The 71,380-nt window shown below is 48.0% G+C and overlaps 3 protein-coding genes and 1 long non-coding RNA gene across 4 annotated transcripts; all 4 read left to right on the plus strand.

The window, feature by feature from the left end:
• Positions 1 to 14,885: 14,885 nt before the first annotated feature.
• On the plus strand, positions 14,886 to 15,437 carry LOC131492194 (large ribosomal subunit protein eL21-like). Its single transcript, XM_058695905.1, has one exon. It carries the CDS (start codon positions 14,901 to 14,903, stop codon positions 15,384 to 15,386), a length of 486 nt encoding a protein of 161 aa, XP_058551888.1. The 5' UTR covers positions 14,886 to 14,900; the 3' UTR covers positions 15,387 to 15,437.
• Positions 15,438 to 26,989: 11,552 nt separating this feature from the next.
• LOC131492195 (uncharacterized) lies at positions 26,990 to 28,151 on the plus strand. Its single transcript, XR_009251929.1, has 2 exons — positions 26,990 to 27,335; positions 27,412 to 28,151. It is a non-coding gene; the product is annotated as an uncharacterized LOC131492195 (long non-coding RNA).
• Positions 28,152 to 30,698: 2,547 nt separating this feature from the next.
• On the plus strand, positions 30,699 to 37,992 carry LOC131492196 (NUT family member 2G-like). Its single transcript, XM_058695906.1, has 7 exons — positions 30,699 to 30,802; positions 32,745 to 33,462; positions 33,948 to 34,076; positions 34,419 to 34,558; positions 35,017 to 35,303; positions 36,634 to 36,750; positions 37,118 to 37,992. The coding sequence occupies exons 1-7, from the start codon at positions 30,787 to 30,789 to the stop codon at positions 37,871 to 37,873; spliced, it is 2,163 nt and encodes a 720-aa protein (XP_058551889.1). The 5' UTR covers positions 30,699 to 30,786; the 3' UTR covers positions 37,874 to 37,992.
• A 19,619-nt stretch (positions 37,993 to 57,611) lies between these two features.
• LOC131492197 (putative serine protease 47) lies at positions 57,612 to 65,043 on the plus strand. Its single transcript, XM_058695907.1, has 5 exons — positions 57,612 to 57,853; positions 58,685 to 58,847; positions 60,130 to 60,407; positions 61,838 to 62,004; positions 64,537 to 65,043. The coding sequence occupies exons 1-5, from the start codon at positions 57,658 to 57,660 to the stop codon at positions 64,849 to 64,851; spliced, it is 1,119 nt and encodes a 372-aa protein (XP_058551890.1). The 5' UTR covers positions 57,612 to 57,657; the 3' UTR covers positions 64,852 to 65,043.
• Positions 65,044 to 71,380: the final 6,337 nt, after the last annotated feature.

Raw genomic sequence — 71,380 nt, forward strand, 5'->3', positions numbered from 1 at the left:
TTGCATATGAAGTCAAATGATTTTTGACAAGAGTGCCCAGACTATTCAATGGAGAAAGGACAGCCTTTTCAACAAAACTGGATATTCACATGCAAAATAATGAAGCTGGACCCTTACCTAACACAATATACTAAAATTAACTCAAAATGGATAAAGAGCTCAAATGTAAGACCTAAAATAATAAAGCTCTTAGAAGAAAACATATGACTAAAGCTTCATGACACTGGCTTTGGTAGTGATTTTTTGGATAGGATAACCAAAGGCATAGGGAACAACAAAAAATAGATGAACTTGGGACACTAAGAAAATTTAAACATTTTGACATCAAGAGGCACTATCCACAAAATAAAAACACAACATATAGAATGGGAGAAAACATGTAAATCATGCATCTGATAAGGAATCACTATCCAGAATATGTAGAAATTTCCTAAAACTTGATAGAAAACAAAACAAAACTGATTCAACAATGGGCAAACAACTTGAATAGAATTTCTCTAAAAAAGATAAACAAATGACCAATAAGCATGTGAAAAGATGCTCAACATCACTTATCATTAGGGAAATGCTGATCAAAACTCCAATGAGATACTACCTTACACCTATCAGGATGGCTACTGGAAAAAAATGAGAGGATTTGGCAAGGATTTGGAGAAATTGGAACCCTTTTGCACTATTGGGAATATAAAATGATATGGTCACTGTGGAAAACAGTAAGAAGGTTCCTCAATAAATTAAAAATAAAAGTATGATAGGACCCAGCAACTGCATTTCTGGGAATACACCCAAAAGAAACGAAAGCAAGGTTTTCAAGAGATATTTATACATTCATGTTCAGAGCAGAATTAGTCACATTATGTGGGATGTAACCCAATTGTCCAACCAATAAACACATAGGCAAATGTGCTATATACATAAAACAAAATGTTATTTAGCATTTAAAAGCAATGAAATTCTCTAATGTATTACAACACGGATAAAACTCGAGGACCTTAGGCTAAATTCAATAAGCCACTCACAAAAATACGGACAAATACTTTAAGATTCCATTTATATGATGTATATAGAGTAGTCAAATTCACAAAGAGAAAAAATAATGGTTGCCAGGTGTGGGGTAGAGAGGAGAATGGAAAGTTAATAGGTATAGATTTTCAGATTTAAACTATGAAAAGATCTTCAATAAATGGTGTTTGGAAAATTGGACAGCTCCATGTAAAAGAATGAAACCAGACCATTTTCTTACAACATGCACAGAATAATCTCAAAATGGACTAAAAACCTAAATGTGAGACCTGAAACCATAAAAATCCTAGAGAATATCATAGATAGTAATGTCTCTGATATTGGCTGTAACAACTTCTTTCTAGATATATCTCCTGAGGCAAAGGAAACAAAAGAAAATTAACTATTAGGAGTATATCAAAATAAAAATCTTCAACATAGCAAAGGAAACAAAAATAAAAGACAATCTACAAATGGCATCTCTGATAACATACAAACCCAACACCAAAAATACAAATAATCCAATTTAAAAATGGGCAAAAGACATGAACAGACATTTCTCCAAAGTCATACAGATGGCTGACACATGAAAATGTGCTCAACATCACTCATTACCAAATACAAATCAAAACCACAATGAATTATCAACTCAAAACTGTCAGAATGGCTAAAATCAAAAACACAAGTGTTGGTAAAGTTGTGGAGATAAAGGAACCTTCATGCACTGTTGGAGGGAAAGCAAACTGGTGTAGCCACTGTGGAAGACAGTAGGGAGGTTCCTTAAACAATTAAAAATAGAACTACCCTAGATTTCTACTGTGTCTATTCTTACTCCAGCAGAAGTCTGGGATTTTATTCTCTGGAGAGGTTTCTGTACTGCATGCACATACCCTAATCCTAAACCCAACCCTAACCATCTGGAGAGGTCTGAGCGGCAAAATACAAGACACATACCCTAACCCTAACCCTAATCCCTAAAAGCTAACTCTAACCATAACCGACTCTGATTTCAGCTCAAGTCATGATGCCAGGCATGGAGCCTGCTTGGGATATCTCTCTCTCTCTCTCTCTCTCTCTCTCTCTCTCTCCCTCTCTCCCTCTCTCCCTCTCTCCCTCTCTCCCTCTCTCCCTACCTCCCTCTCTCCCTCTCTCCCTACATTTGCCCCTCTCCCCCATGCTCTCTCTCTCTCTTGCTCTTGCTTCACACTCATGCTCTCTCTCTCTCTCTTGCTTCACACGCACCACACCCCCATACACCAGTGGTTAAATTCTGGTAAATGTTTAATAAAATGATCTTATGGGGTAGGTGGTAAAGCGTTAATCTGTGGCATTTAACAATTTGCCTGGTGTTCATATTCTCAGCATGACTAATTCCACCTGATGTCACAGAACTGGGAAGAAATATGCACCATTAACTATTCCAAGCTAGTACAAGCCAGTTCCAGTGCACCCTATCCTCATTCGCAAAAACATGTGCACATAATTCACTTGTATCCCAAGTAATACCCTAAACTTTTACCCAAATATACAAAATAAAAATGTTGCATATCTCCAAAATATACCTTTCATATACCTAAATACATACATACAATTTCTACCTGCACCCTGAATGTACTACAAACCACCTCTTACTAACCAGATTTTTACAGACAAAACCTGATTCACCTCAAATACTCACATGCCACACCTACAAGTATATCCACACACACAACTGGTGCCCAAATACAAACATGAACAATGAACACGCTACTCAAAAGTTTACGGTGAATACCCTGAAAAGACACATAGGCTCTCAAAAACTACCAAGTACCCAGCTGTTTCATGAACCACCCCGAAATATTCCCATAATATCACAGCTCTAAAATGCACATACTCTACCATTCCGGAACACAAACACAACCTACTCAGACTGTTTCAAAATATATACACTGAACCTCCCACATCTTGTAGAATACACACCCCATAAGCTACCATGAACCCAAATACACACACAGCCACAAAAAAACCCTAATTTACTAAATCCATAGAAGACTACCCCATAAATGCTGAAACCATCCATATAAGCCAACTAGCCAAATTCTGCAACCATTACATTCCAGAAGTGACACAAGTGAATCCCTGAACCCATGAACACACATACTCACAAACTAGCCATGAATATAAATATACATAGAACCCTCACAGATACACACAAAACACCAACAATCATTGCACTCTACATTCACACTTCCACATATGAACACAAAACACACACACACACACACACACACACACACACACACTCCAAATCTCTAAATACATCACCCAAAACGCTATGCATCATCTTCACATTTCCAGAATACAACATTACCACTACACTTCCCAAACAATCCCCAAAATGTACAAAAACCCTAGCATTCTCCAAAGGAGGTAACTTTGACTATTCCAGACAACCCCAAACCCTATGAATAAACTTACAAAATTCACATGTGTGCTGATAAATGTACATACAAACTAGTATACACTCCTACAACAAGGAAACACCTCTGGCACATCATATATAAACACACATAAAACCCTTTGAAGTCCCCAATGAAAGATCTCAAATTGCCACATTCCTAAGTACTCACAAAGCCATATTATGCACCCTCAGTACATACAAATACAATTCTCTAACTCCCCTGTATAAACACATAACTCCATTACTCTGTCAATACAAAAATATTCCCAGATACATACTAATAAGCCCCTAATGAAAAATGCAAACACTCACCATAAAAAATATTCATCCAATCTGCCATGCTCCTTGAATACAAAGACAACACACATTTCTCACAAGCCCCAAATATATCCCAAATTACCCAGCACACTACAAATGTGAAAACAAACCACCTTATACCTCCCAATACACATAAAGCTTCACATAACCCACATACACATAATCAGACTCTCATATACTCAATAATTCCACCATCTTCCAGAATACAGATTAAGCCCACACCATACAATCCATTCATCTGCACATATCTGACACACCGCCAGTTATACCTATGAAATAGTCACATACTGTCCTCACCCCCCAGATATGTGCTCACAACTCCTGGAAATCACAAAAGAAACACATGTAACAATACTGCATGTCCTGAGCGCACAAAGGACCCATCCACTTTTCAAAATGTCAACCTTAAAAATAGCCAGCCATTTTACCAGCAAAATTACTTTATTCAGGAATAGCAGAGGAAATGCAATTTGGAACACGCAAACTATGGCAAACCATAGGCAAGCCTAGAGAACAAAAAGAGATGCTTGTTTTTATAAAAGGAGTAAGTTGGGAGGAGTGGTTTTGAATCAAAGTTCGTTGGAGAAGATCAAGAGTTTGATGTGGTGGCAGTTTTCCATTGGCTGGGCTGTCGTTGGGCAAGGAGAAAATCTTCTACTGGGTCTACATATGGGAGTGACTGGCAGTGCCTGAGAGCTCTTCACTTATTTTCATAGAAAATATGCAGCGACCCTACACCACAAGTAATAAACACACTCTCCCCAATATTGCCAGTAGGCACAAGCAGCTAACCCTTCCAAACCTGACACTACAAACTGCCAACATTCAGGGGAATAACATACATACACAAACAATCCCAAAGTCCTAAATTACAAACACATAACCCAAACACCTGGACTACATCTGAATTACAACTCAAACCCGCTAAATAAACTTAACCCCACCCTGAAGAAACACACTCGTGGCTCCCACTTAACCCCAAACATCCACATACACATCACCAACACACAGATGCACATATACTAGTCACATTCCCATCAACTCTATAAAAAGACAAACCTCAACTAAGAATCCATGTAAACATATTTCCAAGAGACTCTTTAATATGACAGGTACAAAGCCACCACTGCCCATGAAATCCTACAATCTGTAGGAGACCCACAAACACACATACGCCATACCACATTTCCAGATACAACCACCGACAACGTCCCAATCTCCAACCAAACACAAACTTATCCTCAAATAAACACTGAATCTCAACAACCCACGAACACATATACATACACTCTGCACTACAAACTCACCCACACAGTCTCCTCACTCCCACAGAACACAAGCATAAACCACCTTAAATCCCAAAGGAACAGGCAGCAGCGTGTGCTGGCAATGGCTTCAGAATCGAACCAGCTGCACCGGACCCAAATATACACACACGTATTTCATGAATATACACACACGTATTTCACTTCCATGATACCATGGATGTGCAAATAATTTACAATTAAACAGAAAACAATACTCTTCCTTGTAAATTCCACCTACTCAATGGAATCTTACCTACTGATGTTGGTTTTTCCTTCGCTCCCGCATCAGTGCCACCTGCGCTCCACTTCCCTCGCGGAGCTGCACCCTCAGACGCCAACCACGACGTCTCCTCGCCACCCGCCCATTCCACACACCTGACCCCAGACCCACGGCCGCCGGACCCTGCCGCCACTGACTCCCAAGAACCGGCCGCAGCCCCGCACGGTCCACACCCGCGCACCGCAAATCGCCCAAATAAACTCGCACATCAGCTCACCTTCGCGGCGGTAGTCGCCGAGCGTACTTACTTCCGGCTACCACACAAGTCGCACGAACACAAACAACGGTGTTCACACTGATGACCACGGCCTCGCCTGAGCAACTAACACCCCGCGAAACTTTAACCTAGAGTTTAAGTCACTACATGTAGCACAAGGCCACCTCCCACGGCACCGCCCACAGCAGGGAGGGCTGTTGGGCCCCGCCCACACCTACAACCAGCAGGACTGCAGCCCCGCCCCCCTGGGCGTGCGCGGACGGGCAAAGGACACGCAGGGACGCGCCTGGAGGTCCCTGCGGGGTGGGACACCAGGGGACCCTCTCGCGCTGGGAAGCCACTCGGGCGGCTCGAGCTCAGGCGGGACGGACTCTTTATGGGCGTCCAGCCTTGGAGCCGGCGCCTGTGAAGCCAGCACTGGCGATTGTAACACCGCACACGTGCGCTCCGCGCCCTCTGACGCGGCCTTCCCACCGAGTCAGGGACCAGGTGCACCTGCAGCCCCACGGCCTCCGCTGGGGCCACGGCCGCCCTCGGCCGGGACCGCCCGTCCCTCTTCTCGTCCCCGCCTTTCCACAAGTGCTGCGCCCCTTGGACGCCCGAGCCCGAAGGTTCCATGAAGGAACAGATCAGGCGGAGAATGCAGACCTGGGGAACACTCCAAGGGCCCCCTCCCTCCCCGCCTCCTTTCCCAGAGTTTCCCGAACGCACTGCCTGTGCCAGGTTAGGTTCCTTAGTGTAGCTGCTGATACACGGGCTGCTCAGTACGTGTGATGCACGGACGTCTCCTTAGAGGCTTGTGCTCTGCCTTTGATCCTGCTGGACAGATGCAGTCACACAGGTGGGCTGGGAACGATTTGCCCTCCCCTCCCTCCTTTTCAAAACAGCGAAGAATTTCAACTGATTTTTTGAAAAAGACTCAACTTCTTGACCAGATTTTGTAGTATTCTTGGGAGAAGCTGCAACCTCCACAACCTCTTCGTGGCCAGTTGCCACCTCCGTGCTATTTCTCAGCCACAGCAGAACGATGAAACCTCGCACGGCACACCCCCAAGTCCACGGGCTGCAGACTCCAAGAGACACAAGCATGATACCCCCCACTCTGCTAACGTCCTTGCTTGTGTGGAAGGCCACCCCTCTTCTGAGGCCTGTGATCCGTGTCCAGAGATGGGTTTGTCTCAGAAGTTAATGCAGGAACGGCCAGAGATCAGGGTCTAAAGGAATGCTCTTACCCCCTCCTAGGACCAGTCTTCCCAAGTTACATTTGGGCTAATTTGATGCCATCTGCTTCTGGACTCTAGATTTCAGAGTGTTCGAAAATGATTGCAGAATTGGGACCAGAGAATTTTTCTGCAGTGTAATCTTTTATCAGTGGCCCTGAGAAGGGTCACTCAAGTCCTACCTCTGAGCCATGAGTGAGAATCTTAGCAATAATTGGTTGACTGACTGGACAAAGGGAGCAAACAAGAAGGACCCTGCTTTCACGAGTGCCTGAGTGCATTTTGCCTCAAAACTCTCTAGGCAACTAATAGTTTACTGGGAACCTGAACAGGCAAGTGCCCATTTCCCATGCCTTTGGGAAACTGAAGACTCTTGGCATACCCTCAACCATAGGGAGCCACCAAGAACAAAGACAGGAACTGGAACAATCACAAAGGTTTAAGAGACCAGAGGAGCTCAGGCCAGGATGACTGATGAGCTTCTCCCGAGCAAGGCCAATCACTCAAGACTGTGAGCCAAAACACACACTGACAGTCAAGTGAAGAAATGGGAATATGTTCCAAACAAAGGAATGAGATAAATCTCTAGAAACTGACTTAATGAAATGGGAGATAAGTGACTTACCCAACAGAGAGTTCAAGACAATGACGATAAACGGACTTCAAGCTGTATTACAAAGCTGTAATCACCAAGACAGTATGGTACTGGCACAAGAACAGACACTCAGATCAATGGAACAGAAGACAGAACCCAGAAATGGACCCAAAAACATATGGCCAACCAATCTTTGACAAAGCAGGAAAGAATATCCAACGGAATAAAGACAGTCTCTTCAGCAAGTGGTGCTGAGAAAACTGGACAGTGACATGCAGAAATATGAACCTGGACGTCTTTCTTACACCATACACAAAAACAAACTCAAAATGGATGATGACCTAAAGGTAAGACAGGAAGCCATCAAAACCCTTGAGGAGAAAGCAGTCAAAAATCTCTTTGACCTTGGCCGCAGCAACTTCTTACTCAACACGTCTCTGGAGGCGAGGGAAACAAAAGCAAAAATGAACTACTGGGACCTCATCAAAATAAAAAGCTTCTGCACAGCAAAGGATATGATCAGCAAAACTAAAAGGCAACCAACGGAATGGGAGAAGATATTTGCAAACGACATATCAGATAAAGGGTTATATCCAAAATCTATAAAGAACTTATCAAACTCAACACCCAAAAAACAAATAATCCAGTGAAGAAATGGGCAGAAGACATGAACACACACTTCTCCAAAGAAGACATCCAGATGGCCAACTGATACATGAAAAAATGCTCAGCATCACTCATCAGGGAAATACAAATCAAAACCACAATGAGATACCACCTCTCACACCTGTCAGAATGGCTAACATTAACAACTCAAGCAACAACAGATGTTGACAAGGATGCAAAGAAAGAGGATCTCTTTTCCACTGCTGGTGGGAATGCAAACTGGTGTACCCACTCTGGAAAACAGTATGGAGGTTCCTCAAAAAATTAAAAATAGAACTACCCTACGGCCCAGCAATTGCACTACTTGGTATTTATCCAACAGGTACAGGTATGCTGTTTTGAAGGGGCACCTGCACCCCCATGTTCATAGCAGCACTATCAACAAAAGCCAAAGTATGGAAAGAGCCCAATGTCCAACAATGGATGAATAGATAAAGAAGATTTGGTGTGTGTGTGTGTGTGTGTGTGTGTGTGTGTGTGTGTATATATATATATATATATATATATATATATATATATAATGGAGTATCATTCAGCAATCAAAAAGAATGAAATCTTGCCATTCGCAACTATGTGGACAGAGCCAGACGGTATTATGCTAAGCGAAATTACTCAAAGAAAGACAAATATCATATGACTTCACTCATATGAGGACTTTAAGATACAAAACAGATGAACATAAGGGAAGGGCAGCAAAAATAATATAAAAACAGGGAGGGGGACAAAAACATAAGAGACTCTTAAATATGGAGAACAGTTACTGGAGGGGGTGTGGGAGGGGATGGGATAAATGCATTAGGGGCATTAGGGAATCTACTCCTGAAATCATTGTTGCACTATATGCTAACTGATGTGGATGTAAATTAAAAAAATAAATTTCTTCCGACCTCTTTATCATCATCTTTTAAAAAAATTTTTATTTATTTTTATTTTTTTTAATGTTTATTTATCTTAGAGAGAGAGAGAGAGAGACAGAGTGTGAGTGAGGGAGGGGTAGAGAGAGAGGGAGACACAGAATCTGAAGTAGGCTCTAAGCTCTGTGCTGTCAGCACAGAGCCCAACGCGGGGCTCGAACTCATGAACTGTGATATCATGACCTGAGCCAAAGTCAGACGCTTAACAGACTGAGCCACCCAGGCACCCCCATCATCCTTTCTTGATAAAAAGCCTCAAGAATATAGGGATAGAAAGAACATACCTTAAGATCATAAAAGCCACATATGAAAGGCCCACAGCTAATATCATCCTCAATGTGGAAAAACTGAGAGCCTTCCCCCTAAAATCAGGAACACAACAGGGATGGCCACTCCCACCACTGTTGTCAGTATCATACTGAAAGTCCTAGTCTCAGCAATCAAACAAAAATAAATAAAAGTCATCCAAACTGGCAAGGAGTAAGTCAAACTCTCGCTCTTCTCAGAAGACGTGACACTATGGAAAACCCAAAAGATTCCACCAAAAAACTGGTAGAAATGATATGTGAATTCGGCAAAGTCACAAAATATAAAACCAACATACAGAAAGCAGTTGTATTTCTATACATCAACAATGAAGCAATAGAAAGAGAAATTGAGGAATCAATCCCATCTACAATTGCACCAAAACCCGTAAGATACCTAGGAGTAAACCTAATCAAAGAGGTAAAAGGTCTGTATACTGAAAACTATAGTAAGCTTATGAAAGAAACTGAAGACACAAAGAAATGGAAAAACATTCCATACTCATGGAATGGAAGAACAAATACTGTTAAAATGTTGATACTATCCAAAGCAATCTACACATTCGGCACAACCCCTATCAAAATACCACCAGCATTCTTCACAGAGCTAGAACAGTCCTAAAACTTGTATGGGACCAGAAAAGACCCCAAATAGCCAAAGTTATGTTGAAAATGAAAACCAAAGCTGGAGGCATCACAATTCCAGACTTCTAGCTGTATTACAAATCTATAATCATCAAGACAGTATGGTATGGACACAAAAACACACAGATCAATGGAACAGAAAACCCAGAAATGGACCCACAGACATATGGCCAACTAATCCTCAACAAAGCAAGAAAGAAGATCCAATGGGAAAAAGACACTCTCTTCAACAAATCGTGCTGGGAAAACTGGACAGCAACACGCAGACAACTGAAACTGGAGCACTTTCTTACACTATACACAGAGATAAATTCAAAATGGATGAAAAACCTAAATGTGAGACCGGAAACAATCAAAATCCTATAGGAGAAAATAGACAGCATCCTCTTCGATTACGGCCGCAGGAAATTCTTACTAGACATGTCTCCAGAGGCAAGGGAAGCAAAAGCAAAAATGAACAATTGGGACCTCATCAAGATAAAAGGCTTCTGCACAGCAAACAATCAACAAAACTAAAAGGCAGCTATGGAATGGGAGAAGATATATGCAAATTGCATCTCAGATAAAGGGTTCGTTTTCAAAATTTATAAAGAATTTATAAAGAACTCAACACCCAAAAAACAAATAATGCAGTGAAGAAATGGGCAGAAGACACGAACACTTTTCCAAAGAAGACATCCAGATTGCTAACAGACACATGAAAAGATGCTCAACATCACTCATAATTGGGGAAATACAAATCAAAACCACAATGAGATACCACCACACACCTGTCAGATGGCTAAAATTAACAACTCAGGAAACCACCGATATCGGTGAGGACACAGAAAAAGGGGAACACTATTCCCTGTTGGTAAGAATGCAAACCGGTGCAGCCACTCCGGAAAACAGTATGGAGGTTTCTCAAAAAATTAAAAATAGAACTATCCTACAATCCAGAAATTGCAGTATTAGGTATTTACCCAAAGGGTACAAAAATGCTGATTCAAAGGGGCACATGCACCCGCAATGTTTATAACAGCACTATCGTAGCCAAGTTATGGGAAGAGCCCCAATGTCTATCAACTGATGAATGGATAAGGAAGATGTGGTGTATATGTATGTATACATACATACCTACATACATATACATACACATACATACATATATACACACAATGGAATACTACTTGGCAATCAAAGAGAATGAAGCCTTCCATTTCCAATAATGTGGATGGAACTAGAGTGTATTATGCTAAGCAAAATAAGTCAGGCAGAGAAAGACAAATATCTATGATTTCACTCCTAGGTGGACTTTAAGAAACACAACAGATGAACATAAGGGAAGGGAAGGAAAAATAAGATAAAAACGGGGCGGCGGGGGGGAGACAAACCATAAGAGACTCTAAGTACAGAGAACAGACCGAGGGTTGTTGAAGGGGAGGTGGAGGATGAGCTAAACGGGCGATGGGTATTAAGGAAGGCACTTGTTTGTGATGATCACTGGGTGTCATACCTAAGTGAGGAATCACTGGATTCTATTCCTGATACCAAGCCTACATTGTATGCCAATACTTGAATTTAAATAAATGAAAGAGAAAAAGAAAAAAAAATAGGAATCTGAAGAGTGCCTGGGGCACACAGTGGGGAGGTTATGTGCTCATTTTAGAGCACATCTCAGAGAGGCAGCATTCATGGAACATTCTGGGAACAAAGGAACTGGCCAGAGCCATTTCCCTCCTCTACCCCTTAACAAAAGCACAGGGCAAACTGTAGGAACCAGTGCAGTATCAGCACTCACAACCTAACTTGTTTACACCAAGTCCCACCCCCACACCCTCTGATAGAACCACTCTTCCCAGTCAACAGCCTCATTCCCAGCTTGGCAGGCCCCTCCTCATGGAGACCTGCCCAAACCCCTGCTCACATGTATCTCCCAATCAGGAGGTTTGCAGAGTCTTGGTTCCCATGGCAGTGGCAACAGGTCTCATTCCACAAGCAGACCAGGGAGCACCCAGTTAAAACTCGCCACATTCAAGCCAGGAACCAAACACTGCCCACAGCAGGCAAAGAGAGCTCTGCAAGTAACTGGCCCAAAGAATAAAGCAGCCCGTACTCAATAGCAAATAGCAAACAGCATACCTTAGAGTCACTCCCGGAAGCACCAGGTCCTGGGGAACAGGTGACACTATACTGCAGGGCACTACAGCACCTCTTCTTCATAAGGCCATTACCCTCAAGCACAGGAGACTCAGCTGACTTGCCTAACAAACAGAAACAGGCACAGAGACATAAGCAAAATGAGGAGACAGAGGAATTTATCCCAAATGAAGCAACAGGACAAGGCCTCAGCTGAAGACCTAAGCAACACAAATATAAGTAACATGCCTGATGGGAGTATTTAAAGCAGTGATCATAAGGATACTTACTGGGCTTGAGAAAAGAGTGGAAGACATGAGTGAGACCCTTAACACAGAGATAAGGAGTACCATAGAGATAAATTGTTCGATAAACAAATGAGAAACACACTTAATAGAATGAATGGCAGGCTGGAAGAAGCAGGGGAACATAATGACCTAGAAGACAGAGTAACAAAAAGTAATCAAACTGAACAAAAGGGAGAAAAAAAGAATTATGCAAAACAAGCAGGCACTCAGGGAACTCCGTGACTCCATCAAGCATAGTAATATTCACATTATAGGCATCCTAGAAGAAAGTAAGGGGACAGAAAATGTATTTGAAGAAATAAAGCTGAAAACTTCCCTAATCTGGGAAAGGAAACATATCCAGATGCAGGAGGCACAAGGAACCCCCAACAAAATCAACAGAAGCAGATTCGCTCCAAGATATATAATTGTCAAAATATAGTGATAAAAAGAGATATTTTGAAAACAGCAAGACAAAAGTAGACAGTAACAAACAACAGAACCCTCATAAGGCTATTAGGGGATTTTTCAACAGAAACTTTCCAAGCAAGAAGGGAGTCGCATGATATACTCAACGTGTGAATGGGAAAAAATTGTAGCCAAGAATACTCTATCTAGTAAGGCTATCATTCAGAACAGAAGGAAAGATAGAGTTTCCTAGCCAAACAAAAACTAAAGGAGTTCATGACCACTAAACCAGCCCTTCAAGAAATATTGAAGGGAACTCTGCGTAGAAAGCAAACAACAAAAATGACAGTATGGAGTCAGGAAAACACAGAGGAAGTAAAAAATAAGTATTTCTGTAAAAAAATTAGTCAAGACATTAAAAAAAATTTTAATGCTTATTTGTTTTTGAGAGAGAGAAAGAGAGAACGAGAGGGACAGGGGCAGAGAGAGACGGAGTCACAGAATCTGAAGGAGAGAGAGAGAGAAAGAAAGAGAGACAGAACGAGTGGGGTAGGGGCAGAGAGAGGAGTCACAGAATTCAAAGCAGGCTCCAGGCTCCAAACCGCCAGCTCAGAGCCCAATGCAGGGTTCGAACTCATGAGCTGCGATGCGAGATCATGACCTGAGCCGAAGTCAGATGCCCAATCGACTAAGCCACCCAAGAGTCCCTAAGAAATCAGTCAGTGCATTTTAACAATATTTTTCTTCCAATCCATGAGCACAGAATGTCTTTGCATTTTTTGTGTCATCGTCAATTTATTTCATCAGTGTTTTATAGTTTTCACAGTACAGGTGAAAGTACAGGTCTTTCACCTCTTTGGTAAGATTTACTCCTAGGTATCTCACTAGTTTGGCTACAACTGTAGCCAAATGGGACTGTTTTCTTAATTTCTCTTTCTGATGCTTCCTTGTTGGTCGTGGCAAGGAGTATGGCCGGAGTCGCAAACAAAGTGCAGTTAAGTGAAGGTCCTCATACTCAAGTCGGAATGAGGCCCTGACTCCACAATGAAGCTTCTTTTCATTAGGATAATCGATAAAGACTATGTGCATAAAGTCAGCTAAGCAAGTGTGTTAATCCATCTAATGGTTCAGTTTTTCAAGGTTGAATTTCGAGTTAGTTGGTTTCTATAACACTACGAAAGGTCAGGTGTGAAGGAGGATCTGGCCCTGACAGTGTTAATGGCTTTAGGCGTTCCTTACTAGTCGCAGCCGTGGTCAGCTGTGTAAACATGTCCTAAGGCCTTGCACCTTCTCCAGCCCTTCCCTTCTGAAGTCTTTTCCTTCGATGCTTCTCTCCTGCATCTCCCACAGTTGGTGTATAGACATGCAACAGATTTTTGTACGTTTATTTTGTATCCTGCAAATTTACTGAACTCATTTATCAGCTGTAGCAGTTTTTCAGTGGCGTCTTTAGGATTTTCTGTATGCAGCATCATGTCATCTGCAAATACTGTTAAAATGTCCATACTACTCAAAGCAATCTATACGTTTAATGCAGTCCCTATCAAAATACTAATAGCATTTTTTACGGGACTAGAACAAACAGTCCTAAAATTTGTATCGAACCACAAAAGACCCTGAACAGTCAAACCAATCTTGAAAAATAAAAGCAAAGCTGGAGGGCATGGCCAATCTGGACTTTAAGTTCTATCAAAAAGCTACAGTAATCAAAACAGTATGGTACTGGCATAAAAAGAGACACATAAACCCAGAAATAAACCCACAACTATACGGTCGATTAATCTTTGACAAAGCAAGAAGGAACATCCAATAGGAAAACACAATCTCTTCAACAGTGTTGGGAAAACTGGGCTCAACATGCAAAAGAACGTAACTGGACCATCTTCTTACACCATACATAAAAACGATTTCAAAATGGATTAAAGACCTAAATGTGAGACCTGAAACCTTAAAAATCCTAGAATACAGGCAGTATTTTCTTTGACACAGGCCATAGCAGCTTCTTTCTAGATATACCTCTTGAGGAAAGGGAAATAAAAGCAAAAGTAAACTACTGGAACTATATCAAAATGAAAATCTTCAGCACAGTGAAGGAAAAAAACCAACAAAACTAAAAGACAACCTTTCGAAGATACTTGCCTTTCGGCCAGAACCGCCATCGTCCAGTAATGCGCCAAAATGACCAACACAAAAGGAAAGAGGAGAGGTACTCGCTATATGTTCTCTAGGCCTTTTAGAAAACATGGAGGTGTTCCTTTGGCAACATACATGCGAATCTACAAGAGAGGTGATATTGTGGACATCAAGGGAATGGGCACTGTTCAAAAAGGAATGCCCCACAAATGTTACCATGGCAAAACTGGAAGAGTCTACAATGTTACCCAGCACCACGCTGTTGGCACTGTTGTAAACAAACAAGTTAAGGGCAAGATTCTTGCTAAGAGAATTAATGTACGAATCGAGCACATTAAGCACTCAAAGAGCCGAGACAGCTTCCTGAAGTGTGTGAAGGAAAATGATCAGAAAAAGAAGGAAGCCCAGGAGAAAGGTACTTGGGTTCAACTGAAGCGCCAGCCTGCCCCACCCACAGAAGCACACTTTGAGAGAGCCAATGGAAAGGAGCCTGAGCTGTTGGAACCCATTCCCTATGAATTCATGGCGTGATAAATGTAAAAACAATAAAAGACGTCAAGACTGTAAAAATGTTTCTTTTAATTGAGTAGCAGCATGGTATTGTCTTCCCCAAAGAAGTATTTAAAGCAAACTTTACATCCGAATTCACTGCGGGATGGCTTTATTCAAATTTTGTGGGTTTTGAGGCACCTGGATGACTCAGTTAAGCATCCGACTTCGGCTCAGGTCATGATCTCGCGGTCCATGAGTTTGAGCCCCACGTCAGGCTCTGTGCTGACAGCTCAGAGCCCGGATCCTGCTTTGGATTCTGTGTCTCCCTCTCTCTCTGCCCTCCCCTGCTTGTGCTGTCTCAAAAATAAACATTAAAATATGAAAAAAAAGAAGATATTTGCAAATGACATATCCAATACAGGATTAGCATCCAACACCTATAAAGAATTTATAAAACTCAACACCCAAAAAGCAAATAACCCACGATACCACCTCACACCTGTCAGAACGGCTAAGATTAACTCAGGAAACAACAGATGTTGGTGAGGATGCAGAAAGAGGAGAACACTTTTGCACTGTTGATGGGAAAGCAAACTGCAAAACAGTATGGAGCCTCCTCAAAAAATTAAAAACAGAACTACCCTACAACCCAGCAACTGCACTGCTAAGTATTTATCCAAAGGACACAAAAATGCTGATTCAAAGGGGCACACGCACCCCAATGTTTATAGCTGCATTATCAACAACAGCCAAATTATGGAAAGAGCCCAAACGTCCACTGACTGCTGGATATGGAAGATGCGCATATACACATACACACGATGGAGTATTACTCTGCGATGAAAAAGAATGAAATCTTGACACGTGCAACAACGCTGATGGAACTAGAGTGTATTTGGTAAGTAAACGTCAGGCAGAGAAAGACAAATATCATATGATTTCACTCCTATGTGGAATTTCAGAAACATAACAGATCCACATAGGGGAAGGGAAGGAACAATAGAGGGAGGCAAACCATAGCAGAGAACTGGGGGTTAACAGAGGGGAGCTGGGGGGGAATGGACTAAATGGGTGATGGGCATTAAGAAGGGTACTTGTTGGGATGAGCACTGAGTGTCATATGTAAGTGATAAATCATACTGGGTTCTACTCCTGAAACCAATACTTCACGGTATGTTAACTAACTTGAATTTAAATAAGTTTAATATTTAAAAAATGGGCCCAAAACATGAACAGACATTTCTCCAAAGAAATCCAAATAGCCAACGTGAAAAGATGCTCATCATCACTCATCATCAGGGAAGTGAAAATTACAATATCACCTCACACCTGTCAGAATGGCTAAAATCAACAACACAAGAAACAGGTGTTGGCAAGAATGTGGAGAAAAAATGGACCCATGTAGTTCAAATTCATGCAGTTCAAGGATGACACGTATACACTACTTCCAAGATATTCATTTATATTCAAACCTATATAGACTCAGAGTTAAGGGATGGAAAAGGATACAATACCCCATTCAAATAGTAACCAAAACTTGGGGCGCCTGGGTGGCTCAGTTGGTTGAGCGTCCGACTTCGGCTCAGGTCATGATCTCGCCATCCGTGAGTTTGAGCCCCGCGTCCGGCTCTGTGCTGACAGCTCAGAGCCTGGAGCCTATTTCAGATTCTGTGTCTCCCTCTCTCTCTGACCCTCCCCATTCATGCTCTGTCTCTCTCTGTCTCAAAAAGAAATAAACATTAAAAAAAAATTAAAAAAAAATAGTAAGCAAAACAAAGTAGGAGTTTTTATACCAAAAAAAAAAAAAAAAAAACAACACCAAAAAACAACCAGGAGTTTTATACAAAATAGATTTTAAGTCAAAAACTTTCTGTAGACCATAAAAGGTCTGTATATGATGATTAAAGAGTCCATTTAACAGGAAGATATAACAACCATATGTACACCCAATATCCAAGCACCTAAACATATAAAGTAAATGCTGACGTATTATATTGCACTATAATGATGTTAGGGGACTTCAAAAACTCACTTATAATAACACAGAATATCCAGACAGAAAATCAGTAAAGAAACAGTTGGCTTGAACAATATTATAGATCAAATGGACCTTATAGACATACACAGAACTCATATTCCATCCAACAGCAGCAAAGATTCATTTCTAGTACACAAGCAACGCTTTCCAGGATAAATAATACGTTAAGCTACAAACAGATCTTAAATTAAGAAGATCAAAATTATTCAAAGGATCTTTTCTGACCACAAGGGAATGAAACTAGAAATCACTAGCAGCAAAAACAAACAAACGAACAAAACAAATTCACTAATGTAGAAACTAAACAGCCCGCTCTTGAACAACCATTTGCTCAAAGAGGAAATCAGAAGGGAATTGAAAAAGTGTATCAAGACAAACTCAAAGAAACACAGCACACCCAAACTCACAGGATGCAGCAAAGGCAGTAAGTACTAAGATGGAAGTTTATAGTCAGAAATGCCTCTATCAAAACAATAAAATAAAAAGGACCTCAAATCAACAACCTACCTTTACACCTCAAGGACCTAAGGAAAAAAAGAAAAACATAATCCTCAAGTTGGCAGAAGGAAGGAAAGAATACAGATTACAACAGAACTATATCAAGTAAAGAACAGAAAAAACAGCAGAAAAAGTTTTAAAAACTAAGTGGTGATTCTTGAAAAGATAAATTCAACACACCCTTAACTACATTAATTAAGTAAAGAGGACTTGAAACAAGAAAATCAGAAGGGAAAGAGGATGCAATAAAAAGTGATGCCTCAAGTCCTAAGAGGAAAATACACTACAATTCAGGCCTATCTCAAGAAACAAGAAAAATCCCAAATACAGTATCTAACAGCACACCTAAACAAACTAGAAGCAGAACAACAAAGAAACCCCAAGGCCAGCAGAATAAGAGAAAAAATAAAGATCAGAGCAGAAATAAAAAATATAGAATCCAAAAAAATATTGTTTCAATGCCCATACTGCCTAAAGTGCCCTATCGATTTCATGCAATCCCTATTAAAATTCCAATGGAATCTTTACAGAAATAGAAAAACAATCCAAAATTTTATAGGGAACCACAGATCCTGAAGAGCCAAAACAACTTTGAACAAGAGCAAAGCCTGAGGCATCACATTTCCTGATTTCAAAATATATTACAAAGCCACAATAATCAAAATAATACAGTACTGCCATATAGACCTACAGGTAAATGGACCCAAGAGCCCAGAAATAAATCCATCTATAGTGTGATCTTCAAGAAGGATTCCAAGAACTCACAAAGTGGGGAAAGGGTAGTCTCTAATAAATAAATGGTGATGGGAAAACATGCTTAAGAGCGAAACTGGTCCCTTATTCAACTTCCATCACAAAAATCAACTCTAAATGGATAAAAAAGACTTAAGACCTGAAACTACTAGATAAAAACAGAGATTCCGCTGCTGGGATCTACTTTGTGTCTTCAAAGCCTGGCATCCGGATGCATTGATCAGGGTTATGTTTAGTCTGTTGGGAGGGGTTAACAAGTATGACTGATACTCTGGCACATACAAGGTGCTTCATCATGATTGCCCACCTCTGAACATCAACTTCATCACCTGCAAAAGTGAAACAATTAATGTTTCCACCTAGTGGGGTTTTTATGGATTTGGAACACATGCATGTGAAAGTACTCCACACAGTGCCTTGCACACACTAGAAACTCAAGTGATGCAGTGATGATGCAAATTTGCATTTTCAATGGAGCCTGATAAACACAGCTGGGCACTCAGTTTGGCTCTGCTCTTTCTTCAACAGTTTAGGACACCAAGAGTTTTGGCTGTCAATATTTGGATAACGGGAAACATGTTGCATTCTAAAAAGGTCACCGTTTATAATTTTACAGCCAGTCTATTGAAGTTCTATGCCATGCCTGCTCCAGTGGGAGCCACCCAAGGGAGGAAACAGCTTTCTCTCTCAGAACGGTCTGGGTCTACTTTACTCCTAGCAGAGTCCATCCAATAGGTCAGTCCTGCCAGCACATTCTGGAGAGGACTGGTCATGTCTGACTTCCTGGAGGGCAAGTCCTGACCTACCAGCCACCCCACTGAGGACAGGACTCCTGGGGGACTCAGCCCCATTCTGCATCCAGCCACCAGCAGAAGTGATATTTCCAGTCCAACCCAGGTGAAAATGAGAAGACTGCGGACAGTTCCAGGGGAATGGCTGCCCTAGAGAAGAGACAGGATGACGGCAAGTCACAGAAGGTCAGAACAAACAAGGGTCAGTACACATGGGGGAGACTTACAGCCACCAATACAGCCCCATATCCCACTCCCAGGCCAACAGACACTCCACCCAGTCACAGTCATCTGTGCCACCATCAAACAGGCCCACAGAGCTCCACACATCCTCAAACACACAAACCCTCTACCTATCAGATGCCTGGTTGTGTACCCAGAACCCTCATGCCCCAAATATACATGAACCCTCAGCCCCAATAAAATTACAGCTATGGTCTTCAATAAAATAATGCACTCCCAGGGAACCTGGGTGGCTCAGTCAGTTAAGCATCCGACTTCGGCTCAGGTCATGATCCTGCAGTCCATGGGATCAAGCCCTGTGTCGGACTCTTTGTTGACAACTCAGAGCCTGGAGGCTGCTCAGATTCTGTGTCTCCCTCTCTGTCTGTCCCTCTCCCGCTCACACTCTGCCTCTGTCTCTCTCAAAACAAACATACATTTAAAAATTTTTAACTAAAAAAATGCACTTCCAACCATCCCCATATCCCCAAAAAATCCACTCAACCTCATAAAACCCCAATGCAATGCACACAAACCCTCCAACAATAACTGAATACATTAAAACCAAACTCACATACTCCTTAACGTTAGACACAATCCTCTAATCCCACATATACCACACACAGTCCCCTAGAGCTGTGAACATCCACATAGGCATGCTTTCAAAGCTCAAATACATAAATACCCTCAGACAGACACAGACAGGGTTTCCTACCTTCTCCTAAATGGTCACTCCCCCCAAAAAACAATGACCTTACCATGCTGATACAAACGTACACCCATCTCCCTCTTGAGAACCTATAAATACCATGTCTACACCCCTCAATTATGCACACACCACTCAAAACACCCCAATACACTAACAACCCCAATCTCCCAAATCCCTCCACTCCCTAAATTCTTACCCTGACAGGATGCATGAATACAGGTATAACACTGATATTGCAAACACACACAAAACCAACACATGAAGCATTAAAATGCATAACTCTACCTCTTCTGAAACGCACATACACATATTCACCATAGTGTCAAAATGCACACAACCAGCCACACCACCCAGCCAAACCACACGCACCCACACCCACCCACACACCATTCCACACCACCTGTATACACACAGCTCTCCTTGCCCCCCAAATCACACATATACAATCCCTACACATCCTTAAAATTACCCCAAACTATCTCATACCCCCATATACCCACAAGCTATTCCACAACCTTCTTTGTCCTGATTCACATTGCTTCTCCCCAGCCTCCTTCCAAACACAAAACACACACACATACAACAGTCCCCCCAACCGCTGTCCCAACCCGAGGCCTCCAGAAAAATAAAAGTACTGAATATATAGAACTAATCCCTTAAACCTCTCAAAATACACAGGAACCCTTCGAAATTCCTCACACACACTATGGACCCCTTACAAATAGAAACATACACATACGCGACCTTTCGTGTCCCAACTGCACATGCATCCAGACACATACATAAGCAACCCCCAATCCTCAAATGTATATATTAGATTACTCACTATGATTTCACTCATATGTGGTTTTAAGAAGCAAAACAGATGAACATATGGGAGGGGGGGAAATACACAGGGAGGCAAACCATAAGAGACTCTTAAAGACAGAGAACCAAACTGAGGGTTGACGGGGGTGGGGTAAATGGGTGATGAGTATTAAGGAGGGCACTTTGGATGAGCCCTGGGTGTTAGACGTAAGGGATGAATCACTGAATTCTACTCCTGAAACCAATATTGCACTGCATGTTAACTAGCCAGAATTTAAGTAAGTTTTTAAAGGAAAAGATGACTCACTAAACACTGAATTCACACACACAACTCAGCCTGTACTATATACACTCAACACACCACACAAACTTCCTGCAAGCACCCTGAATATTCACAGGAATTCACACAACCCCAGCGCATACACACCCTCACGTCACCGGCACACACGCGTACAGAGCTCCAGTCTCACAGTGAGAAAACCGCCCTCATGAGGTGCTGCCCGCGTGACTACAGCAGGACAGCCTGCTCACACCCAGTCTGGACATTTCGATAAGGGCCTGAGCTTAGAATTCCCACCCCAAGCTCCCACTCTGCTTTTCCTAGGGCACCTTGGAAAGTAACCCTCCAGAGCTGAGCCCGTGAAAAGCGAGCAACCTCCACCCAACCACCTGGCAGTACTAGGTGCTTGCTACCCTGCACTCTACGTCTGCTGGCTGTGACCCAAGATGGACAACTGCCCTTCCCCTGCTCACTGCACGCCCGTTACAGGGACCTGGAAGTAAATCTTGTGACTCTCCTTCCTTTGAGGGAGGCGGGTGTGCTGAAACTGTGCGTTCGATCAAACCACCCTGTGCTTTTCACTTCCCCACGGTGTTGCTCAGGTGCTGAGGGAGCTCCCTGCTGAGGCCGCGTGGGTATGACCGGCTGAAGGAGGTCTTAATCCAAGACTGGTTCTTAATACGATCTACCAGCTCGGGACCCCCAACAATCCTCAGCACAACATACAAGGGCCATCCAATGCCCCCCCCCCCCAGACACAAGCGCAAACCTACACGCTCCCCAACTTCACACACAAAAACTCCATGCTCGTACAAACATTCACAATATTCACAACACCGATGCGCACTTACACAATTTCCACCACCTGAAGACACCCACACACTCAGAATCTATATACAGAAACTGCGATGGGGATGAGTTGGTGACAATGGCAAGTATCACCTGCCCCTCTTTCCAGGGAAGGCCCTGTGTCCCCCGCTGACAAGGGTGCCTTCGGGAGGCAGTGTCGACTCCCGGCTCCTTCAGGGACTGCCGAGCTACACACAGTGGCCTCACCACGGGGCATCCCCTTTCCAGGAAGGCATATGTCCCACGGGTTGATGGCGGCCTGGCCGGTCTCCTCCAACTGAGGACAGACAGCTCTGAAAGAGAGTTCAGTGGGGGAAGCACAGGCTGTGCTGGAGTCTGGGGGAGAGATCGATGGGTCCAATCCTGCTTTCTGTTTCTTCCCTCACAGGTGCTGTTTAGTAAACATCCTGTTCCCTAAACTCTGTGTTCAGGTCTGTTTTCGGAAGAATCCAAGCTACAACAAGTATTTACCAAGCACGGTAAAGACTCCTCTTCTGGCTCTTACTTTCCAGTGGAGAAAACAGATACTAAACACAGAGCTGCATCACGGACACACACACACACACACACATGCACAGCATCAGCCAATGTCCAGTCAGCACTTTGACCAAAAACTCTGATCTCTGCGCATGGAAGGAGGAGAGGCTACAAGCACCGATATGCAACTTATTAAAAACCGGTTACTGTTTCTAATTTTGTTTCTGGGGCGCTCCCAAGGAAGAGGCCTTGAGCTTCCTTAAACGCTGCATTTCTAACCAGGGTGCACCATGGACACGTTTGTTGTTTAAAGCGTGAGTGAGCCTCGGGAAGGAGCTAGACCGCTGACCTCCAAGCTAACGTTCTCTCAGGGTCCCTAACCAGGAGCAGCCACAGGAGCAGGGCCTGGCGGAGGGATGAGGGTGGCGGACTTCATCCCCTGACTTGCTCCCTCCTCCTCCTCTCCCAGCGGAGTCAAAGCCTGCCTCCAGCCCCGTCCTGATTCCCATCCTCTCCCTGCTCTGTTCCTAGTCCCACTGACCCCGTTCTGCTTAGTCTCTGCAGGCTCTAAGCCCTTGGACGCGCAGCTCCTACAGCAGACATCAGAGCAGCCTCCTTTCTGCAGCCACCTTTTGGGTGTCCTCAGACCCACTCCTGCATTGCTGCAGGGCTCCTGAGCCCCCAAAGCCCAGTGTGGATGAGAGCGTTCAGCTCCTTTATCCCCACCAACTGCTGCGAAGTACAAGGGGTGGGAGCTCCTAATGGCCTGGCCAAAGGGGCCGCTCCGTGCGGAACAGAGGATCCCTTCTGCCCAGGGAGAGATGGGGGAACACAGGGTACGTGCCGTAACGTACACTCCAAAACACCAGTGGCCCCAGAACAACCAGCTGTGATCGGCCTCAGCCATTCCAGACATTTCCATCCATTCCACGTGAGTGGGGCGTTTTCAGTGCTGGTTTGGGATATCGAGACACTCCTGTTCTTCTCCCCTAAAGCTCAGGGTCTACATCTTCCCATATCAAAAACAAAACAAATTAAAGGAACCCAAGAACGTCTACCTTGCATGTGTCACATCATGTTCTTTTGAGAACATACAATGTTTTAAAATACAAAAAACAGGCAAAGGTCCATTTTGCCGACAAAACACAATGCAATTAACGTACCGTACTGTCCCTTTATTGGGGATACGTTACAAAGGAGGCAGTGAGAGCCCTAGGAATCCGCTAGTGCTAAGAGAGGTGGTATTGGGGCATTCAAGAAGGTGACGTCGGCACCTTTTGCTGGAGGGAGATCCACCATGAGGGAGAAGAGGCCAGTGGGAGACTCCCCATAAGGAAGGCCCAGAAAGGCTTGGGTGGGTCCAAGGGAGGGGGAGGCAGGAGGCAGCTGTGTACGTGGTCAGCTGGTGGCCATACTGACTGAACCCTCTGGTGGGTCTGCAGGTCCATGTGGACGGAGAGAAAGAGCATCAGGTCATCCCATCAGAGAAACATGAAGCTGAGATAAGCTTCCCAGGACTAGGAGCATCCTGAACCTTCGAAAAGAAAAGAGAGCATACCCTACAGGGTTCTGGAACATCACAGCCATACCTACCCAGACCAGAACATCCCAGTCTCCCCGGGTCTCAGCCCCCAGCCCTTCTGCAGGGACAAAGCCTCCCAACTCCAGGCTTGTCAGTTCACTGACCCCCCCCCCACCCCGCCCCCAGAGGTCCTGCCGAGCACCGAGGACTCAGGCTTCCACTGAGATGAGCTGGTTGAGAACTAGTGACATGGCTGACCAGCATGATCGCCCAAATCCCCCACCACCTGGGGCAGCTGCTCTCGCAGATACGTGTTTCTACAGACCGTCACCACCTGGAACCCACGTGGAGGGTGTCCTTGCCTACCAGCCATACCCCAGAGGAGACAGCAGTGCCCGTAGCTTCCCGGGTGACTTGCGGGGGGTGCCCGCGAGAGCAGACCTTCCGACCTCCCGTCCAGGAATCCCCATCACACCGACAACACACTGGTGAAGGTTCTGCACCGACAGCCATCGATGCCCACCAGGCCATCCCACTTGGGACCCAGATGCCAGGACCGCAGGTGCTGAAGGAGTCTCCACCCACCTAACAGACACCCCCAACCTATCTGCACATCACCAATGTTTACAGGGATGCTTTGGCCCTAACCAGTGGGCCAACCTGATTAGGAGTGACGCAACGGTTCAGAATGACCAGGCTCGGTGCACACATACAAGGGCCCACAGCTCCGGAAGCTCCACTCACAATTCACAGAGTCACCCCCCCCCCCCCAACACCCAACGATGCCTGAACATGCTTGCTTCGCTCATCCATCCATCCATCCATCCACCCACACAGACCGGTGGTGTGCTCGTAAATGCTCAAGAAAATGCTCCCGGAGAAAGGAGGGAAAGGCTTCCTTTGTGGCTTTTACCTAGCATTCGCAGCTTGACTCCTTCAAGCGACCCGCCTGCTGACACTAAACACGGAACTAGGAACAGATGCGCACCACTCACCATCCCGAGCCGGCACAAGTCACTTCCAGCACACCCCAACGCTTCACACAAGCCCACATCACGAGGGCACATCAACCCCCGCCCCCACCCCCGACGCCATGAAAGAGTCACGGACTTGCCCTCTACACACCAACACACACACACAGCTCCACTATCCAAAGAAATACCCTTGGAATGCTCCTAAAACCTTCACACCTTGCGAACAACTTGGATAATTCCTGTAGCTGGTGAGGGATAGATACACAGCTGCCGACAATCAGGAAAAGAAACTGAACCCTAAACCACGTGGTCCTGCGACACCGGCCGAGTAACACACAGCACGCCACCTACCGAAACTAACACACGCAGGCGCCGTCCAAACCCTGCCCCTACGCACGTGCGCCTAATCCTTCCAAATCCGCCGCGACTCGCACCGGACCCCGAGTCAGAGGGGGAAACAGTCGCACATTCCCCACAGTAGCGACAGCTAACCGCCAGCTCCCCGAGGAGCTGGGCACTCAGAGTCCACACACGACTCTCCGCCCACGCTCACACACGCGCTTGGCCCCTCCCTCACAAACGCCCAGAGACCGCACTACCCCACGCGTGCGAACACACGTGCCACACTCCCAGCGGACAAGCTCCCGCGGCCCCACCTGTGCTCCGCTCGCCTGGCGGCCCCGCGCCCTCGGAGGGGAACCACGACGGCCCCTCGCCACCCGCCCACCGCACCCTCCAGGCCCCCGAAGCCCGACCGCCGGGACGCACATCCAGACGCGCGGCCGCCCGGGACCCCGCTGCCGACGCCGACACGCCCGAGAACCCGCCTCAGAACCGCGGGGTCGAGACGCCGGGGCGCAGACCCCAGACCCGCCGCCGCCCGTGATCCCGCTGCCGACGCCGACACGCCCGCAAACCCGCCTCAGAACCGCCGGGTCGAGACGCCGGGGCGCAGACCCCAGACACGCCGCCGCCCGGGATCCCGCTGCCGACGCCGACACGCCCGAGAACCCGCTTCAGAACCACTGGGTCGAGACGCAGAGGCGGAGACCCCAGACCCGCCGCTGCTGCCCGGGACCCCGCTGCCGACGCCGACTCCCAAGAACCGGTCTCAGCCCCGCACGGTCCACACCCGCACACCGCCCGAAACACTCGCGCGCCAGCTCACCGTCGCGGCGGCGGTCGCCGAGCGTCCACGCGGCCGGTTGCTACGTGACACGCGCGCACACAAGTTAAGGCCTTAACACGGCGACCGCGGCTACGCCTGAGCGACTAACAGCGCGCGACCCTGGCCTCGACTTGGCGTCACGGTGGCACGAGGCCGCCAGGCAGGGCACCGCCTCCAGCCGGCAGGGCCGTTGAGCCCCGCCCCCACGTACGCGCGCGCGCTCCCCGGCACGCCCCCTCAACGGACGCGGCGGGCACCGGGGGGGGGGGGGGGGGCGGGTCCAGAGCGCTGCAGCCCCGCCCCCCTGGGCGTGCGCGGACGGGCAAAGGACACGCAGGGACGCGCCTGGAGGTCCCTGCGGGGTGGGACACCAGGGGACCCTCTCGCGCTGGGAAGCCACTCGGGCGGCTCGAGCTCAGGCGGGACGGACTCTTTATGGGCGTCCAGCCTTGGAGCCGGCGCCTGTGAAGCCAGCACTGGCGATTGTAACACCGCACACGTGCGCTCCGCGCCCTCTGACGCGGCCTTCCCACCGAGTCAGGGACCAGGTGCACCTGCAGCCCCACGGCCTCCGCTGGGGCCACGGCCGCCCTCGGCCGGGACCGCCCGTCCCTCTTCTCGTCCCCGCCTTTCCACAAGTGCTGCGCCCCTTGGACGCCCGAGCCCGAAGGTTCCATGAAGGAACAGATCAGGCGGAGAATGCAGACCTGGGGAACACTCCAAGGGCCCCCTCCCTCCCCGCCTCCTTTCCCAGAGTTTCCCGAACGCACTGCCTGTGCCAGGTTAGGTTCCTTAGTGTAGCTGCTGATACACGGGCTGCTCAGTACGTGTGATGCACGGACGTCTCCTTAGAGGCTTGTGCTCTGCCTTTGATCCTGCTGGACAGATGCAGTCACACAGGTGGGCTGGGAACGATTTGCCCTCCCCTCCCTCCTTTTCAAAACAGCGAAGAATTTCAACTGATTTTTTGAAAAAGACTCAACTTCTTGACCAGATTTTGTAGTATTCTTGGGAGAAGCTGCAACCTCCACAACCTCTTCGTGGCCAGTTGCCACCTCCGTGCTATTTCTCAGCCACAGCAGAACGATGAAACCTCGCACGGCACACCCCCAAGTCCACGGGCTGCAGACTCCAAGAGACACAAGCATGATACCCCCCACTCTGCTAACGTCCTTGCTTGTGTGGAAGGCCACCCCTCTTCTGAGGCCTGTGATCCGTGTCCAGAGATGGGTTTGTCTCAGAAGTTAATGCAGGAACGGCCAGAGATCAGGGTCTAAAGGAATGCTCTTACCCCCTCCTAGGACCAGTCTTCCCAAGTTACATTTGGGCTAATTTGATGCCATCTGCTTCTGGACTCTAGATTTCAGAGTGTTCGAAAATGATTGCAGAATTGGGACCAGAGAATTTTTCTGCAGTGTAATCTTTTATCAGTGGCCCTGAGAAGGGTCACTCAAGTCCTACCTCTGAGCCATGAGTGAGAATCTTAGCAATAATTGGTTGACTGACTGGACAAAGGGAGCAAACAAGAAGGACCCTGCTTTCACGAGTGCCTGAGTGCATTTTGCCTCAAAACTCTCTAAAACAAAGCTGTTGCTTGAAACCCATTTCAGCCTTCCCCTGATAAAAGCTCAAGTCTTGAGAAATGCCTCCAAGTTGTTCACTTTTTCAATGCCCAGCTGGGATGTTTGCAATAAAGTTCACTATGATTTGCTTGAATGGCTCTCAGCTCATCTCCCCAGCTCACGTCCAGGAAGCGTGCTCAGAGCAGCTGCCAGAGAGAACACAAAGATGGGCACCTGTGGAGAGTCCCTTCCACACTGCAGAGTGGGAGAGGCCGGGGAATGTCCTGAAGGGCCGCACCGTGGAGCTCACCTGCTTTGGGTGGCTGGTCCTACACTCCAGAAGTGCTAATACAAATAATCCCTGGGCCCTGTCAGGGTGGGAGTTGGGAGAAAACTTAAAACTGTGTGGAGATTGGAAAGGAATTGGGAAATGACTCTCTACATGACTCTAGTACGGAGCAGGGGGAGGGGAGGAACTCCAGGTCCTGAACTCAAAGTCCAGTGCCTTTCCGCATCAGGGTGTCCACTGTTCAGTTTCCACACAGTGGTGGCCTTTGGAGTCAACTTTCCTGAAGGGGGCAAGGAATTGTTTCAGTGCCTTAACCAGGAGTCTTTTTCAGTGTGTGTTCAGTGTGGAGCCATCCTTCTAAACCTCCCTTTCCTTCCCCAACACCCTGCCATCCTAGGAGCTGCACTGCTGTGATAGCAGGAGTGACGCAGGTCTCCCAAGACATTGGTGACAACCACTGAGATTCTTAACCCTCGTCACCCTTGGCCAATTTCCTGACAGTCCTCTCTTCTGACAACACAAAAGTCCAATGCTCTTTCATATCATTTTGAACCTTCCCAGTAAACTGATGTTGATGTGCAATTTGAAAAGAAGAATCAAACAAGACTTTCAAGAGCTGCTCCCACGATTCTCATGCAGATGGGGCCACATGCACTGATGAGCATGGATTCCAAAGAACAAGGGTCTCTCATGCAGACAGGAAATACACAACCCCGTGAGCAGGGCTTCCAGGCTAGCATTGGCCAATTAGAACTTAGAGGAAGCTGGTTGTGTGAATGGGGGTTGGACGTCAGGGATAGATTACAGGTGCACATCCATTTCATGGGGATTGATTTTAACCCCTAGGAAAACCAGGACTGTAGGATGTTAGGGAGGGGAAGGTTTCCTAACCCTTACTTCTGTCCTTAGTCCCATTAATTCCAGATACTCAATTCTGTATATTTGGCGCCTCCAAATTCCATATCACCCAAAGAGCCTATAGACACTGTGTGTGTGTGTGTGTGTGCACGTGCGTGCGCAGGCAAATGATTTTGTGGGTGAGCCAAGATAGCACTCTTTTTTTTTCAAAGTAGCACTCTTGAGTCTCCTAATCCAAGTTCTCTTTCTCACAGGGTGACTAATATTAGCTGAATATATTACACTGTTTGGGTAGAGATGCCATATAAAGTACAGAACCCCAGCTAAATGCAAAATTCAAATAAACTGGGAACAAATTTCCATTAAAAGTTATATCCAAAATATTGCATGGGACACAATTATTCTAAAAGCTGATCCCTATTACCTGAAATTCTAACTCAACTGAGCATCCATTATTTCATATGCTAAATCCAGCCACCCTATTCTACAGGGTCCTTGAAATGTAAAGGACTGTAGAACTACATGTTCCCAGAATCCAGTCTCCAGAAATAAGGACAGGAGCCAGAGTATCAGCATAAAGTCAATCACTGGGCACAGTCACACATGTTTTGGAATATGTGTCAACTTTTAGCCAGAGAAAAAAATACAAGCATCTTTTGAAAATGAAAATAGCTGACATGTACTTTTAGTTGCATAATCCGTCTCTCTGAAGATTTGAACGTCACAGATAACACTGGTTTCCTGCGAGAAAGGGGCTTGGTGCCCAGGAGTAAGAGGTGGGAGGAAGAGTCATCACTGCATATTCCTTTGTATGTTTGACATTGAACCACACAAAGCTATTGATTCTTTGAGATATTCCACTAAAAGAAGGACAAATGTTAACAGTCAATGTTGAATGACAGCACAGGATGCTGGGAAACAAAAAGTAGTGATTTCTGGTCCTGCATGTGTAGGCTGCACGACCTTTGTCTGATAGGCTGGGGCTTTCCAGCAGAGGAGAGCATTAGTAAGGCCCGTCCTGCTTGAGTCTGAGCAGCTTCCAGCGCCGGAGGGCGGCGAGGACAGAAGGACCCATGTGCAGGCACGCACGCAGGATCTGCTGAGACCATGCTAATTTGGAACCTCAGTTCCATGCGGCCTTCAGGACCCATGTGTTCATCAGAATACATGTTCTGAATCTTGTTCAGAAAGTCCGGCCTCGGTTGAAGTGAGTCAAGAGCCAGGTGGGAAGCAGAGTGGGTTGAGGGACACAAACTCGGCCCATGGATGAAAACGGAAGCAAAGGACCACCGAGTAACACCTCGGTGCTCAGAATCTGAGCAACTTGTATAAATTGCCTCAAAAGGCACACAGCAATTGTGTTGCCCCTGTGCCATTTGAGAGGGACTTGTGGTCCTTGCCTACCTGCCAGAGCCCTCAGGGAATGTCTCCCCACCCCCACCCAGGGCCCTGGCCCTCGGCCCCTCCCCCGCTGCAGAATGTCAGGAGCCCTACATTCTGTCCCTGTTTACGTTCAAACTTTCCCCCCCTTAATTGGGTCTCGAGCATCTGCTGGAGCAGGTCGCTGTCCGGGACCTGGCCTCGACATTTCTCATTGTGGTGGCTGTAGGGTAGCAGTGGTCCCTGCCCCAAGCCTGCGGGGATGGCTTCAGAAGGAGGTAAGCCTGTGGGTTGGGCAGGTGTGTCTGCGTGCCTGCCATCCCTCAAATCCGTGGGATTCAAATGTGACACTTGGACAGGGGCACATGGGGGCGGGGGTGGGTGTTGAGTAGGGAAAGAGGGTGGGGGCCAAGGACAGCTCATCTGGGAGGCTGGGAGCCCGTGGAAACCTGCAAGGACCCTGGGGAGGAGGCCGGGTCGAGACCTCGTAGGGGAAACGCCCTGGGTGTGGACAACAGATGGAGGCAGGCACACTGCGTGTCTCTGAGTCACACACCACTTTGACAGTTTGTAGGAGAGGTGGCACCGTGTCGTGGTGGTGGCACAGGCAGGGTCCCAGGGAAAGGACAGCCGGGTGTGGTATTCCTCAGACACCTGGACCTCCCCCACCATACCCTCCAAGGGACTTGACTGCAGATTCTGGGTCTCCATAGTGCCTGATAGGGATGTGGGGGGAGATGGTCTGAGCCAGGACGTGGTTCAGTGGGGCGGTCTTATGGCCAGTGTCCTCCCCGGGAGCGGGGCTGGAAGTTCCTCTAACACCTCCGGCCCAGGACTTCCACTCCTTCCAGCCCAGAGCTGACTTCTCCCCAGCCCAGGTGACCCTTTTCGTAGATTCAGCAGGGACAGGGCATCCGGGGGCCTCAACCAAGGTAGGCCTTGGGTTCCTCAGCTGTTCTGGGTCCCTCTTCCTCTTGAGGACGTGCGGTCCTTCCACCTGCTTCATCTTGTCCAGTGTTTCCTGGCCAACCCTCAGCCCTGGGAGCCACCTTTGAGGTGAAGGGTCTGCTTGTATTCCTCGTCCCTGTGCCGTGGATGGGGAACAGAGTGTAGTGTGGTTGGGTGTCCCAAGCAGCATCTGTGAAAGCTGAGTCCTCCTTACAGGGGGTAGGAGGGGAGCCTGGACGGGAGGACCATCTTCTCTGGTTGTATCACATGTCGTGGGACACCTGTTGATCAGTTAGATGTGCAGGTGTGTCCCTTGCCCTCCCGAACGAGGACCTGCATGGGTTCTTCATGAACAGGCACAGGATCCAGCCCCTTTTCCTTCTGGCACAGGGCTCATGCTGGGCTCCTCGTGTGTCTTCACTTTCACTGTTGGAGCTGGAAGGGGAAGACCACAGAAGCCTGCATTCCCACAACCAGTCCCACGTGACCCAGCTCCAGAGTCCCCCCACCCCAACAGCCCCGCTGCCCCCTCTGCATTGCCCTTTGCTAATCTTCTGTAGCCACCGTGGGCTGCGAGTGACAGGAACCAGGGAACATGACGCCTGCCTCACACTCTCCCAGGATCCGAGCTGCTGAGCGGTGGCAGAACCTGGCCCGTGCGGCGTGTGGGCTGTGGGGGTTCCTAAGACGGGGTTACGTGGGGGCTTGGAGGCCGCGTTTATAGGGAGAAAGATATTACAAGCGTTTGTTTTCTTATGTTAGGACAGGAAGAAAGGGAGGGAGTTACACTGAGCGTCAGGTTTTGGGGGTCTGAGCAGGAGAGGGGCCCAAATGGTTTAGACGCTGCCCGTTCACAAAGGCCCTTCAGGTGACTCGGACGTGCCTGGGAGCAGAACCCAAGCTGCCTGGGAGCCGGCCGAGGGCATTTCCCACAGGGCAGATGTCCACCCAGCCCCTCGTCCAGGAGGACAGCCCGTGAGGATGGAGGGTGGTGTCTGGGGTCCTGGGGAGGTTCCCAGAGTCAGTGCTGGCCAAGGCTGCCTCTTCCAGGCAGGCAGGCTGTCTTGTTGAGAAGGGTGGGGACAGTAATTGTCGTCTGGAGGCCAGAGCATGGAAGTCACTCCAGGACACTTGCAAACCGCACCTTTTCCTGTAAGTGTCCCTCCCGTGTCGCGATTCCCCACTCTGCTCCCTAGTGAGCAAAGAGGCCCAGGATCCTGCGTCCTGGCTGCGATTCTCCGACTCGATCCGGCCCTTCCCTTCTGTCCACAGCATCTCCAGTGCTGGGACCGCATGTGGCCATGGACCCGGAGGCGTCCGTGTCTTCTTTGACGGCACAGCCGTTTCCCCCACCTGCTGCTGGCGCCTCGCACTGGTCACCCCGGGGGCAGCGCTCGCCGCCCCACGTGACCCCGCCGTTCACGCCTGGCAGCCCCGTGGTGCTGCCCACTTTCTGCAGGACACCGCTGGTGGCAGGAGATGCCGTCCATGGCCCAGGTGGGACCCGGGCCTGTAACGTCATCGTGCAGGTCAGGTCAGAGTGGGGGCCCGCAGATGCCCCCCAGACTCAGACCGTCGTCCTCACCCAGGCCCCCGTTCGCTGGAGTCCTCCCGGGGCCCTCTGTGGGGGTGCTGCGTGTCCCACACCCCTGTTCCTGGCAACGTCGGCAGCGGAGAGCAGCGTGTCCGCCCCAACCGTCGGGGGCACCTGGGCCGGCAAGGGAGGCTCCACCCCAGGTCTTCGACCTCAGGTTCCCCCCCTGGCTGTCCGGCTGGCCCCCATGGTGCCCCCGGTGACCGCAGGGCCGCAGCCCCCCGCAGCTGCCAGGGAGGGCAGCCTGGCCAGCGGCCCCTCCAAGGCCTCGCCCGCGGACTCCTGTAGCCCCAAGAGTGTGTACGAGAACTTCAGGCGCTGGCAGTGCTTCAAGGTCCTGGCCCGCAGGCACCTCCCGCAGAGCCCCGACGCCGAAGCCCTCTCCTGCTTTCTCATGTGAGCGCCTTCTGCCCCCCGCTGCCCTCAGCCAGGACCCTGGGGTGTGCCCAGGGCGGGGGCCTCAGGGTGAGGAGAGGAGGGTGTGAGCCAGTGCCGCTCTGGGAAGGCAGTGCGGCGCGGGTCCTCTGGGGTCTCCCCCCGGACACGGGGTGATGGCACTTCCCGCAGGGGACCGGGGGACCGGATCACTGCCTGGCACGGCACGCTCAGTATCGTCAGTATGGAACGCAGGGTCCGGGGTCAAAGAGCTCCCTGATCCAGGTGCGGGTGGGTGGTCAGCCTGGAGCCCAGGGCCCGGGGCTGCCCAGTGTGAGGCAGTGACAGTGGTCGCCTGGAGGGGGCTGGTTTGCACGGCCAGACACCGCCTGTCACCTGCCAGCACTGAGTCACGCTGGGCGGGGGACACGTGCTGCACAGGGCGGGAGTGGGGCAGGGTGGGGGCCACCAGGCCACAGCCACCGCCTGACCCCGAGGGCTTGCAGCCCGGTGCTTCGGTCCCTGGCCCGCCTGAAGCCCACCATGACGCTGGAGGAGGGAGTGTGGCGGGCCGTGCAGGAGTGGCAGTGCAGAAGCAACTTTGACCGGGTCATCTACTACGAGATGGCAGGAAAGTGAGTCAGGGTCCCAGCCCCAGGCCGGTGGGCGTGAGGCCGGGCTGAGCACAGGGTCCTCCTCACCTACCTGCCCAGGCTTCAACCCCAACCTGATCGACACCCACCCCTGCCTCCATGTGAAGGTCTCAGGATGGGGGCTGAACCTGCGACCCCGGGGAGGTGGGACCCCCGCTGTGGCTGGGCCGGGCTGGATCGGCCAGCCTGCTGTCTCCTGGGGGGCCAGAACCATGGCTGCCGCTGCCGGGCACTGCCTCTTCCGGTCCCCCCCACGGCCTCCGCCTTTGCTGGGCTCCATGGCAGGGCCCCTCCTCAGTGTGGCCTGGGTCTCCTTACCCCCAGGTTCATGGAGTTTGAGGCAGAGGAGGAGATACAGATTCAGAAGCTGCAGTGGGTGAAGGTGGCCCAGGGCCCATCTGCTCCAGCCCCACCCAAGCCTGGAACCCAGGGGTCCCCAGCCCTGGAGGGGGGCCGGCAGCCAGGTACAGCACCCACATTCCCAAGGGAGCTGGCGGCCAAAGGCAGTGGGGCCTAGGGAAGGTCGCCGTCCCCACGTCCTGTCTCCTGCTTCACGTGGGCCTTGGTCTTTCAACCAAACCAGCCGCAGAGAGCCTGGGGTCGTAGCTGCCCTTTGTCACCGTGAGATATTGACCTGGCCAAGTTGGTGACTACTCTCCCACCTCCCTGTCAAGGGACCCAACGAATCTCTGCCTGGAAAGCGGGCTGCGGGGGGAGACCCTTGGAGAATCGGTGGGTCCTCTGTTGCTCACAGGAGACCCTATTAGATGCTCCTCCCCTCAGCTCCCCCGTCCCAGGGTGCCTGTGGCTTCAGGTGGCCCCGACCCAGCCCCCACCGACATCAGTGTCCCCCAAACCCTGCCCTCTCCACAAGCAAGCTGGAGCCCCTCTCACCTCCTCCCTCGTTCCCGCTCTGCCTCAGCCTGCATTCCCAGGAAGGCCGGCTCCAGGGCCCAGCCACCCTGCCCTCAGCCACACAGACCCCCGCAGCCCAAGGCACCCAAGGAGATCCCCCCTGAGGCTGTGAGAGAGTACGTGGACATCATGGAGGGGCTGCTGGGGCCTGCCTGCTCAGCCCCGGGGGCGCTAGCGGGTGAATGGGGACAGGACGGAGAGGAGCCACAGCAGGACGAGGACTCCATCTACCTGGACCCGGGTCTTCTCAGCTACATTGACAAGCTGTGTTCCCTGGAAGACTTCATCACCAAGGTGGGCTGGCCCACAGCCTGGCGTCTGGAAGATCCCAGGCATTGCCACTCCGACACCCGGAGTGGGGCTGTGCCTAGGCCTTTGGGACCAAGCACTGTTCCTCGTTCCTGAGCTGTGTGTGTGCAGGCACGTGTGTGTGCACGTGTGTGTACTTGGGTGCATGTGCTTACGAGCATGTGTGTACTTGTGTGCATGTACGTACATGCAAGGGTTTGTATGTGTGTGTATTTGAGTGAATGTGCTTATGTGCATGTGCGTGTGGGTACTTGTGTGCATGCATGTGTGTATACTTGTGTGCATATGCGTCCATTTATGTGTGTGCATGGGCATGTACTTGAGTGCCTGTACACACGTGCAAGTGTTTGTGTGTGTACTTGTGTGAACGTGCTTACGTGCGTGTGTGTGTGCCTGCATGTAGTGTGCGTGTGTGTACTTGCGTGCATGTACGTACATGCAAGGGTTTGTATGTGTGTGTATTTGAGTGAATGTGCTTATGTGCATGTGCGTGTGGGTACTTGTGTGCATGCATGTGTGTATACTTGTGTGCATATGCGTCCATTTATGTGTGTGCATGGTCGTGTACTTGAATGCATGTACATACGTGCAAGTGTTTGTGTGTGTACTTGTGTGAACGTGCTTACGTGCGTGTGTGTGTGCCTGCGTATAGGGTGCATGTGTGTGTGCTCTTGTGTGCATGTGCATACATGTATGTGTGTGCATGTGCGTGTACTTGTGTGAATGTGCTTACGTGCGCATGTGTGTGCCTGCGTGTAGTGTGCGTGTGTGTACTTGTGTGCATGTACGTACATGCAAGGGTTTGTTTGTATGTGTACTTGTGTGAATGTGCTTATGTGCATGTGTGTGCCTGCGTGTAGTGTGCTTGTGGGTACTTGTGTGTATGCATATGTGTATACAGGTGTGGGTGAGCCTGTGTGGGTGTCTGTGTGTGGCCTGTGTATGTGTACGTGCATGTCTGTGTGTGCATGCATATGTTTGTGAGGATATGTTGGGGTCTACCATTTGAATGCTTCTGTGTCTCTGTGTGGGCACATATGTGTTGGGGGGGTGTGTGCATATGCGTTTGTGTGGCTTTTGTATGTGTGTATGTATGTATGTATAGGCTTTCTCTCTGTGTATGCATGTGTGAAATTGTGTTGTCTGCGTGTGCGCCTGTCTGCGTGGGTGTGCAGCCAGTGACCATGATGGTTCAAACATCCTGCCTTGTGCAGAAGGCGGGGTGGGGCTTCACGTCACCACTTTCCCTCCGGGTCCTCCTTGGCTCACAGGTGCCCCCTGCCAAGGTGCCCACAGCCTGTTCCTTCTGTCCCAGGTGGAGGCAGTCCTTCACCCGCGATTCCTGGCAGAACTGCTTTCTTCAGAACCACAGCTGGATCTTTTGGCCCTCGCTGAACAATTGGAGCAGGAGGAAGGACTCTCCCTTGCAGAGGTGAGCGGGGCAAAGAGAGACGCAGGAGAGGACCCGAGCCAGGGGACGGAGGGGACCCAGGTGAGCCAGGGGAAGGGGGGGCACGCAGCACAAAGGCACACGTGACGCGGTCCCCCGCTCCCCTGCCTAGGAGGCATGGCACTGGGGAGGCGAGCTCCAGGAGCTCCAGGGCAGGTACTGAGCAGAGAATGGCATCTACAGGATGGGGAGCCTGGGGAGGGAGGGAGGGACTCAGGGGGATATCAGGAGAGCCAGGGCCTCACGGGCCACCCGTCCCCTCCTGCCACCCCCCGCCCCCCATGCCACCGTCCCACCTCCCCTCTCGCACTCCCGTGCTGGCCAGTCACCGTCACCTCCGTCCTCCCAGCTGGTAGAGAAGAGACTGGTGGCCTTGGCGGTGGAGGACGGTGTGCCCACAACCCCGAGTCACTGTGCAGCGACACTGGGCTCCGGGCCCGAGGGTGAGGCCAGGGCCCGGCCAGGGGTCAGCCGTGAGGCCTGCCCAGCAGAGAGCGAGTGCCAGGACCTCCGGAGGCACAGCCGGGCACACGCGCACCCGTGCAGACCCAGATCCTTTGCCGCGTCTCCAGGACAACAGGAGCTGCCTGCCCTCCGGGCTGGTGGGCTCTCCTCTCCTCCCCAGGGGCCAGGGCGCACCCCTCCTCGGCCGGACCCCAGGGATGCCCCCGTGTTCAGAGAGGCGCCCCCTGCTAGGGAGCCTGGCGGGCCAGCAGATGGGTCCAGTGAGGACGAGGAGGAGCTGCCCAGCCTGGCCTTCCTCCTGGCCTCTCGGCACAGCCTGCTGCCGTGGGGGCTCTCCCAGAGTCCTGCTCCGGCCCCGGGCCTCCCCAGCCCTGGAGGGCGCGGGCCGCGGGGAGCTCCCCAGGCCCCCGCTGCTCAGAGAATAGGCCGCAGCCCAGCCGCTCCCCCAGCTGCCAAGTCCAGAAAGCGGGCTCTGCGTGCGGGTCTGGCCGCTGCCGGCAAGACGCCCCTCGCAGGGGCCAGCCTCAGGGGCTCGGTGCGGGCCTTGGCCGTGGGGCTGCTTCGGCCCTCTCTGCCTCCAAAGAGAAGGTGTGGCTCCTTTGTCCCAGGGAGGAGGAAAAAGCAGCACTGCAGCCCCTAGGGAGCCCTGGGCCCACCCTTCAGTGCTGATCCTGGCTGGGGGGAGAGGGGGAGGGCACGACTGCGGGCGGGGTGGCAGCAGCCCCCAGGGGCGCTGCGTGTACGTGGGAATAAAGATGGTTTTGCTGGGAAATGCGTCTGGGCCGCTGCATGGAGATGCCCTGGCCGGAGGGAAGGGGTCTGGGAGGGGCCTCCAGGGGCTTGCGGTCACCGTGCGCGTCCCTGAACATCCAGGGATGGGCGCCCTCTGCACCACAACCATCTTCCAGAGTGCAGTCTGCAGTCAGCCCCGTCTTCTCCGGGAGCCGCCCTCTGCCTCCCTGCAGCGTCCAGCCATGGGGCTGAGCTGGGGCGGGGAGGGGGGGCTTGGGGGGGGAGCTACATCCTCCTTGGCTCCTCCAAGGCTCCCTGTGTGGGCCTGAGGGAGGGCAGAAGGCCTGGCCTCAGGGGACAGGCTCTGGGGCTCTGGCCTCGTGCTATGAGGAGCATCTTCGAGTCCCAGTGGGACCGTTGAAATATGAGGGATGGGGGGGTCCTCTTCATCCCCGTGAGGATGGACTCGGGGAAAGCACGAGGCGGGACTCGGGGGCCACCAGCCGAGGTGTGCGCTGCGCTGTCCCAGGCGGCACCTCCCGGTCAGCTCACTGGGCCTCCACAGGGAGCCTGGAGGGAGCCAGGCTTCACCGTTTTCTGAGGACCGTGGGCTCCGGGAGGCCAGGGGATGAGGGCAGTCACGGGCGCCAGGGCGGCTGCCACACAGCGTTGGCTCCAGAGTCCTCCTCCTGCTCCCCTAGGAAGAAACCCCTCAAAGTAGCCATGGAGTCGTGGGGAACTCCCTCGCATCCAGGTGCATACCTGTCCCCACTGATGACGGTGTCATGTCTTCTGATGGCACCCGGGCAGTCGGGCTCCCTGTGGCCCCCCTGTCCTGGCTTCACGTTTGTTCTTCATTCCGAGCTGCGGGGTGTCCTACAGGTCACTGTGCGCTGGGCGGGAAGGGGGAGAGCAGGCTGGTTTGGGGAATCCTGGCCAGGGTGCCCCCATGCTCCCCAAACGCTGATCTTGGGGAGGCCTGCCCGCACCCATGCCTCCATTGGTCATCAGCCATCACTGGGCACGGGTGTCTTAGGGGGCTCCGGCAGAGAAAGATGGTGTCCGTGGCCAGTTGTTAGGACAGACAGTGCTGAGCCATCCCCGGAACCCCTACAAGCATTTGCTCTGGAGATTCTGGGCCTGGAATCAGAGGGCTCGGAAAGTCCCCACTTGTGGTCCCCACCACCTACTTGACGGGACCCTTCCTCCAGATGAGCTGGCACGAGTCCCCACAGCCTCGCAGGTCTCCTGGGAGGCCCTGGACGTGACTCACGGAGTCTGAGGGCCCGTCCGTCTGGGATGCCTGCGTGCCAGCCTGGGCTCTCTCTCGGTGCTCATTTTAGCAAAATACCTTGCGATTAAGCTGGGCTGTGTGAGGGTTCATTTTCCCTACTTCACCGCAGTCTCTGAAGGCCAGACTGCACCCTCCTCCCATAGTCTGTCCTTTGGAATGTCCTTTGTCGTGGTTCATTCCGAAGATCATGCTTCAGGGCTGTGTATTGTGTGAATTCGTACAAAGTGCATGGATATTAAAAGATGTTTTCCAACCCCACACACAATCTACAGAGGTATCCGTAAGGTGTTTCTAGGTTGTAAGGCTTCTAAAAATATATAAATAGAACAATTGGTAAAGTGCTCCTGCCCTTTACAATCTGTTCATATGAGAACAACCAAATGAAGATTTTTCTCTTGCAAATTGTGCTGAAGTGGATCCTCAAAACCATCTATACAGACCAACCTATGCCACTGGGAGCACAGTGGTGTTATCAGTACCGAGAGGGTGATTCAGATCACACACCATCCTTCCCCCCCTATTTTTACCTCGATGTTGGCTTTGCTGGATCCCTTGTGCTGTCCCAGAAAGCAATGGATATACCACTATTGTAGTCTCTGTGTACTTCTGATAAGTACGTCTTGTAGGCCTGGAGTCATCTTTTCAGGGCATTTGCTATTGGTTGCTCTGCGTGTGCAAGATATTGACAACCTCTAGATAAAACTGACATTAAAAGAATTTTCTCCAATGGTATTTGGAGAACAGTCATAAAGTAACTAAACAAACATAATTGCATTATACTCTAATGTGTCCAAAGTTTAAGCTTTAAGTTATATATAGATAAAAATGAAGATAAAGTTTTTCCCCTCAGTTCAGCAATAAGACCAGAATATCTGCTCTCATCTCTCCTTTTTCAACTTAATATTGCAGGTCCTAGTTAGTATAGTAAAGCTAGAAGTGGAAATAGAGGTATACGGTTTGGAGAAGAAGAAATATATCTGTCATTATGTGCTGATGTCATTAAGTGATGACGAAAATTCCAAGAAGACTACAAGAAACTCATAATAAATTATAATAGATTACTTTAGCGAAATCTCAGAATACAAGATCAGTGTAATATGCAACATCGATCATATTACCATAGTCTAGCAACGAACAATTGGAAATGAATATCTAGAACATATACAATCATTCTCTCAGAAATGAGATGTTTGGTGTAAGTCTTTTAAAAAATGTAAAGAACCTGCACAATGAACCTTACAGAACTGATGAAAACAAACAAGCCCACGTAAGCACAAGTACATACTGCTTTCATGAACTGAAAGAGTCAAGGTAGTAAATCATCAATTCTTGTAAAATTGATAGACAGGCTTAAAATGGAATTCCTGTCAGTTCCCCATAAGGCTTTTCTTTGGTCAAAATAGACAAACTTATTCTAAAACTTACATCAAAGTTAAAGGAAGAGTGACAGCAGCAAAATGATGGACAGACTAGGATGGTCCAAGCTCTTGTTTCTGCACAGAAAATTAAAAAAAAAAAAAAAAAGAAAGAAAGAAAAGAAGAACACACACACACACACACACACACACACACACACACTCAGAAACCTCTAAACCAACTTTATAGGAGCTCCAGAAAATAGCCAAAGGCTTCCAGTGACCAGCATATGCCCAATCAAGAAAAAAACATCTTCAAAAAGGTAAGAAGGTTTTGTGGCATTTTACCCGCCCTTGTCCCATACCTCCCAGCAGAGCCATGGTCTTAGTCCTGTGCAGGAGCAGTGCTGGTCCCCGGTTCCCCTCCTCCATTGTGGGGAGCAGAGCAGACCTTCCTTGCAGATAACTGTGTTCCCTCATTCCAATCTGCCTGGGGGCCTCCTGAAGGCCTGGAGCAAGATGTTCGTGTGTAGTTTGCACAGGTTGGACACAGGTGGGAAAAGGCAGGTGCTGCTCCTGAACCTACAGGGCACCTCTGAACCTACAGACGCCTGAGCTAGGAGATTCAGGCTGGGGACACGCAATTGACCGTTTAAAGCTCAGGAGATAAGCTAAAGTAAGACTTTGGGAAATGAGGATTTTCTAAAGCAGCCTGTATACAGGGGAGTTTAAAAAGCCATGTGCAGGACAGGCAAGAATGCTCAGAAAAGTACTGAGAAGACCTCAAGCTTCCACCCCAGGCTGACTCCTAGCCCAGAGCAAGCCTAGCAAAGGGGGAGGGGGGACAAGGACTCCAGCACAGAGCCAGCATGCCTGGGGGAGGTAGCTGTTCTCTCTCATTATTTGTTATTTTTATTTGTTTATTTGTGTCAGCTCTGGAGATTCAAAGAAATCTTTCAAAACATAAGCTAAACACAAACTAAAGAAACAAAGACTTCAGTGTTTAAACTCGACAAGTAATCAATCGTCTTTGCAAAAAATAATAATAATAATAACTGGAGGTGTGCCTGGGTGACTCAGTCATTAAGCATCTGACTCTTGACTTCGGCCCAGGTCATCATCTCACAGTTCATGAGTTCTAGCCCCGCAACAGGCTCTGTACTGAGAGTGCGGAGCCCGGTCATGATTCTCTCTCTCACTCTCTCTTTGCCCCTCCCCCACTCTCTCTCTCTTTCAAAATAAATAAATAAACTTAAAAAAAATGGAAGCATCAAAATGAACACACTACTACAGGCTTCAAAAATAAGTAAAAACATGGGGCGCCTGGGTGGCGCAGTCGGTTAAGCGTCCGACTTCAGCCAGGTCACGATCTCGCGGTCCGTGAGTTCGAGCCCCGCATCAGGCTCTGTACTGAGAGTGCGGAGCCCGGTCATGATTCTCTCTCTCACTCTCTCTTTGCCCCTCCCCCACTCTCTCTCTCTTTCAAAATAAATAAATAAACTTAAAAAAAATGGAAGCATCAAAATGAACACACTACTACAGGCTTCAAAAATAAGTAAAAACATGGGGCGCCTGGGTGGCGCAGTCGGTTAAGCGTCCGACTTCAGCCAGGTCACGATCTCGCGGTCCGTGAGTTCGAGCCCCGCGTCAGGCTCTGGGCTGATGGCTCGGAGCCTGGAGCCTGTTTCCGATTCTGTGTCTCCCTCTCTCTCTGCCCCTCCCCCGTTCATGCTCTGTCTCTCTCTGTCCCAAAAATAAAATAAAAAATGTTGAAAAAAAATTAAAAAAAAAAAAAAAATAAGTAAAAACCCAACAAACCATGGTGAACAGGAAGATTCTTATTTCCAGAGTTACGAATAATAACCAATTTCCAACAAAAAAGTCACAGGCATACAAAGAAACATAAAAATAGTAAGCTCATCTTGACAAAAGAGCAAAAGCACTTCTATGAATGTAGGATAGTTGTTTTATTTGTTTGTTTGTTTGTTTGTTTGTTTGTTTGTTTAGCAAGTATATGAGTGGGGGAGGGAAACAGAGAATCTGAGGCAGGCTCTGCAGTGTCAGCACGGAGCCCCATGTGGGACTCGAACTCCCGAACCCTGAGATCATGGCCTGATCCAAAAACAAGAGTCAGATGCTTAACTGACTCAGCCACCAGGTGCCCCGAGGATAGTTGTTTTAACAAATTGTGTTGAAACAATTGAATGCCCACAGGCCAAAAAAACAAAAAACAACCCCCCCCAAAACCTCCACCTAAACTTCACACTTTATATATAAAAATGAACTCAAAATGGATGATACATCTGTACATAATGTAAATACATCTGTACATAATGTAAATACCTCTCTACATAATGTAAAACGTAAAACTATAAATCGACAAAAACATAGGAGAAAATCTTTATGATTTAGAGTGAAGCAAAGGTTTCTTAGCCATGACACCAAAAACATGATCTATAAAATTAAAAACTGATAAATTGTAATCATCAAGATTACAGACTTTTGTTCTGAAAAAGACCCCATGAATAAGATGAATAAACAAATTGATATATTGGTGCCACCCTCAGAATCCACTTCGATTTCAACAGTTTTATATGTACTCATTTGTATGTTTGTGTATAATTTTTTTAAAGCGATTCTTTTTCTTTTTTTAATTTAAATTTTCATTAGTTAACATACAGTGCAATATTGGCTTCAGGAGCAGAAGTCACTGATTCATCACGATATGAAATTTTATGACATGGACTCGCATAAACACCACAGTGAAGAAGATGTATCACCGGGGTCGTACCTAATGCTACTCTTCACAGACCCTCCATTCTCTCCTCCCTCCCTGGGGTCCTCCATAACCCCTGGCAACCACAAACATGTTTTCCATCTTGACAACCTTCTCTTCTTAAGAATGTTGTATAAAAGGAATCATATATGTGTTATATAAGCAAAATGTTATATCAATGACTTTTCACTCAGAAAAATCCCCTTGAGATCCATTCGACTTGCACACATCAATTTGCTCCTTTTTATCAGAAAGTAGCATTTACTAGTATAGCTGTACCACAAATTGTATGGCTATTTACTGATTGGAGATCATCTGGGTTGTTCCCAATTCGGGGTTCTTACAACTAAAGCCACTGTGAACATTCACGTACAGGGTTTTGCATAGACATGCTTTTCATTTCTCTGGGATAAATGCCCAGCAGGGTGATGCTGAGGATTTGGTAAGTGTATGCTTATTTTTTTTTTTTAAAGAAACTGCAGTCTGGGGATGCAGGGGACTTGGGTGGAGTCTAGGGAGTCTGGGGGGTGCATTTGACCTGGAAGTGGTGGCAAGAGTGTCTCTAGTCACAGGAGACATGGGCCACTGTGGTTGTAACCCAGGTCACAGGGCACTCGAAGAGAGTCACAGGGGTATCTAGGAGCACAGAGATCTTGGAAGTAACCAAAGAGGTGTTGGGGGGCACCAGAGGCTTGAAAGGAGTCATAGCAGTTTCTGGAGGCACAGAGGACATGGGAGGATTCCCAGAGATTTGGAGTGCATGGCAGCCTAGAAGCAGACAGTTGTCTCAAGGAGGAGTGGTAAGACCCAGGGAACACCAGCATCATTGGGTGGATGGTGGGTTCAGAGAAGCACCAGCAGCATCAGGGTGCATGAGGGCCTGAAGGAGCACCAGGACTGTCTGGAGGTGTTGCGACGCGTATGGTCACACGAGGGATGTGGAGGGAGTTGCAGGCACGTGTGGGGCAGCAGAGAACTGGGAGAAGTCACAAGAATGTTTAAGGTACAGGAGATTTGAGAAGAGTTCTCTGCCCAGGGTCCCATGAGGCTGAAGTGGAGATGTTCACCGGGCTGCGTTCTCATTGGGAAGCTCTGGGTAGAAAATCCAATTGCAAGCTTGTCCTTGCTCCTGGCACAATTCAGTTCCATGCAGCAGAAGGTCCGAGGCCCTGGTTTCTTCCCAGTGTCGTTGAGGGCCACTCTCAGCTTCATTAGGCCAGTGCATCCCTTGCCGTGTAGCCCCACCATTTTCATGCCAGCGACACCGAACCTTTCTCATGCTCTGAACTCAGACGGGGATCACACCACTGGCTTTCCTGGGGCCAGTGTACAGATGGCAGATCATCTGAGCCTTCACAATCACGTGAGCCAATCCCTCATAGGTAAACAGTCCCTGCCACTCCCTGTTTCTTGCTCTCCTGATTCGTATTAGCTCTGTTCCTCTGGAGAACCCCAACAAATGTAGCAACCACTATGAAAGTCACTAAAAATATAGGTATAGAATTAACAGAGAAATTAGATGGTACAATAAAAAATGTTAGTGGAAAAGACAGAAGTAGAGAAGTAAAAGTGGGGGAAAGATAAGAGAAACACAGAAAACAAGTAGCAAACTGGAAAATGTAACTCAAACCACATCAATAGTCACACTAAGTATAAATAGACTAAGCACTCTAATTTAAAGATAGACATTGAAAGACCATATTAAAACATTTAAAAAATAAGGCCCTTATAAATATGATCCCTAAGAGGAAGAAGGAAAGAAATGAGAAATTAAAGTAATCCAACTTTGAATGGAATAAGTAAAACTTTTATTTGCAGAAGTCATGAACCTCTATGTAGAAAATTCTAATGAACTTGCCAAAACAAGAGACTATAACTAATAAATAACTTGAAGATCCTAAGAAGCAATATTTCTTACAAAAGTCCATGATATTTCTGTATACTAGCTATAGAAAGATGAAAATAAACTAAAATAATTTCATTCACAATAGCATAGAAAATAGTTAGATATAAATTTAATAAAGAAGTACAAAATCCGTACATTGAAAACTATAAAACATTGCTGAGAGAAATTAAAGACCTAGTTAAATGGAGAAACATAGCTCACTCATGGATTGAAGGATTTCTTTTCTTTTAATGTCAGGTTTATTGATGTATAATTTACATATAGCTATGTAATCATCACCACAATCAAAATATAGATTGTTACATAACCCCAAAAAATTCCCCTGTGCCCCTTCATAGTCTTATTTTTTCATTTAATGTTTTTATTTTTTTAATTTAAATTTTAGTTAGCCAACATACAGTTCAATATCGGCTTCGGGAGTGGAACTCTGATTCATCACCTACAAACAACACCCAGGGCTCATCACAAGTGCCCTCCTTAACACCCATCACCCATTTAGACCATCTCCCCACTCACCTTTCTTCATCAACCCTCAGTCTTTTCTCTATTGTTAAGAGTCTTTCATAGTTTGTTTCCCTCTCTCTTCTACTCCCCTGCCTTCCCATATGTTCACCTGTTTTGTTTCTTTTTCCCCATATTTTTATAATTCATTTTTTTTAATTCTTTTTTTATTCTCAAGTTATTTAACATACAGTCTAGTCTTGGCTTCAGGAGTAGAACCCAGTGATTTATCTCTTACATATAACATTCAGTGCTCATTCCAAAAAGTGCTCTCCTTAATGCTTGTCATCCATTTAACATATCCCCCACTTCACCCCTGACAACAATCCTCATTTTGTTCTCTGTATTTAAGAGTCTCTTATGGTTTACCTCCCTCTCTGTTTTTATCTTATTTTTCCTTCTCTTCCCCTATGTTAATATGTTGATTTTCTCAAATTCCGCATGAGTGAAATCATGTATCTTTCTCTGACTGATTTATTTTGCTTAGCATATTACCCTGCAGTTCCATCCATGTTATTACAAATGGCAAAATTTCATTCTTTTTCATAGTCCTATAGTATTTCAGTGTATGTGTGTGTGTGTGTGTGTGTGTGTGTGCGTGTGCATATATATATATATATATATATATACACACACACACCACAATATACCACATCTTCTTTATCTATTCATCAGTTGATGAACATTTGGGCTCTTCCCATAAGTCGCTACTGTCAATAGCACTGCTATAAACGTTGGGGTGCATGTGCCCCTTTGAATCAGCACCTTTTTATCCTTTGAGTAAATACCTATTAATGCAGTTGCTGGGTCATAGGGTAATTCCATTTTTTATTTTTTTAGGAACCTCCATACTGTTTTCCAGAGTGGCTGCACCACTTTGCATTCCCACCAACAGTGCGAAAGTGTTCTCCTTTCTTTGTGTCCTTGCCAACATCTGTTGTTTCCTGAGTTGTTAATTTTGGCCATTCTGACTGGTATGAGGTGGTATCTCATTGTGGTTTTGATGTGTATTTTCCTGATTATGTGTGATTTTGAGCATCCTTTCATATGTCTGTTGGCTATCTGGATGTCTTCTTTGGAAAAGTGTCTATTCATGTCTTCCACCCATTTCTTCTCTGGATTATTTGTTTTTTTGGGTGTTGAGTTTGGTAAATTCTTTATAGATTTTGGATACTCTTTATCAGATGTCATTTGCAAATATCTTCTCCCATTCTGTCGGTTGCCTTTTAGTTTAGTTGATTGTTTCCTTTGCTGTGCAGAAGCTTTTTATCTTGATGAGGTCTCAATAGTTCATTTTTGCTTTTGTTTCCCTTGCCTTCAGAGACATGTTGAATATGAAGTTGCTGCAGCCTAGGTCAAAGAAGTTACTACCTGTTTTCTCCTATAGGATTTTGATGGTTTTCTGTCTCATATGTAGGTCATCATTTCAAATTTATTTTTGTGTATGGTGTAAGAAAGTGGTCCAGTTTCATTCTTCTGCATGTTGCTGTCCAGTTCTCCCAGCACCATTTACTAGATTGTCTTTTTCCTCTTCTTTTCTTCTTCTCCTTCTCCCCTCTCCTCCTCCTCCTCCTCCTCCTTCTTTTTTCTGAGACTGTCTTTTTTCCACTGGGTACTCTTTCCTGCTTTGTCGAATATTAGTTGGCCATATATTTGTGGTTCCATTTCTGAGTTCTCCATTCTGTTCCATTGATCTATGTGTCTGTTTTTGTGCCAACACCATACTGTCTCAATGATTACAGCTTTGTAATACAGCTTAAAGTCCAGGATAGTGATGCCTCCAACTTTGGTTTTCTTCTTCAACATTGTTTTGGCTATTTGAGGTCTTTTGTGGTTCCATACAAATTTTAGGATTGTTTGTTCTAGCTCTTTGAGGAATGCTTGTGTTATTTTGATAGGGATTGCCTTGAATGTGTGGGTTGCTTTAGGTAATATTGACATTTTGACAATATTTGTTCTTCTAATCCATGGGCATGGAATGTTTTTCCATTTCTTTCTGTCTTCTTCAATTTCTTTCATAAGATTTCTATAGATTTCAGCATATAGATCTTTTACTTCTTTGGTTAGGTTTATTCCTAGGTATTTTATGGGTTTTGGTGCAATTGAAAATGGGATTGATTCCTTGATATCTGTTTCTATTGCTTCATTTTTGGTATATAGAAATGCAACTGATTTCTGTACATTGATTTTATATCCTGTGACTGCTGAATTAATGTATCAGCTCTAGAAGTTTTTTGGTGGAGTCTTTTAGGTTTTCCATGTACAGTATCATCTCATCTGCAAAGAGTGAGTTTGACAACTTATTTGCCAATTTGGATGCCTTTTATTTCTTTGTGTTATCTGATTGCTGAGGCTAGGACTTCCAACACTTTGGTGAAAAACAGTGGTGAGAGTGGACCTCCCTGTTGAGTTCCTGATCTTAGGGGGAAAGCGCTCATTTTTTTCCCACTGAAGATGATATTAGCTGTGGGCCTATCATATATGGCTTTTATGATGTTAAGGTATGTTCCTTCTATCCTGACTTTCTTGAGGATTTTTATTAAGAATGGATGATGTATTTTGACAAATGCTTTTTCTGCATCTATTGACAGGATCATATGGTTCTTACCCTTTGTTTTATCGATGTGGTGTCACGTTGATTGATTTGTGAATATTGAACCATCCCTGCAGCCCGGAAAGAAATCCCACTTGATCATGGTCAATAATTCTTTTAATGTACAGCTGAATTCAATTTGCTAGTATCTTGTTGAGGATTTTTGCACCCAGGTTCATCAAAGATATTGGCCTATAATTCTCCTTTCCAGTGGGGTCTTTGGTTTTGGAATTAAGGCAATGCTGGCTTCATAGAATGAATTTGGAAGCTTTCCTTCCTTTTCTATTTTTTGAAACAATTTGAGAAGAATAGGTATTAACTCTGCTTTAAATGTCTGGTAAAATTCCCCTGGGCAGCCATGTGGCTCAGGACTCTTACTTGTTGGAAGATTTTTGATAACCGATTCAATTTCTTTGCTGGTTATGGGTCTGTTCAAATGTTCTATTTCTTCCTGTTTCTGTTTTGGTAATTTGTTAGTTTCTAGAAATTTGTCCATTTCTTCCAGATTGCCCAGTTTTTTTGGCATGTAATTTTTCACAGTATTCTCTTCTAATTGTGTTTCTGCAATGTTGGTTGTGATCTCTTCTCTTTCATTCATGATTTTATCTATTTGGGTCCTTTCTCTCTCTCTCTCTCTCTCTCTCTCTCTCTCTCTCTCTTTTTTGATAAGTCTGGCTAAGAGTTTATTAATGTTGTTTATTCTTTCAAAGAATTAGCTCTTAGTTTCAATGATCTATTCTAATGTTTTCGTTTCTATATTGTTTATTTCTGATCTAATCTTTATTATTATCCTTCTTCTGCTGGCTTTAGGTTTTATTTGCTGTTTATTTTCTAGCTCCTTTAGACGTAAGGTTAGGTTGTATATTAGTGACCTTCCTTGCTTCTTGAGATAGACCTAAATTGCAATGTACTTTCTTCTCAGGACTGCCTTTGCTGCATCCCAAAGGTTTTAGGCTGTTGTGTTTTCATTTGCATTTGCTTCCATGTATTTTTTATTTCTTCTTTAATTTCCTGGTTAACTCATTCATTCTTTAGTAGGATGTTTTTTAACTTCCCTGTGTTTGAGGGTTTTCCAAACTTTTCTTGTGGTTAACTTCAAGTTAGTTGAAGTGTAGTGTAGTGATCTGAAAATATGCATGGTATGATCTCAATCTTTTTATACTTATTGAGGGCTGATTTGTGACCCAGTATGTGATCTATTCTGGAGAATGCTCCGTGTGCACTCAAAAAGAATGTGTATTCTATTGCTTTAGGATGAAATGTTCTGAATATATCTGTTAAGTCCATCTGGTCCAGTGTGTCATCCAAAGTCATTGTTTCCTTGTTGATTTTCTTCTTAGATGATCTGCCCGTTGTTGTAAGTGGAATGTTAAAGTCCCCTACTATTACTGCATTATTATAAATGTGTTTCTTTATGTTTGTTAGTAATTGATATATATCCCAAGTTGGGAGAATAAATCTTTATAATTTTTAGATCTTCATGATGGATAGATCCCTTAATTATGATATAATGCCCTTCTTCATCACTGGTGATAGTCTTTGGTTTAAAATCTAGTTTGTCTGATATATGTATGGCACTTCAGCTTTCTTTTGATTTCCATTAACTGATAGTTGGTTCTCCATCCCCTCACTTTCAATCTGCAGGTGTCTTTAGGTCTAAACTGAGTCTCTTGTAGGCAGCATATAGATGGATCTGGTTTTTTATCCATTTTGATATCCTCTGCCTTTTGATTGGAGCATTTAGTCCATTTACATTCAAAGTGGTTATTGGTATGAATTTAGTGCCATTGTGTTGCCATAGATTTGGTGTTTCTGGTGATGTTCTCTGGTCCTTTCTAGTCTTTGTTACTTTTGGTTGTTTTTTTTTTCTCCACTCAGAGTCCCCCTTTAAATTTCTTTCAGGGCTTACTAAGTGGTCATGCATTCCTTTAGTTTTTGTTTTTCTGGGAAACTATCTCTCCTTCTATTCTGAATGACAGCCTTGCTGGATAAAGGATTCTTGGCGGCATATTTTTCCCATTCAGTATGTTGACGGTATCCTGCCACTCCTTTCTGGCCTTCCAAGTTTATGTGGACAGATCTGCTATGAAACTGATCTGTCTTCCCTTGTAGGTTAAAGATTTTTTTCTCTTGCTGTTTTTAGGATTCTTTCTTTGTCTGTGTATTTTGTGAATTTGACTGTAATATGCCTTGGTGATGGTTGGCTTTTATTGAATTTAATGGGAGTTCTCTGTGCCTCTTGGATCTTGATGTCTGTGTCCTTCCCCAGATTAGGGAAGTCTTCAGCTGTTCAAATAAACTTCTGCCCCTTTTCCCTCTCTTCTGGGACCCCTATGATATGAAAATTATTATGTTTTAAAGAGTTGCTGAGTTCCCTAAGTTTGCCTTTGTGATCCATGACCTTTGTTTCCCTCTTCTTTTCAGCTTCATTATTTTCCACAATTTTATATTCCATATTACTAATTTGCTCCTCTGCTTTGTCTGGCCTCATCATGGCATCCATTCAGGTTTCCATATCGGTTATAGCATTTTTAATTTTGGCCTGACTAGATTTTAGTTATTTTATTTCTGGAGAAAGGGACTGTCTTGTATCTTCCATGTTCTTTTTTCAAGCCCAGCTAGTATCCTTACAATTGTTTTAAATTCTAGTTCAGACATCTAACTTATGTGTGTTGATTAAATACCTCACCATGAGTTCTACCTCTTGTTCTTTCTTTTGGTGTGAATTCACTGTCTTGTCATTTTGTTCAGGATAGAAAAGAAGAAAAGAAAAATGAAGAAAAAAACCCACAAAAACCCACAAAGAACAAAGAAAAAACAAGCAAATGAACAAAACTAGATTGTGGGTATGTTTTGGTCTGCTTGTTAAAATAATCTAGATCCAAAAATAAAATAAAATAAAATAAAATAAAATAAAGTAAAACACAAGTAAGGAAACCACAAAGTTAATTAAAATATTAAAAAATAAAACATATATGAATAAATAATGAAAGTCATAATAATAAAAAGTCTATAAAGTAATTGAAAAAATAAGAAAATAAATAAAAATAAAAAAAGAATAAAAGTAAAACGGAAGTTAGATCTTATTTCCACTAGAGCTGAAGATTTGCAGTGCTATGATCATGGACTTGGTACAGGGAGTTATTTGCGCTGGTCTTCTGGGGAAGAGGCCTGCTGTGCTAGTTCTCAGGCTGGCTTGTTTGAGTGGAAATCCTCATCTGGGGTGTAGGGGGCAGGGCTTGGTGTAAGTGGATCTTGCCTCCACTAGGTGGCACTGTCTTGCTCCCTGAAGGCGCTTTTCACTGATGGGTGGGATGAACATCACTGTACCCACCTTCTAGCCCGGAGATGAAAGTTTGCACCCCCCACTCTTCAGGGAACCCTCAAAGAAGAGCAATCAATCGCCCCTCTTGTGTCCCCGGTTTCCATCAAAGCCCCAAGTTCACCCAGCTTGTGTTCAAGCTTTTTTATCTCAGGTGCAACACTGAGTTTCAAAACTCCACATTTTAGGGATTCCTGTGGCATGGACGAGCACTGCTCCTCTGGGGGAGGGTCTTGCCATGCTTTTGCTGCCCGGCTTAGGAAAGCAGTTGCACAACTGCACAGCAGTTCAGAGCTTATGTCAAAACAGAGCAGAAAGCTGGTACCCGCGTCTGACTCCTATGCCTGGGAACAGTGCAGCACATTGGTGTCACCTGTTCTTCTTGTGAGCCAGGAGACCCTCAGACCACGTTGTCATTCCTGGGATTCCGCCCTGGCACCTGAGCACTTTTAGTCCAGGATCATACCTCACGGTAGCAGACTTCAAAAAGTTCTGCTGCTTATACTACTTAGCAGTAGCCTCTGAATGCAGCCCCTCCCCCTCTGCTGTATCTGCAGCTATGTCTCTCCCAAGTCAACTCTCTCCTCCTCCTACCTTCCAGAAGGTGGTTGCTTTTCTACTTGTAGTCTTACAGTTTTTGTTCTCTCAGACCTCCCATTGATTTCTGGGATGTTCAGGATGATTTGATAACTATGTAGCTGTGTTTGAAGGACCAGACAAGCTTGGGTCTCCCTACTCCTCCTCTATCTTAACTCTCCCTCCTTCACAGTCTTTCCCTTTTTCACCCTCAGCCCCTGGTAACAACTGATAGTTTTTCTCCCTGTGGCTTCTTTTCCATGTATGTAAATGCAATCTACAGCATATGACCTTTGAGCCTGGCTTCTTTCATTAAACCTAATGCATTTGAAATTTATCCATGCTATTCTAATTTTCTGTAACTCCTTCCTTTTCATTGCTGAGTAGTACTCATTGTATGGAGGCATTGTAGAACTCTTCAGAATACTTCTTCATATTCCTAGGTGACTGTAGTTTATTTAAATCTATCCACACATTTCAAACTTTTTAACACATGTTGGTAATCCCCTTTGTCAATTAAATTACCTTATGATGCTGACTACTCATTTTTTTTTAAAGTTTTATCTTTTTGTTCAGACTTTCAAAAATATTAAGTAAGCCCTACCGTATGCCAAACATTTTTCTAGGTGTTGAAGATACAATGCTTAAAATAAATACAAAGTGACAAAAACAAAAAGCACATATTGTCTGTGGACTTTCCTTGGTAAGGAGGTAGAGATAAAAATATATGTGTAATATAATGTCAGGTATTAATTGAAGTTTTAAAAGTATTTAAAAAAATTTTTTTAACATTTATTTATTTTTGAGACAGAGAGAGACAGAGCATGAATGGGGGAGGGTCAGAGAGAGGGAGACACAGAATCTGAAACAGGCTCCAGGCTCTGAGCTGTCAGCACAGAGCCCCACGCAGGGCTCGAACTCACGGACCGCGAGATCATGACCTGAGCCGAAGTCGGCCGCTTAACCGACTAAGCCACCCAGGCGCCCCTAAAAGTATTTTTAAACAATTGATGGAGATTTCATATTATCAAGAAATTCACTTATAAATTTAATGCAGTCCCTGTGGAAATCCCAGCAGACTTTTTGGGGGGTAGAAATTGATCAGGTGATTCTATAATTTATATGGAAATGCTAAGGGCCTAAAACAGCCTAAATAGTTTGGAAAAATAATAAAGCTGGAAAACTTGCACTACTTAGTTCAAAATTTGCTATAATGCATGTTAATCTAGACAGTGGAATTCTGGCATGAGAGTATGCATCTACGACAATGGCACAGCATTGAAAGTCCAGAAATAAAATTTTATTTTTTACTATGAATTGATTTTCGACAAAGGCTCCAAGACCATTCAGTGGGGAAAGGATCATCTTTTTCTTTTTTTTAAACTAAGAAATGGTGCTGGGACAGATGGATAGCCATACGAAAATCCAAAAATCAAACAAACAAAAAAACTTACATCACACTAGACAACAATGAACTAAAAATTGATCCAAACGTAAGAACCAACCCTTAAAGTTTCTCAAGGAAAACAGTAGAAAACTTTCATGGTCTCTTAAGTATGACACCGAAAGCATGATCCATACAAAAAAACCTGAACTTCTTAGAAGTCATCAAAATTAAAATATTTTTCTCTTCAAAAGCCACTGTTGAAAGAATGAAAGACAAGCCGGAGACTTGGAGAAAATATTTACACATTACACATCTGGTAAAGAACATAGATACAACTTGGTAAAAAGACAAATATTTTTTGAAACAGGAAAAAGATTTGAATGGACATTTTTACTAAAGAAAATACAAGAGTGGCAATGGAGCACATGAAAACACATTCAACATCATTAGTCATTAGGGAAAAGTGGATTGAAGCCACAGTAAGTCAGCACTTCACACCATTAGGATGACTATAATAAAAAAAAGACACGTGTTGGCAAGCATGTAGAATAAAGTGTAAGCTTCCTCCACCATGGCAAGAATGTAAAATGGTACAGACTCTTTGGGAAGCAGTTTGTCAGCTTAAAAAATCTGAAAGCTAAACTTAGGTATGACCCAGCACTTTCATTCTTGTCCTAGGAATCTACCCCCCAAAAATGAAAACAGATGTCCACACGAAGACCAGAACATGAATATTCATAGCAGTGTTATTTGTAACTGCCCCAAACTGCAGACGATCCAAATGTCCATCAACTGGTAAATGGATAATCAAAATGTGGTACAACCATTCCACGGAAGGAAAAGGAACAGAATACCAATATGTACCACAGCATGGATGAACTCCAAAACCAATGTGCTAATGTTACTGGACAGAACCGGTTCTGACCTCAGGCTCTGCTGCTCTCTGCTCAAAAATCAACACTTGAGGGGCGCCTGGGGGGCGCAGTCGGTTAAGCGTCCGACTTCAGCCAGGTCACGATCTTGCGGTCTGTGAGTTCGAGCCCCGCGTCGGGCTCTGGGCTGATGGCTCGGAGCCTGTTTCTGATTCTGTGTCTCCCTCTCTCTCTGACCCTCCCCCGTTCATGCTCTGTCTCTCTCTGTCCCAAAAATTAAAAAAAAAAAAACGTTGAAAAATCAACACTTGAGAGAGGAGTGATGGTGGGAAAAGAGAGGTTTCTTTACTCAGGAAGCTGGCAACCTGGGAAGAGGATGGACTAATGTCTTGAAGGCCATCTTCCCCGTCCAGGTGAAGTGGGAGGGTTTTCGAGGGGAAGGTGTGGGGAATGGGAAGGGGTCTGCATGCAGGAGAAGGGGTGCCCAGGCAGTGACTTCTGTGTCGCCGTGACCTTGGATGGACCTGCTGGCATCCTTGGCAGGTGTTTTTGAGTGTGGTCAGGCCTTATCGTCCTTCATCCTCAAGGCCAGTGGTCTGCAAACCCAAGACAAGTAGGTTAGTTCTACTGCAGACCAAGGACTCAGGTCAGCCAACAGGAGCACCTGAGCTCGAGGCCAGCTCCCTGCGAAGGCCGGTGGGAGTGCTGTCACACTAAGCGAAAAAGCCAGATTGAAAGACAACATAGTATGTGATTCCATTATATGATATGTCCAGAAAACATAAATTTAGAGGGACAAAAAGCCCATAGGTGGCTATCTAGAGCCAGCAATGAGAGAACATTAGCTGCAAATCTGGTGATTGCTTCACAATTCTCAAAGTTGACTGAAAATCATTCAATTGTCCCTTGTAATGTATGAACTTTATGGTATATAAACTATGTCCCCATAAAGCTGTTTAAAAAGTGATTAAGAAATCTTGTAGTTGTGTAATTTAGTGTTTCTATGGTTTAAATTCACCCTATGCAGGGCGCCTGGGTGGCTCAGTCGGTTAAGCGTCCAACTTCAGCTCAGGTCATGATCTTGTGGCTTGTGAGTTCGAGCCCCGCGTCGGGCTCTGTGCTGACAGCTCAGAGCCTGGAGCCTGTTTCTGTGTCTCCGTCTCTCTCTGCTCCTCCCCTGTTCTCTCTCTCTCTCTCACTCAAAAATTAATAAACATTAAAAAAATTTTTTTAATTCACCCTATGCAGTCCTCAGTCTCTTACTGGCTCCTTTTCTTTTTTGGCTCTTTTCTGTGTTTTGGTCTCTGATTTTGTTCTATGTGTTTTTTTCAATGATTTTATCCTCTCCCGTAGACTCAACTATCACCTCAAACCTCACAGTACTCTCTATCTCCAACCCCAAGGCACTTCCCCAAATCCTAAATTGGTACTTCCAAATGCCTATTGAACGAATCCAACTGTATATTCCACAGACACTCTGATCTTAACTCATTTAACATGGTCTTCATCATCACCTCACCTTCTCCATCAATCCTATATTCCCTTTTATAAAATTCATGAATTATTCTTCTAGTCTCTATATGAAATATACATTCTTCCTAACACCAGTTTAGGTAAACTGTGGTGTAGTTTGGGTAAGAACCCAAAAGGTGACTTTTTAAAATTTATTCAAGTATAATTTCTTAGCCAGTAAGTAAAGCTGGGTGCCCCTTGGCTTCTGTTTTCATTAAATAACAATAGTAGCTATTAAACTGAATTTCAGGGTCTACGGTGTACAGCTCTAATCCCCCTCCTCTCTTGCCCCTAGACTCAGTGGTGAATAAAATAATTTCCCTGTGCACACAGAAAGTAAGTGTGAGCCGATAGGATCTTACTCCCAATACCAACAAATGCAGGACACTCCATCCTGGAGTAGACAATAAGCGTGTCTGAAATTTGGATGTTTTCCTCACACTGTGGAGAAATCACTGATTAACCAAGGTGTATGGGTCTTTATCCATCCCAGAAAATGTTTGCAATTTGATGATTGAAAATGACACACTGTAATGTTTCAACTCCCTTTTCTAGTTAACCAGTTAAATGAAGCATGTTTTCTTGCCTACAGATACTTTAAATTCCCTCTCTGGAGGTTCCTCAGAAAATTAAAAATAGACCTACCCTATGACCCAGCAATAGCACTGCTAGGAATTTATCCAAAGGATACAGGAGTACTGATGCATAGGGGCACTTGTACCCCAATGTTTATAGCAGCACTCTCAACAATAGCCAAATTATGGAAAGAGCCTAAATGTCCATCAACTGATGAATGGATAAAGAAATTGTGGTTTATATACACAATGGAATACTACATGGCAATGAGAAAGAATGAAATATGGCCTTTTGTAGCAACGTGGATGGAACTGGAGAGTGTGATGCTAAGTGAAATAAGCCATACAGAGAAAGACAGATACCATATGGTTTCACTCTTATGTGGATCCTGAGAAACGTAACAGAAACCCATGGGGGAGGGGAAGGGAAAAAAAAAAAAAAAGAGGTTCCAGTGGGAGAGAGCCAAAGCATAAGAGACTCTTCAAAACTGAGAACAAACTGAGGGTTGATGGGGGGTGGGAGGGAGGGGAGGGTGGGTGATGGGTATTGAGGAGGGCACCTTTTGGGATGAGCACTGGGTGTTGTATGGAAACCAATTTGACAATAAATTTCATTTATTAAAAAAAAAAAAAAAATAATAATTCTGACTCAAAAAAAAAAAAAATTCCCTCTCCCATGAATTGCTTTCTCATACAGTTGCTATTTTCTATGTGGTGTCTACTGTCTTTTCTCTTGAATTCGTAGGAGCCCTTGATTGCACTGAGGTCCCGCCCTCCTGGGACCAGCTGGGCAGGAGGCCAAGAGGGGTGGGGTCAGGACCAGATGTGGGGAGGAGTCCAGGCCTGAGTCAGGGCTCAGTGGGGTAGGGTCTGGGCAGGATTAGGGCCCAGGATTAGGAGGTGGGGGGGGGGGGGGGGGACAGGGGCAGGGCAGGGCCTGGGATAGGAGCGGCCAGGGATTGGCTGGCCTGGGGTCAGGGGTGGGGGTCAGGTCGGGTCAGGCTGGGGTCAGCGTCCCCGGTCATGGGAGAGGAGGGGTCGACCCCCCGTGGGCGAGGCTGGCTGGCAGCCCTGCTCTGGCTGCTGCTGCTGCTAGCCACGGGCATACGAGGATCCTGGCCAGTGGTCTCCCGCGTCCCTGCTCCAGCTCCAGTGGAGGCAGCGACTGAGGAGCCCGGGCGGCAGGCGGGTGGCGCGCAGCGGTTGGCGCTAGAAGCAGGTGCGTTGGACTGAGGCGTGTGGGCGGAGGGGGGGCTCCGGCTCCGGGAGGGGCTGGGGCGCGGCCACGGCCTTTTCTTCTTTTCTTCTCTCCGCCCCCTCGCAGGGCCCACTGTGGACCCACCTGGAGGCGGGCGGGTGGCAGGGCCTGACCCTGGGATGGGGGCTGGGAGGGGGAGGACTGCTGAGTGAGGGGGCCCTCCTGGGCACACCCCTGCCCCTCCCCCGGTGTGAACCCCAGAACCGGGGCGTTCGTCACTAGACTGCTCCCTCTTCCTCAAGAAACAGCGTCCTGAGTCAGGGGAGTGGCCCTCCTGGGGTCACCCAGCACCCCAGACTCCTTCCTGCCGTGAACCTCCCTCCCTGAGAGGCAGGGTGCGGTGGAGGGCACATAGGAAGCCCCCTGGAAGTATCACGGCCAGCAGGTCAGGTTAGGAACCCCTGAGACCTTCAGTTCTTCCATTTGCAGAGTGGGCGAGGAGGCGGAGGCTGCCAGTTGAAGGGAACACTGGCCCAGCCCCCCGCAGGTGCATTCAGGGACATCTGTCTCCCTGGGGATGCTGCTGTGGCCTCTCTTGGTCCTCCTTGCGTGGCCTCACCAGACCCCTGGGCCCTCATCCTGACCACAGGGCTTGCCGGCCTGTGCTCGGCTCTACTGTCCTCGACAGCAGCTGATGAGGGCAGGGTCCGGGCGGCCCTGGCATTTTGGCCAGGCCCCTTGACCCTTGGCCTTGGTTTTTGCATCTGTGAAGCGGAGGAGGGCCTCTGTGATAGCGTCACTTGGGGTCACCGGTGTCTCTATCGTAGACGGGGCAGGGGTGTGTCTCCACAGTGTGCGGGAGGCCCAAGGTGACGGGGAAGATCTATGGTGGCCAGGATGTGCTGGCCGGCCAGTGGCCTTGGCAGGCCAGCCTGCTGTACCAGCACACACACATCTGCGGAGCTGTCCTCATCGACTCCCTCTGGCTGGTGTCTACTGCCCACTGCTTTCTCAAGTGAGTCCCCCCTCCTGGGTGCCAGCAGAGGGGCCAGTGGGGCAGCGGGATGCAAGGGTAAGAGGAGGAAAGGGGTGATGGGTGTCCAATGCGCCGGGCTTTGCTCTGGAGCAGCGTGTAGCCTCCAGACACGCGTCATTCCTGCCTTTGACCGGTGTCCCCTCCACCTGCATGTGCTCCCCACTCACCCCCTCTGTCCTCAGCCCCTGTGCCTGTCCCCCAGCACAGATTGGCAGTGTCTGTCCTGGCTGCCACGCGGTGTGGGCAGGCGCTCTGCCTCCTTAGATCAGGGCTTGTCCTCCGTGTCCCCACACTCCTCCGTGTCAGACTGTAGGCAGGGACCTGGGACTACACACACAGCCAGCAGCCGGGTGATTTTTCTTATCATTTTTGCAGAACTGTGTGCCCAGGAGGAGGCGTGGCTGCCGGCACCCATATGCCAGGCTGCCTGGGTGGGAGGTGGGCTCCTCGACCTTGGAGGGTGCCTGGCTCGGCACTCAGCTTCTGAATAGATGAGAAGGGGTCTCAAGGGTGCAGCTGGGCATCACAGCCCAGGCCAGGGAGCTAGAGTTCGGGCACTGACTGGCTTTAAGGGCCCAGAGCCCTGTCAGCACCTACCCTGTTCCATAGCCCCTCTGTGCCATGGGGGGGGGGGGGGGGTGTCAGTCCAGCGTGGGTGAGACGGGAGGGCCCCATGGACAAGAAGGGAGGTCAGGAGAGGTGCCAGCTGGCATGGGTGGAGCCAGAAGGGAAGGGTTTGGACACCGAGCGGGGGTAGGACTTTCCACCAGAAAGTCTGGCAGGGCTGGCAGGGCTGGATGTTTCATCACTCATGTTCCGGGGACAAGGCTCCTTTTCCTGCACTCATCCACTCATTTAACACATCTTTTGTGGATACTTATGAACAGGTGTGCACACAGCCCTCAGGCAGGAAGGTGTTTACAGGAAGAAGGGGCAGGAAAGATGTGGGGCCAAAGTTGGGCCGTGGGGAGCTTTGGGAAGGGTCAGGCCAGAGCTAGGCTTGAGCCAGGGTTCCTCTGTATAAGGTGGAAGGCCTTGATGCGAGGCCCCACCAAGGAGCCCTGAGCACAAGGAGTCCCCACGCTTCCAATTCAAGATGTGACAGGGAAGCCACACGTCTCAGGTCGGGGACAGCAGATCAGACAGCCCCGAGATGGTTGGGAAGAGGAGTCTCGTGCAGGCAGGGGCAGGTAGATGAGGGGCAGGGAGAGGGAGCTGACCCCGGGCTCGGAGACCGTGACGATGAGCTGTTCCCTGCCAGCAAATCCCAAGCCCCAGCAGACTACCAGGTTCTGTTGGGAAGCACACGGCTATACCAGCACGGCCAGCACACCCGGGAGATGTCTGTGAGCCGGATCATCGTGCACCCAGACTTTGAGAAGCTTCACCCCTTCGGGAGTGACATAACCATGCTGCAGCTGAACGTGCCTGTGAACTTCACCTCCTACATCGCCCCCGCCTGCCTCCCGAGCCCCGGCATGCAGCTGTCCAGCAACTTGTCCTGCTGGATAACCGGCTGGGGGATGCTCAGCGAGGACCGTGAGGGCGTGTGGGAGAGGCGGGGAGGGGCGGGGGTGAGAGAGGGAGGGAAGACGGGAGTCCAGGTTCAGCCCTAGGGGCCCCCCCTGGCAAGCGGGCACGGGACCTTGCGCCTCTGTGCCTCATTTCTAGAGGACTGGGCCGTTTTAGTTCTAGTTCTGAAAAGTGTGCGATTCTAAAGCTTTAGAGTTCCTTAAGTCTGAGGGACTGTCCCAACCATAGGGCAACCTGGCCCCCAGCACTCTCTCTCTGTCTCTGTGTCTCTCTCTGTCTCTCACGCAAGTGCACACACACGCAGGCACAGAGGCTGGTTCTTCCTTGAGGGCGAGGGCCATGTCTCACTTGTTTTAACATCCCCCCCACCCCCACCCCAGGCACCTGGCACGTACTCCGCTATTGCCTCCCTGGTCTGACAGACCATCGCGTCTTGCCTGTGCCTCCAGACTGGTCTCCCAACTCCCACCCTATGTGTCCTGTTTAGTGCCCACACAGCTGTCTGCTCACTTTAAATTGTGAATTGTGCCACTTCCCTGCTCAGCTCCCTGACCGTTAGAACAAGTCCAGAGTCCCTGCCTTGGCGGTCAGACGCTCCAGACCTTGGCCCCAGCCCTCCCTACATCCCCTGCACACCCCAAGTCAGCCACCAGCCTCCTTCCTGCCGTCCTCACCCCAGGGCCGGCTTCTCCACCTGCCTCTCCGCCCACTGGTGTTTGCGTGCAGGGGGCCACCCTGTCTTTACATCGATGACTCGGCCCCTCCTCTGCGGAGTTCCGCTCGCCCACGTGAGCTGAGAGGGGTTCCTCCTCCTGTTTTGTTTCCTTCACACCGCTTATCACTTCTCAAAGAATCCCGTCCACGTTCCTCACTTGCCCTGTGTCCCCACAATCCCGTCCATGTTCCTCACTCGCCCTGTGTCCCCAACAACAATGCCCCCTGTGTCAGTGGCGTCTACAGCATGCCCAGCATGAGGACAGACAAATGGAGGGGTGAGTGCTGGTGGCTGTGTGGGGTGGCGTGGCTGGGAGAGGAGTGGCTGGTGGCTGGTGGGTATTGACGGAGGGATGGAGACAAGCATGAGAGGCGGGGTGGGTAGGCGGATGGGGGGAATCAGTGGATGGAAGGATGGGAGGAAGGGCAGTGACAGACGGACGGACATGGTGTGTGACAGCGTAGGTGGGTGGGTCAGTGGTGGCCAAGGCCCTGAGAATGGCTGTGCTGGTGGGATTTGCCTTCTTTCTTTGCGGAGTGAGTGAAGTAGAGGGAATGGATGAGTGTGTGAACTGTTCAGGAAGTAGGAGAGGAGCCTGTTAGGGACGGATGGAAGACCGCAGCCGTGTTCGAGGCCCATCTGTGTTGAGCAAACCGCGTGTTTCGTGGTGGCCGGGGCTTCCCCACAGCGCACGCCACAGGCCCCCTTCCTATTCACACAGAACATCTGCACTCGCCCTTCCATCTCCAGGAGGGTAAGGTGAGCCTCATTGAGAACAAGTTCTGTAACATCTTATACAGACGAAAACTTAGCAACAGCAAGACCTACTCAGTGCAGGAGGAGATGCTGTGTGCTGGTGATTTCTCGACAGGAAAGGCCACCTGCCACGTGAGTTTCTGTTCTTCCCTTGCCTGTTTGCCTCAGTTTCCCCAGTGGGCCTGTGTTGCTTCTGCTCTGTGGAGACCTGTGGGCCTTCCTGGCTCCCCGTCCCCAGCAGTGTCCCCTGGCTCACCCCTTCCTAAGCCACATGAGGGCATCTGCTGGCAGGACCTCCAAACAGCATCTGTTGTTAGCACATTTCAAGCTTTTCGCTCCAGTGTAACACGCATACAGAGGCATATATGATTGCTAAGAGCAGCAGGTGAATCTTCCTATCCTGACACGTGTGACCGACTCCCCACCGCCCAACCCACTCTAACACCCGAGGGGGCCCCAGCCGCCACCTCTAACACCTTACAATAGCTTCTGAACCCTCCCTCCGTGGGGCTCATTTCCAGCTGGCAGCCGGTGTCTCGGTGCTCCGTGTGTGCGTTTCCTCTGCCCTGTCTGCGCTTAGGGCGCGTGCCGTCGTGTGCATTCAGTCCTGTTGTTGGTTCCACTGTCAAGGAGTATTTTGGGAGCTTTCGAGTTTTCCATTTCATTCACTTCCAAGTGTCTCATCCGCTTTATATCCTCTTTATATTCACAGCAGCCCACGAGTAGAATCGTTGGATTGTGTGGACACCCAGCTTTGGCAGATGTTAGGGGAAGTGGTGCCCCTGCCCCACCACTTTGAGCAGCGGATGAGTTTATATTCTTGCCAATACTTAGCGCTCTCTGTCTTTGCTCCTTTTGGTGTGTGTGCATCGTGGTATCTTACTGTGATTTAATTTGTGTTTTCCAGATGACGGATTAAGTTAAATAAATTGTCCCGTATTTGTTGTCGCCAGATATCTTCTTCAGTAAAGTTTCCCTTCTGGCTTTACCCCCATCACTTTTCTGTTGGGCTGTCTGTCTTTTTATTTCAGGAGCTCCTTATAATTTTGTATATGCTGGGTGTGTGTCTGCCATGGGGCACAACCCGGTGGATTGTGAAGATTTCTTTCCACTCTCTGCGATGCCCCATCCTGCAGGTGGGCAAGCAGGCCCAGAGAGGGAATGTGACCAGCCCTACATAAGGCAGCCCACGCCTGCTCTGCCAGCATCCTGACTCCAAGCCCACCCAGCCTCCAAGCACACTGTCAGGCCCCAGCCTTAAGAGCTGATGTCTGTGCACCTGCCTCCTGCGTGGAAGGCACCGAGGCTTGGGGGAGGGGGGGTCTGGAGTCAGAGACACGGCTCTGCCATGTGTCCCTGCCCTGGGACCTCGGGTGGCACCTTTGAGCCTGCATGGGATTCTGAGGCCTCCTCCATGGGGTTGTTGAAAGGATGCTATAGTGGTCTGAGTGCTGTCCCCCAAATTCACGTCCATTTGGAACCTTAGAATGTAACCTTACTGGGAACTGTGTAGGGTCTTTGCAGATGTGATTAGAGTCTCAAGATGAGACCATTCTGGATTTGGAGGGACCCTAAATCCCAAGTCCTGGTGTTGCTAAAAGATCTAGGGAAAGGCACAGAAACACCTGTTCTCAGACTCTGACTCCAGAACTTTGAGGGTAAGTGTCCGCTGTGGTCATGTGTGATGGCAGCCCGAGGAAACATGGGCAGGAGGCCTGAGGTGGGCCTGCCGTGGGGAGGCCTCACTGACAGTTGCTCTCATTACTGTCTGGGGAGCTGCTGAGTCACAGCAGGAAGCTCAGCCATCCACCTCCTGGTAGGACGTAGGCCTGGTTTCTTGGTTCCCAGGCCACAGATGATGGTATGGACTTTATGACCCAACCTCCTCACAGGGTTCAGCCCCTGAGTCCCCACACGGTTGTCACCAAAGATCTCCCTTCCAGCCTTGCCCCCCACCTGCCTTCTCCTGTGGAGTTTAGAGCCGATGCCCTTTGTCGGCCTGCCTGCTGGACATCCATGGTGCCCTTGACCCCACCCCTCCTCTGGGGACCCCCAGGCTGAGGACACCACGGAGCTGGACACCTGGTAGCCTTCCAGCCACCATAGCCTGTCCATGACATTCCATCTGGACCAGTGTGGGCACAGGAAACAGCTCTAGGGAGCGGGGGACACTGCAGAATGGCTCAGGACTCAGGTTGTGGGGCAGGTGGACCTGCTCTGGTCTCTGTCTGTCACTTACTGGTGCTGTGACCACAGCCAATTTCCTCAGTCATGAAGTGGGGGGTGCTACCAGCCTCCCCTTCATAAGGCTTCTTTAGGGAATTCAGTGCGGTGTCTGGTCTGTGGTAACAAGTGTTGGCCTTCGTTCTCCTGCTGGGTCTGCCTCCCCTGATCTGGGCTCTGTTTGTTCCTCTGGGCCACCAGCCTTTCCTGGGGTGCAGGGGCAGAGGGCAGAGTCCACGTGATGACGGATTTAGATCTGTGATTGTCCTCAGGGTCAGTTGGGAGCACCCTGAAGTGCATTTCCAAGGCCTGCCCATGTCACCTTGATGTGTCCATAGCTCGATGCTGGTCTGGACTTTCATAGACTCATGGGCACCCCCTGCCACCTAGTGTTCTTAGACCCTGATCAGTCACCTGCACTAACTCCCCTCTCTTTCCTAGGGCGATTCCGGGGGGCCCCTCGTCTGCAACCTCCTCAGTGCCTGGGTTCTGGTGGGGCTGGCCAGCTGGGGCTTGGACTGCCGGCACCCTATCTACCCCAGCGTCTTCACCAGGGTTGACTACTTCACCAACTGGATCGACAAAATCCAGAGGCTCACACCTCCCCCTGATCCCACGTCTGCTCCTCAGACGCAGTTTCCAGATCAGCCTTGGCAGACTGCTGGCTCGTCCGGACACAGCACAACCTTCATGTCTCCCCAGACCTGGTTCCTGCTGCTGTTCATGCTCAGGGGCCCGCAGCAGGCCCTGTGGTGACCCTCCGAGCCCCTCTGTCCTGCTCTCTGCCTCAGGCCCCAGTCTGCTCACTGGAACCTTCCACACCTCCTCTTCCCCAGCCCCACTGACTCTCAGTGGTTCCTTCTCCTGGACTCTCCTGTCCATCAGCTGCCATCCCCTAAGCCAAGCCTGAAACAAAACAAAACAAAAACAAATAAAAGACTCATCTCACTCCTGTCTTGGGACCCCATTGCCCCTCCTTCCCTTGAGGTAAGTCAGCTGGCTCCCTCTGCAAGGAAAAGGGACTCATCAGGGAGACTGTCCCAGGAGGGAGCCAGGGCTGCCAGCTGGGAAGAGAGCAGACCGTCTCCACTCAGACCCTGCTCCTGCCTCAGGGACCATGCAGGCCTTCAGAGGAAGTGTGTCAGTCAGCACAGGCTGTGTAACAAACATCAGAGCCCAGGCAGCTTCAACAGCAGAAATTTATCATCTCCCAGTCCTGGAGGCTGCAAGTCTAAGATCCAGGTGTGGGCAGGGCAGGTTTCCCCTGAGGCCTCTCTCCTGCCATGTAGATGCTGCCTTCCCTCTGTGTTCTCATGGGGTCACCACTCTGTGTGTGTCTGTGTCCTGATCTCCCCTTCTTTTTTTTTTTTCTTTTAAATTTTTTTTTACGTTTTTTTTTTTTAATTTATTTTTGAGACAGAGAGAGAGCATGAATGGGGGAGGGGCAGAGAGAGAGGGAGACACAGAATCGGAAGCAGGCTCCAGGCTCTGAGCCATCAGCCCAGAGCCCGACGCGGGGCTCGAACTCGCAGACCGCGAGATCGTGACCTGAGCTGAAGTTGGCCGCTTAACTGACTGAGCCACCCAGGCGCCCCTGATCTCCCCTTCTTCACAGGGACACTGGTCATTTGGGATTAGGGCCAACCTAGTGGCCTCATGTTAATCACCTCTGTAAAGATCTTATCTCCAAATGAGCCACATTCTGAGGCACTGGGAGTTAGGTCTCCAATATATAAATTGGGGGGAACACAATTCAACCCAAATTTGAAGTAAGAGGTTTCACTAGATGTCTACACTGCAAGGGAACAAGAGTTTCCCCAAAGTAGAGAAACACCATTCAAGAGGTTTGGAGGAGGGAGGACAGACTCCCCATGGAGGTGGACAAAAGTTCCCAGAGTGCAGGGTGACTGAGTTGGACTGGGGTGCATGACCCAGGCCATACTGTGGCCACCAGTATAGAGGGCTCTCAGACATGGAGGGTCTATGAGAGTGAGTCAGAAGCAGAAGAGGCCAGATGCCAGGCTGAGAGTCAAAGTTCAGGCCGGCAGTCCTCAGACCTCTGTTCCTAGAGCTGACTGCCAGAACCTTCCTCACCTGTCCTCACAGCCCCACTCTCCCCAGTCTGAAGGGGCCCAAGTCCAGTGAAACTGCTCCCTGCTTCCCACAAGCCAGTCTGCCAGAGGTGTCCACACACCTTCAGCAGCTGGATCCTGGTGTCACCTTTTATGCTTAGCTGACCCAGGACATAGTGGCCTGGCAATATGCCTTGAAGCAATGTTCCAGGGCATCCTTCCTGGCAGTGTGCCTGACAAAGGCCCTTGTGTAGCCAGCATAGCCCCAGCCACACAATGCACCCACTCCAGCCCCCAGACCCACAATAAGGTGGGAAAGCTCCTATCTGGTGCATGTCCAGTACAGACCAAGTGGCATTTGGAGGGCTCAGTGCAAATCCTTTCCAATTCTGGCATTGCTTAAATATCCTGGATCCTTGTTGGCAGGTGGGCACAAGTGGACTCACATGCCTATTAACCCTGGGTTCTCACTGATGCAGGAGGCCCCTTCCAGGATGATCTTTGGAGGCTTCAGGAAAGTGTCTTCTGGGGCACCTGGGAAGCTCAGTCAGATGAGCATCTGAATCTTGATTTCGGCTCAGGTCATGATCTCATGGTTCATGGGATCAAGCCCTGCGTTGGGCTCTGCACTGACAGCATGAAGCCTGCTTGGGATTCTCTCTCCTTCTCTCTCTCTCTCCCCCTCTTTCTCTCCCCCTCTAAGTAAATAATAAAATTTAAAGTGTCTTCCCAGGGCTCACATCCCTGCCCAGGCCATCCCTCTGGCTGGAGCCCCACTAGTGCAGTGCCCTATGCCTGGCCATGTGCCCGCCAGCAGCTCAGCTGTCTATGGAAGGGGAAAGAGGATGCCTTCCCTCGGTGGTAGATTCACTTATGGGGCCCCGGGCAGGGCTGCTCAGGCCCCTGGATGCCAGTGAGTTACTGAGATGGCATGCGGTTGACGCACACTCTCACAAGCTCAGGGCAGCTCAGGCAGTTGAGCTGGAGCGTCAGCTGCTCTTCTGGTCCTAAACTATCCTGCAAGCATGGCAGCCACGGCTGGCTGTGCTCTGGAGCCTGCCTGCTGCTGCAGCTAGGGGATTCCCTGCCCCTCCCGAGGTTCTCAGACCTCTGATGGAGGCATCCCACACATACCTCACCCACATGACAGAACAACCAGCTTTCAGCTGCAACCCAACCAGTTTCCCCATCACTTGCAACCAGCTCAGTGCTCAGTACTAGCCTGCTTTAGCTTCCTTCTAAAGATGAAATGAAGCCCTGTAGGGTTCTGCAGCAGATGTAGAGATGGCACAGGCTGTAAGCAGTGGAACAAGGGCTCGAACCTACATCTCTCTCCCCAAGAGCTGGAGCCCCTTGTTATTCTGGCTCCAACAGGCTGCAAGTAGATGACCATTACCCTGCCCGACCTCCCCTCAGACATCAGGGAAAGGCTTACTCCACTTGTCCCAAGAGTGAGTTCCAGATACCCACTCCTGAGTAGGCAGACTAAGGGAGAGGTGGAGGAAAGGGGCCAAGCCAAGGGGCCGGTGAGTCTGGGAGCAGGGCCTGGAGGGGCACTGGGGCTGTCGGTGGAGAGCGGGACTAGGAAGGTCCGCCATCAGGGACTCCTTGCCCTGCTAGATGGGGCACTGGCACGGGCTGCCAGCTGTCATTGCCAAGTCAACCCCAGACAAGCTACAGAACTGAAAACAAACTAACAAGAATCAATTAGAGGCTTTCTGTTTCCAGTCTGGAGTACAAGGAGCTTGGAAGCCATTACTCCCATCCACAAAACACACAAAAAATTGAACAAATTAAAAATCAACAGCTTTTCTTAGACCCAGTGGAGAATTGAGGTCACAGGGCAAACCTCAGCATCCTGGCTTGCCTGTGTGGCCAGCTTGGACAGCCAGCTGTGCTGTGTAGAAGCTTTTTATTTTGACACGATCCCAATAGTTCATTTTTGCTTTTGTTTCCCTTGCCTCTGGAGATGAGTTGAGTAAGAAGTTGCTATGGCCAAGGTCAAAGGTTCTTCCCTGAAGAACATGGATGCAAAAATCCTCAACAAGATATTAGCCAACCAGATCCAACAATACATTAAAAAATTATTCACAACAACCAAGCAAGATTTATATCTGGGATGCAGGGCTGGTTCAATATCTGCAAAATCAGTGTGACTCATCACATCAATAAAAGAAAGGACAAGAACCATATGATCCCCTCAATAGCCACAGAGAAAGCATCTGACAAATACAGCATCCTTTCTTGGTAAAAATCCTTAAGAAAGTAGGGATAGAAGGATCATACCTCGAGATTATAAAAGCTATGTATGAATGACCCAACACTAATATCATTCTCAATGGGGAAAAACTGAGAGCTTTCCCCCTAAGGTCAGGAACAAGACAGGGATGTCCACTCTTGCCACTGTTATTCAACATAGTATTGGAAGTCTTAGCCTCTGCAATCAGACAACACAAAGAAATAAAAGACATCCAAATCAGCCAGGAAGAGGTCAAACTTTCACTCTTCGCAGATGACATGATACTCTATATGGAAAACCCTGAAGATTCCACCAAAAAACCACTAGAACTGATCCATTGTAAGGGTAGGGGTAACCTGTAGCCTTAAGAAATAACAGCTTTGTTTTAACACTATAGGTTAAGGGATAACAGCCTTATCCTATCAATCAAGGGATGGATTAGCGCTTGATTGGATTGGGGCAAGGGCCTGTTTGAACTGTTTCCACCTGGGAACTATTCCTTTGTTCTGTTCCCAGGTGATAATAAGATGATGTGGTTGGCTATAAAAACTCTGTACCTCGGTTGTTCGAGACTGCACTCTGGTCAAGAGTGTCGGTCCCAATCGGTTGGTTTGCCTTGCCTCTCATTGCAATAAACTTTGTTGTGACTGTCACTGGTGCCCGTAGCATTCTGTTTCAGGAGTCATGTGGATGCAACACCATGAATTCAGCAAAGTTGCAGGATATAAAATCAATGCACGGAAATCGGTTGCATTCCTAAACACCAACAATGAGGCAACAGAAAAAGAAATCAAGGAATTGATCCCATTACAATTGCACCAAAAACCATAAAATACCTAGGAATAAATCTAACCAAAGAGGTGAAAAATCTATACACTGAAAATTATAGAAAGCTTATGAAAGAAATTGAACAAGACACAAAAACATGGAAAAATATTCCCTGCGGAGGCGGCACCTCCCTCCTGTGTTTTATCTCAGATGTGGCTGTGTTTTCCGACCCCTCATTTCTGAGGGACTGCGGCTTTCACCCGTTCTGACCCTCTGTGAGAGGGTCTTACCAAGCAATGGCCAGGTGCCAGCTGTACCCAGGAACGTTCGAGGGACCGTGCTGTTGCTGATGACTAGAGACTGTGGCTGGGTGCCAGCCCGCCCCAGAAAAAGTTTACACAATTGCGTAGCAGCAGCGTTTCAGGGATTACGGAAAATCACAACACACATCTGGCACCAGGCTTCACCCTTAATGACCTTGTTGCAGCACCAGCAAATGTGGTTGTTCTCCCGGGTCCACTGGGGCCTTGTCTTTGGGGGAGCCACACAGCCTCTACCAGGTGTCCTCCCGGCAGGGGAACCACCTCTCCTCATCTGGCCCGAAGACCCCCAGACTTCACTCTGCTCCTGGGGATTCGCCCTTCTCACCAGAGCACCACCAGGTATCGAGCTGTGGTGTTTCAGACTCTGTGCTCCTCCTGTTTATAGAGTCTTAATGGAATTTCAACCCTCTCCTTTCTTCCTGTCTCCCTTTTTAGTTCAGTTCCTACAGCTGTTTATACTTTTCCACGTTCTCTCCAGCTGTTTTTTTTGGGGGTTGCTTTTCCCATACTCTCCCCCATCTCCACCCTCTCTGCAAGCAAAAACAGCTTCCTGCCCTCTGTGGCTTCTCTCTCCCCCAGTTCACCTCTCCGTGCCATGTACCTGCTGAATTCTGTGGTTCAGGTTGTGCAGATTGTTGTGTTAATCCTCAAATCAGTTTTCTAGGTGTGCAGGATGGTTTAGTGTTGATCTGGCTGTATTTCATGGATGGGAGACGCAAAAAAACTTCCATGCTGTTCTGCCATCTTGGCTCCTCCCTCTTTGGATTTTCTATGTAACTAGTGATGTCATCTACGAATATGGATAGTAATACTTCTTTCTTTCTAATCTGTTTGTCTTTATTTCTTTTTCTTGCCATACTTCACTGGCTAGTACCCACAGTACTAAGGTGAAACGGAGAGATGAATGAGCATTCTGGTCTTGTTTTTGAGTTTAAAGGAAAAACATCCATTCTTTCACCATTAACTATGATGTTATCTGTAGAGTTTTTGTAGCTAGGTTGAGGGAATGCCCTTCTATTCCAAGTTTTCTGAGAGTTTCTAACATGAATGTGTCTTGAATTTTGTCAAATGCTTTTTCTGGATTAACTGATGTGATGTGGGTTTTCTTCTTTAGATTCTTAATATGGTAGATTACAATGATGGTTTAAATATTAAAACAGGCTTGCATTCCTAGAAAAAAACACCATTTAGTCATAGTGTATTATTTCCTTTCTTCTTCGTGTATTGGCTTTATTTTCTATTTTTGTCTAGTTTCCTTCGGTGGAAGCTTAGATTTTTGAGACCTTCCTTCTTTTCTAGTATGAGCATTTAGTGCCATTTGTTTCTTTCTTAGAAATGTTTTATCTGGGGGCGCCTGGGTGGCGCAGTCGGTTAAGCGTCCGACTTCAGCCAGGTCACGATCTCGCGGTCTGTGAGTTCGAGCCCCGCGTCAGGCTCTGGGCTGGTGGCTCAGAGCCTGGAGCCTGTTTCCGATTCTGTGTCTCCCTCTCTCTCTGCCCCTCCCCCGTTCATGCTCTGTCTCTCTCTGTCCCAAAAATAAATAAAAAACGTTGGAAAAAAAAAATTTAAAAAAAAGAAATGTTTTATCTGGATTCTACCACATTTTTTAAAAAGGTTATTTATTTTGGGGGGGGGAGAGCGTACACACGTGCACAAGCCAGTGGGGGATGGGCAGAGAGAGAGGGTGCTAGTGGGGGAGGGGGAGAGAGAGAGAGAGAGAGAGAGAGAGAGAGAGAATCCCAAGTGGGCTCTGTTCTATCATCAGGGCTTGATCTCAAGAAATGTGAGATCATGACCTGGGCCAAAATCAAAACTCAGACACTTAACCTACTGAGCTACGCAGGTGCCCCTGGATCCTACCACATTTTATATGTTGTATTTGC

Source organism: Neofelis nebulosa, chromosome 12 (genome assembly GCF_028018385.1).
Source record: "Neofelis nebulosa isolate mNeoNeb1 chromosome 12, mNeoNeb1.pri, whole genome shotgun sequence".
Lineage (NCBI taxonomy): Eukaryota > Metazoa > Chordata > Mammalia > Carnivora > Felidae > Neofelis > Neofelis nebulosa.

Excerpts from the sequence above, each read along its gene's own strand:
- LOC131492194 (XM_058695905.1), top strand. The coding sequence starts at position 14,901 with ATGACCAACACAAAAGGAAAGAGGAGAGGTACTCGCTATATGTTCTCT.
- LOC131492196 (XM_058695906.1), top strand. Across the intron at positions 34,077-34,418 it reads TACTACGAGATGGCAGGAAA|GTTCATGGAGTTTGAGGCAG; the intron begins GTGAGTCAGGGT and ends CCTTACCCCCAG. Across the intron at positions 35,304-36,633 it reads TGGAAGACTTCATCACCAAG|GTGGAGGCAGTCCTTCACCC; the intron begins GTGGGCTGGCCC and ends CTTCTGTCCCAG.
- LOC131492197 (XM_058695907.1), top strand. The coding sequence starts at position 57,658 with ATGGGAGAGGAGGGGTCGACCCCCCGTGGGCGAGGCTGGCTGGCAGCC. Across the intron at positions 58,848-60,129 it reads ACTGCCCACTGCTTTCTCAA|CAAATCCCAAGCCCCAGCAG; the intron begins GTGAGTCCCCCC and ends GTTCCCTGCCAG. Across the intron at positions 62,005-64,536 it reads CAGGAAAGGCCACCTGCCAC|GGCGATTCCGGGGGGCCCCT; the intron begins GTGAGTTTCTGT and ends TCTCTTTCCTAG.